This window comes from Pipra filicauda, unplaced genomic scaffold, assembly GCF_003945595.2.
Source record: "Pipra filicauda isolate LSUMZ 115617 unplaced genomic scaffold, ASM394559v2 scaffold176_size3548034_pilon, whole genome shotgun sequence".
NCBI lineage: Eukaryota > Metazoa > Chordata > Aves > Passeriformes > Pipridae > Pipra > Pipra filicauda.
In genome coordinates this window covers 744,689-805,636 of record NW_024104283.1, presented here as the reverse complement: position 1 = coordinate 805,636, position 60,948 = coordinate 744,689, and the positions used below count along the sequence as shown (strand labels likewise).

General features: G+C 42.6%; 1 protein-coding gene across 2 annotated transcripts; it reads right to left on the bottom strand.

Annotated features, from left to right (window-relative positions):
- Nucleotides 1–821: 821 nt before the first annotated feature.
- PRDM1 (PR/SET domain 1) lies at nucleotides 822–39,145 on the bottom strand. Of its 2 annotated transcripts, XM_039379827.1 has the most exons (7): nucleotides 39,109–39,145; nucleotides 23,646–23,894; nucleotides 17,091–17,210; nucleotides 13,679–13,931; nucleotides 4,830–5,938; nucleotides 4,394–4,522; nucleotides 3,404–3,979 (listed from the first exon to the last, which is right to left on the bottom strand). In XM_039379827.1, the coding sequence occupies exons 2-7, from the start codon at nucleotides 23,826–23,828 to the stop codon at nucleotides 3,404–3,406; spliced, it is 2,370 nt and encodes a 789-aa protein (XP_039235761.1). In that variant the 5' UTR covers nucleotides 23,829–23,894; nucleotides 39,109–39,145. The 2 variants fall into 2 exon arrangements, with proteins under 2 accessions (XP_027587718.1, XP_039235761.1); XM_027731917.2 differs by lacking the exon at nucleotides 39,109–39,145 and having other exon boundaries at nucleotides 822–3,979; nucleotides 23,646–23,927.
- Nucleotides 39,146–60,948: the final 21,803 nt, after the last annotated feature.

Below are 60,948 nucleotides of genomic sequence, written 5' to 3'. Positions count from 1 at the left end.
TAAATGAATTTTTTTAAGAGGACAGTGAAATACTTTTAAAACATCATACGGTGCTGAGTGTCTCAATATGCGCAGGAACATTATTTCTTTAACATTCAGGTAGGGCAGGGCAGCACATGGCCTTTCTGGTTTAGATCTCTTAGTAAGTGATGGAAGTAGCAAATGTTGAATTAGCTTTCTGGGGCATCCTGGCCTGCTGTTACTTTTGGGCTGAGGTGGGGAAGGGGACAGACACTTGACCTTCTCCCGAATTTAGTATGTATTCACATCTCCTTAGTGAGCACTTACAACAGATCCACAGTTTGTTTTGAATGCAGTTCCCACTATGCTGAGACAGGACTAAGTGGTCTCACACTGACATTTTGAGTGTGTCATTGTGGTCCCAGTGGTTAGGGTTTCAGGCCAGAAATTACAATCATTTGGAAAAATGTAAATGAGAACCCTGGTCACATAACTGCAAGGCAGATAGCATTCAAATATTTCCACTGAAACACTGAAAATTTTGGGGTTTTTTTTTGGTCGTTTTTGTTGTTGTGGTTGGTTTTTGTTTGTTTGTTTGTTTTGTTGGGTTTTTTTTACAGGTACTGCCTCAAACTGAGGAAAGAGTTGTAAAAAACAAAGGTATGGGTACTTGGCTCTGGCATTGCTGTTTAAAACTTTCAATCAGGGAAAATCAGAACCCACAAAGGCAAAAGTCAGCATTGCTGGAGATACCATTGCCCTCGCCATAGCACACATTTGGGGCCAGGAGGGGATGGTGCCCCACATCTAGGCTATGCACCCACTCAGTGCAGAGAGATTGAAGACAAAGGAAGCATCAGTAAAGCAATGAACACTTATATTTAATTTACATTTGACAATTTGCACATAAATAATGATGTAAACCAATACGTAAACATATGATAGTTTGTTGTTCTAGCAAAGTAAAAAGCCTGTTAACTTTGGTCAGAGTCTTTCTCAAGAGAGACAAAAAAAGCCCCCAAAAACACTGTTGATTGTTGCTACATTCACATGTAAAACGTCTAAGGGAAGGGGGAAACAGTAAAGAGAAGTAACAATTCTTAAAGCTGATGCATATAAATTCTTGTAAAATTTGTGTCAAATACAAGAAAGCACTACAGGCAATAATAGGAAAAGTGTGTGTCCAGTGACAGAGTAGTGATACTTTGGTTTTTCCTACAATTAAGTACTATATTTATGAACTATTGCTACATTTAAAAGATGTCAGCCTCACAATTTGCAGAAGTGGAAATGTAATGAACTGTAGTCCTTCAAAAGCTGTGTTAAGAGACTTGTATTTCAGGATTGTTTGTTTTTCTAACAGAAGCCATTAAAATGAAGTTTGCTGAAAAAAAAAGAAAAAGATCACTGAACCTTGGATTGCAGAAGTGGGCTATTTTAAATTTTGTAAGAATAAAATCCACTGCGCAGGCTCGAAGGGTAAAGACCTTTCCCAAATCTTCGTTCGCGAAGACCGGCCATGATTTATGTGAGTTAATCTCTTCAAATCATTAATGGCAGAGTACAATGAGACGAGGGGCTTATGTCAACTAACTTCCCTCCTGCCCTTACTGTGATTTGTGACCACATCAAACATTGGTCATGTTTGGCTTCTTTCCAAGTTCTTTCAGTTACGTTTTCTGGCTGGCTGTTGACTGACCACCAGCCTCCTTCCCCCCCAGTGCAGACTGCCGGGAGAGCAGGGAGCTGACAAGCCCTGTCCTGCAAACAGGGTCATTCCCATAGAATTCACTGGGACGCCAGCGTGGATGATGTCATTCATGTAAGGTGTTTGCAAGTTCCAGCTCCACCTGGACAACTGCACATGTGTACTTGCAAGTGATGAATGCCTTGGTACAATCTTCTGGTTTTGAGGTCACTGGTTATATGCAAAACTGGGTAACATTTGATTTTCACACTTAGATGAAAAATAAGTTTTATTACATGGTTTGGCTCACAACTTAAGTGGTATAAATATATATACATATACATATATAGTATAGTGGTATAAATATATCTATAAATATACATGTATTCTTTGCTACACCTCAAACATCACCATATCATCTTTGGGCTTAGCAAAACAAAAAGATAAAAGGACGTGCATTCTATCTTTCCCTGTGCACATTTTGGTTTCTTCTCTAAAGTAGCAAAGCATTTAGTTAAAACAGCATTGTCTGCACCACTGGACACAAGCACTGAGGTAATTGTTGTTCAACAACTTTGCAATGCCCTTTTCTTCTTTAATTAAATTAACCACAAAATGTACAAACACAAATACTGAGAAAAATCTGAGTCGTACAGGAAGGACGAAAAAAATTTATGTGCCAGGAAAGGACTTTGTTTCCCACTTTTACCCAGGCAAAGTGGGAGAGGAAAATACAAGTAAAACCGAACCCCTTCTTTCTCAGGGAATCTGACCATCTTTTTTTTTATCCCTGGAAGGCTCTGGCCAAAAAACCAAAACAAAACAAAAAAACAGAAGAAAGAAATCTGCCAAAAACCTCATTTCAGGCAGAATATTAAGAATAATTGTTTCTTTGCTTTTAAACTGCTTTTGGAAATAAAAGAATGTGAGATTTTGTTTTTGAAAAACCACGTTAAGCTCATGCATTCCTTTGGTCTTAAAGTTACATGACAATGTGTGGGGCTAGAGCTGTTTTCTAAAACCTGTGGTACTGTCCATGGCAGGTCAGTGCCACATCTGTTCGAGGTAGAGCTGCAGGTAGAAGAATCTTTCTCCTCTCCTCAGAGAGGCAGGGGAAACAGTTTCTTCCCTGCTTGCTGCTACTCTGGGTTGTTGATTTGGTTATTTTTTTTCCTTTTTTTCCTCACCCAGTGGGGTGATTTGCACATAAAAGTACATGGCATCTTTTTCAAACATGATCTAGGATTCTGTATGTCACATGTCCAACTTTGGCAATATGAAAAACCGCATTTGTTTAAAAGACATTGGTACATAAAACACATTTACTGAAACCCCAATCTTAGGTTCTTAAAACAGATGTGCAGAAAAACATATCTACAAAGAATGGCCATAAAACAAAAATAAAAACATTTAAAGTAAAAATTACAATGAATTTTCCAGTCATTGTAAACATTTTCCTAATTATTGCTTTTAGAATGATTAATTGCATAATAAATTATGAAGTACTATCATTGAAAAAATAGTTATGGATAAATGATTGTCTTTTAGTAACTGGCGAGGCAATGCACAGTCCTTTGCCCCTTTTTATGCCCTGAGAAAACAGTAACTTTGGAGTTCCTTCTTTCAGCTGGAGAGCGTAGGGAAACTACTGTAAGCCAAGATTGCTTTGCAGCATTGAAACTACGTACAAGCAACTGCTACAGGCACCCTGACTTGCCAAGTCATAAATAAAAAAAATCACTTTGCCAAAAAGTCTTAAGGGTCCATTGGTTCAACTGTTTCTTGCTTGACCTTTACAGGTAACAGAGGTAGTGGATGACCGTGAGGCAACTTCATAATTGACAGATCTGACGACTCGTAAAGGTTGCATCCTGATGAGATAAGCCCATTTCCTAGGTTCCTCTGTAGAGATACTTTCAGATTAGCTCCTTCCATTTCCCTCCTGAGCAGGGTCAGTATATCCTTTTCCACGATCGATGTTAAGTCGATATTGTCCTCCACTTCTTCCAACTTGTCAGCATTGTCACTGATGTCGAACTTCTCGATCTCCTCATTGATTCGATTCAGGTCCTCCATGGAGAGGCCAGAGGCAGGAGCGACGGGGCAGTTGCCCTTCAGGTGGACCTGGAGGCTGCAGAGGTGAATGTAGCTCTTGTGGCAGTGGATGCATTTATGGGGGCGTTCCCGGGTGTGGAGACGCTTGTGCAGCTTCAGGTGCACAAACTGGGTGAATTTGGCTGGGCAGAGCTTGCACTGGTAAGGCTTCTCTCCAGAGTGGAGCCGCAGGTGGGTTTTGAGATTGCTGGTGCTGCTGAACCGCTTGTGACAAACCTAATGTGGGGGGTGGCAGAGAAACAGTGAATGAGTGGGAGGGGATTTTATGGTTTAAATCACAGACACCTAGGAGGAGACAGCAGGATGAAGCAGCAGCTTTTTATATCTTCACACTTTCTCATAAAGGGAAAAAAAATCCCCACCTTTTTTAATTAAATAATGGTGAATGGCATTTTGAGTGTGGCTGATGGCAAAACTGTATCAGGCAGATGTTGCTCTAGCAGGCTACAAGCAATCATGCTCTCTCCCAGATGCTGCTGCACCAGAGCTGTGCATGGCTGTGGTGTGGACTCCAGCCCTGAGCAGCCAAGGGTTTGTCACTCAGCTCTCCCTGAACACCGTACGGGATGTGCACAAGCTCTGCCGTCCCTTCGGCCTCCAAGGGAAGTCGTCTCTGTGTGTGTTACATACCTGACACTCATGGGGTTTTTCTCCCGTGTGTACCAGATAGTGCTTCTGGAGGTGAGCCAACTGTGTGAAGCCTTTATTGCAAGTCTGGCATTTAAATGGTCTCTCTCCACTGTGTACTCTGAGGTGCACCTATGGAGAAACAAAGCAATTAACAATTTGCAGTTTCCAGTACTATAACAAAAGTACTTTCAGATGTTTCCTAGAGTCAGCAGAAGAGTCCCATTGCCAAAATACAATGTCATCTAGTTAATTGGGTGGTGTCAGCGCTAAAACACACAACGATGATTTCTTGTGGGGAGTGGGGGATGCCGTATTAAGCCCAGACAGATAAACAGCCAAGCAAGTAATGGAGGCCTGTCTCCACTTCTCCTTGAAAACTACAGGGAGAAACCTGAGCCCTTCCCAGGAGACTCCTGTCTTATTCTCCACTGCCTACCTTCAGATTGGAGAGCTGGCCAAAGGTCTTGGAGCAAACATTGCATTCATACTTGATCTTCCCATTTTGCTTCTTAAGTGGGTATGGGAGAGTTTTGTAACCGGTCACATTCCTCTTACTTTTAATGAGATTCATGGCTTCTTCACCGCCGGTGGCAGCCAACACCACTGAGGTAGGTTTAGGTTGCATTATATGTTCCGAACTGGCTGCTGTACCAGCAGTGGGTGACCCACTGGTAGGGCTGCATGGCTTGTCCTTCATGCTGGCAGCAGCGCCTGTGATAGAGAAGGCACTGTTAGGTGCTGGTATGAGGAAGTCTCTCGGATGATCAGGCTGCAGCAATCGACGGCCTCCTTCACTCGGCAATGAACTGGGGAGTGTGTTGGGGTTCAGCATGTGGTGGGAAAGGCTACCTCCACTGAGCAGGTTGCCATAAAGAGGATACATCCTTGGGAAGAGATTGAAATTGTTGATGCCATTGATATTGTTCAAAGCACTCAAGTTATTACAGCTCATATTGAATGGAGGTAACAGGAATTTGGGGTAGTGGGGGTTATAGGATGGTAGAAAGGTAGGTGGGAGGTGGCCAGGGGGCGCATATCCAGGGTAAGACCCTAATCCTTCTGAGCCATACGATCCATTCAAGTAAGAGTATGGCTCTCTGTGCTCTTGGGAAGTAGGTGCCAGAGGTGAAACAGTGACCCCTGGACTGCTGTGAGGGCTTGAACTTTTTAAACTTTGGTCTGGGCTGCTCCTCCCAGAAGGACTCGGTGTAGTAGATGCCTGGATGGGTGAGTGAGTAATGTAGCTGGGTCTGTCCATCCCGTATGCTAAGGAAGCTTTCAGATAGTCTTCTGGAATGTGAGGTCGGATTGGGTAGACAACTCGAGGGAAGAAACACCTCTCCGGGCTATAGTTTTTACGCAAATCATCCAAGTCTTTTTCTGGAGTAACTGGTGAAATGTTGGTCTGGAAGAAGTCTTTTCCTTTTGGAGGATTAGATTCCATTTTGAGGATTTCTTTCACACTGTGCTCCTTCTTTGGGATGTTCTTCTGATAAAGCTCATCCTTATCAGCACTGTGCTGCTTTGGATTAATGTGGGTTTGTGCTGAAATACAAAGACAAGGTAATGATTACTTAGATATGTCACTGGTATTATCTCTTTTCAAAACACAATCTAACTCCTACAAGTTTAGTGGGAAGGAATGGCTACTCTCAAAGATGAGCAATCATTTAACTTGCCAAAAGACTAATTTTTGTGTGAAGAAATGCCTGCTGGTATTAAGTGTTAATAAAAAGCATTGTTAATTTAAGGGATACCAAGCAGTACATACAGATCTGGATGACGATGCATTTGCAGAGTGTTAGTTTCCACTCTGCAAACTGATTTCACCTTTCTTTCCCCTTAAATTTGACTAGCTTTGCTGTTGAATGTGTCTTTAAGCAGTATTTCTAATAAATGTGGTAACGAGCATTTGTTCATAATACAGGTTTAACAGAAGGACTTTGCAGAACACTCCCAGAAATGTTCCTCAGTAAAATAACAAGGCATGACAAATCAGCTTTTGCCAAACCGCAGCAGTCACTTCACCAGCCAGTTCAATTACTTACAGTACCAAAAAAACCATGGCTGGCTAGGATGAAAGCCTTCTTCAAAGCGAAGGTATTCTCCATCAGTAAACAGATCATTACTCATTAAATATACTGCTTAGGAACATCTACAACAAAGCAGACTATTTACTGCAGATTTCTGTGGCATTCAGTCTATGCAAAGCTCCTCTGCTTACAGCTGTACTTTATAAAAAAAATGCTGAAGCAAAGCAAAAGAAAGCAAGACTGGTTGGCTCCAGCTTAAGTTGAAATGTACTTTAGCAAAAAAATAAAAAAAAAAAGGAAAAAGAAATATATTTAGAAGGAAATAGAAGCTAGCATCCATTCATCTCAGTTCAGCACATACTCCATTTATTTGTATTCAAAGACCTTGCTATCTGGACATATTACAATGTAGACAGTACACTGAAAGGTGTCTTCAATAGAAAAAGAAGTCTGCTTTTATCTAAGTTAGTAATTAAAAAGTCTTGATTAAAGTAAGGTATTGATAAAAGTAAGGTATTTTATTATGGGGAAAAACTACAAAACTACATAATCATGCTTAGTTATGTGCACAGTTTTCCATCAGGAGTTACAAATCAACATTGGTATGTATGTGACTCAAAAATATTACAGTCCTTTAGACACTTTTCTCCTTCCATGACTGACTGCTCTTACTTCACTATCTGAGGTGAGAAACAGTTATTTCTGCAGGATCATCTGAACCCAGCAAGTAACATGTGAACAGGCAATGACCATACTGCTTTCAACATGGATTCTTTGCTTCACTATTCACTACCCTGAAGGAATCTATCATTTGGCAACATTACCCTATAAGGCAAAGAAACAGCCATTTATTAAACGTATCCAACAGAACAGCTGCTTTCAAAGCATGCTTCTACTCATAGCAATCCACTTTACAGTAGCATCCTTTTTCAAATGGCATTAGCAAGCAAATTTAGTTTGAGATACGTGAGCAGTTTGTGTATTTTCACAAATTGAATATTCAATTAGAATATTTATGATAAAACTCAGAGGTGTTGTACAGCAAGCATATGCACACATAAATGCTCAGATTACTTCTCTCAATGTTGAAAGTTTAATGCAGAGCTGTATAAAAAATTAAATAATAGCATATTATTTATGTTGTCTAGCTTTAAAAATCATCTACTTTCTTTGGTCATTTTGTCTGCACTCGTGGACTGGTAACTGATTTTCTCAAAGTCCACCAGATTTTGGGGCATAACACTGAGGTCTACTAGGTTCAAGAAGCTCCACAATGGCACTGGGAATATTATCTGTGTCTTCTTATCAGCTGCCTTTCACCACACCAGTGTCCAAGAGCAAACATTTCCAGTGACACTATCAGCATTGGGAAGTATCAAGACCGGGCAGTATTGAAAGCTGCATGGGGGGGTGGGAAGTGGGACTTGTGAAGCCTCGCAGCAGGAAAAATAAATAAATACCACCTTATCAGGCCCGTATCAGTTTCTCAGTGGGGTCTGTCAAGCAGGAAGTTCAAACTGACACTTTTTTCTTCTAAAGAAAAAAATCCAGGGGGAGGGGAAGAGGAAGGAGAAGTGCTGGTGCTGCTGGAAAAGAGATAGAGAAACTGGGGCCACTTCAGCTGGAGGAACAGCTCCTACTGTCACAAGGTTAAACACGAGGGTGGGGACATACGTGCCTTACACACAGGAGCAAGCCCGTGAGTGACAGAAAGGAAGCTCAAGCAGAGAGTGAAACTTTCTTTGTGCAACAAGCCCATGCTCCCACTCGACTCACTAAAGATAATTGCTCTTTCCTTCCTTTCTGAATTTTCCCAGTAAAGCCTTCCTTCCTACTAATTTCCATGTGTAGACAGAAGTTGCGATATTTAAAGATTATTTTTTAAGTCTAATTGTGACAAGTCTCTTTAGTTTGAAAGCTATTTTCAGTCCATAAATCCCCTCTTGGCTTTTTCCCTTATTACCTGAGCACAAGGGACACTTGGGAACACCAGAGAGATCAACATAAACACATAAACATAAAAACACACATAAACAAGTGTGTCAGCACTGTGTAAAATAAGAGAAGGTAATGTTGTGGGCCAAGGAGAGGTTCCTAGGTTTTATGCTGAAGGTGGATTTAAACCAGGGCTGAAACTGATTGAGAGGTTTACAATCTTTCTTGTTGCTCTTATAGGAGCCACATTTCAGAGACATATTTTTTATAAGTGGATTTTTTTTAAAACTTGTGATCTTAGATTTAAGTTTTTACCAATCGGAATGTCTCCCTCTCGCTCTTGAAATGCATTTCTTCCCCCCCGCCCCCATATACACACATACATATATACACACACATACTACACACTAAATATAGGCACATACTCTTCCAAGATCTGTCTAGTTTCTGTGGTCAGAGAGACACGGAAAAGAGATTCATGACAAAACAAGAACAGTGCAGCTGCATTTTTAAGTTACTGATCTGAGGGAAGAGGGGGAAAAAAGAAAGAAAAAAACCTCCAGACGTGCCTCTTGAGGAGCCTGATCCACTTCTGAGGTCAACAGATTATTTAGTTAGATCTGAGATTAGTGAGTGCGTGCAAGGAGAAAAAGGACAAAACTGCTGTTACTTTTAAGCATTAACAAAACTTGAGTGGAGGGGCTGCCTGAAGTCACTCCAATGTGGGTGTTCCAGCTACAGACTGCTGCAGAGCTGTAGGTTTTGCTCTCGGTTCTTGTGCTCTGAGCTGTAGCCTGAGAAAGATTTCATAAAAACAATGATCTGGTTTTTTCTAAAAACTTGAAAAACGGTTGTAGGCAGACAGTAATTTCAATAGTAATTTCAGGAGTGAGATGGTACTGAACACTTCGAGTGGTGAAGCTTAATTATGCCGATTCACATTTTCGATCTAAATTAAGCACTTCTTTTGCTCGTAGTAAGAGAACCTCGAAGTTGTGAAGCGGGCAAAACAAAGAGTGTTTGCACTCAAAATGAGAATGGAGACCAACATTCAGAAGTACATAATTTGATCATCTGTTTTCTGAATGTGTCCAAGGCAGGGTGGCATGTCTTTGAAAACTTTTTGCTCAGAGAAGGTCTTTAAGGGAGCCTTCAAATAATCCTCCATATTAAGTCCAACTTTAGTCCCCAAATTCTGGCTTTGTGAAGAAAACCTTTCATATCACTTAAAAATAATTTTTCCTGAGCCCTTTTGAACATTCCAGGAGGCATTTTTTTAAGCAAGTGCAGATGTTTCCTCTCAACCCAAACAGAAAAGCTTCAAAACCAGAAAGTGAAACTGCCCATAAACAAAAGGGAAAGCGAGTGGCAGGGCTGAGCTAACGGCCAGCACGTTAGGGTCAGCAGGAAGAAGAAAAGAGCAAATTGCATTTAAGAAAAAAGTATTAAAAAATTAATCTTTATAGAAGCTGAAACATTTAAAATAATGCCTCATTAAACTTGTTAATGAAACAAAAAGATTGCCAAATATTTTGTAAATATGCAAATTTTCTTTCCCTGACTTGAACTTTTTTTTCTGAAGTTTGACCAAAAGATGTCACCTGCCTGCACTTGACTGAGGAGACAAACATGACAGAGCAGCAGGAAGTTGCATCATATGATTGCAATATACGAACATTATTATCAAATAGTCACGTCCCAAGTCAATGCAATTGTTTGGATTTTATTGCATTTTTGTTGGGGGGTTTTTGTTGGTTTTTTTTAACTGTTACCCTCTCCACCGTCCACCCCAAAATAGTCCTCCCATGATGAGGTAAGAATGAAATGTTAAACTATGTGGGAACCCGGAAGCAAATTTCCTCAGTCTGTTTACTAAATAGTCCAAATATAAAATATCACAGACTAAAAGACAATCTGAAGGAGCAGTTGAATGAAGTTTAGGTCCATTTAACAAATTACCAAAAATTTATTTTTTCGCCAGCAGAATATGGAAATCTTGTGCCCCCATACTTAAAACTATTTCCTGGACAACGGCACCATCTGAAGGTGACATCTTAAATCCTGACAGAAAACATCGGGGGCCTCAAAACAGGCAAGAAAGGGAAGGGGATTGATTAAAATGAGACTGAATTTCTACCGCTGGGATAATGTGGAGTCTTTCCTCTACCACTGTTGTGCAACTCCTTGCAGGCACTTCAACATCCACTCGAAGTTACGTAGCTCCACTTGGAGCTAATCATGGCTGTGAAGGTAGGTGTGTGCTCCAGCGTCTGAAGGACTGGGTCAAAGGCCCCAATTCAAGAAAACACAGAGGACAGGGCTAAACCCACAACTAAGTACATGCCTAATTGCTGTCTTGAATCTGGATGCTTTCCTTCTACAGGGCACAAATGAACTAACGCCGGGGAAGTTACCTTTAATTTGAAAGTTTGCTGTTACAGAGGCAAGTAGATGTTATATGTGGATGTGTAAATATATTTATGCTCTAAAGTGGTAGTTCTCTCATTTTTGAGGCCACTAATTACAGGAAATAAAGCCAGAGAAATTCCCTGATACATTTTTCCCCAGAGGCCCATCCTGCTCTGGTGCTTAAAGAGGAACTGAGATGCTGAACTCCAAGATCATGATCCTCAAACCCCTGAGGCACTTAAAGCAGCTGCCTGTATTTTACGCTGGTAAGACTGGAAGGTCTCTGTAGGTGTGTGTCCCAGGTGGCCTCGCCTGTCCTGGGCTGGGCAGCCAACCAAGGTACGGACGGCTCTTCCAAAGCCTCCTGCAGGCACCAGTGTGCTCGGCACACCCTAGACAGGGCAGAGGGATAGATCTGAGTGCAACACAACACAGCCACTGGCTGCCTCATGTTTGCATCAGTGCATGTCCCGTGGGAGGGGGCCCTGACTTCAGCCTGCTGTGGGACCTGGATCCCAACTTCCCCTCCCTCTTCCTCAGAGGGTGCCAAAACCAGCAGCCAGGAGCTGGGAGGGGCAGAGATGCTCGCCTGCTCCTTTGAGAGAAGCCATGCCACTTTAAACACCAAATTACTAGCAATCTTTTTATCTGGAGAGGACTTTCTTGACTTCCTAGCAGGCGCTGGTGTGGGGGTCTCCTCAAGCAAGACTGTGTTAAGATTGTTCTGGTGGGCCAAAGCCCCACATCTGCAGCAGGTGCAACGTGCTAATGATCTGGGGACAAGCCCTCTGCACTTTACTCATAGTACCTTGGTCAGGCTTTGTGATAGAGAGAGAGGCTGTAGAGGCAGCACAATGCTCACTAATTTAAATTTAACTGGCCTGGGAGGGAAGGGGCAGAAGAAAACTAAACAGTGCTGGCATTCACTTTAAACTCATCTAGTTCCAATACTAACGCTGGAAAAACCACCCCTGCTTGCACTGTTGCTACAGGGCCCTCTGCAAATAAGCATCTTTGTGAAACTTCTAGATTTTTTTCTGTACTTTTCAAAAAAGGGCACCAAAACTTTAGAAAACCTCAATCTTTATGGTACCTGCAGGGTTTTCGGCCCAAATGCAGGCTTTAGGCCTGAATACGTCTATCATAAAAATAAGGGGAAAAATAAAAAAAAGTGAAAACTTTTTCTTATTTTGCTGAACTGCTATTTTCTTTAGGCAAAGGAAGCTAATATAAAATTTTGAAATGGTTTAAAAATGTAGTTATCTTAAAAGAGAAGAATGGTTATTTCAATTTCAGCACCTGGAAATACTGCAAACGTTAAGGCTGAACTACACAATTGTGGCTCACGATCCCATTTCTTTAAATCCACATATTGAGCCTACTTTTACTAAAATGGGTTACTCTGCTGTGTCCAGACACACCACATTTTGACCATATTTGAGTAAGAGTAACTGGACACAGTGAGAAACACTTTAACACTTTATGAATATATTCCTTGCTAGTTCTGCAATGAAACCTAAGGTGCCAGCAGACGCAGGAAACCGATCCCGCATTTGTGCATCCTCCTAGCTAGATCTTTGCAAATTCCTCATTCACAGGAACTCTAAATGCTGTTGTCTCATCCCACCTGCAGGTCCCACTGAAAAGCCAACAGTTCACCATATCAGGAAGTAAAACTGCACAGAGAGTGGTGAAATGACATATGTGCAAAGATTAGAGAATCACTGAGACAGTTTTTTAATAGAGAATATAGCTGCATAGGACATTCCCTCCCTCTCTTCCGCCTGCCATTAAAAGACAAGAAGTTTTCTTCTATTACTTTGTAAGGAAAGACAAAAAACTGATGAAAGGATAACATCCACAGAGGAAAAATGTACTTTTGATTAATCTGTGTGACATCATTTTTATGATACAGGATGACATTTTAGCTCTAATGATCTCCAAAGCAACACTGATATTTTATAACCCCTTACTTGTTGCCAAATAACCGCAAAAAGTTCTTTTTATAAAAAAAACCTGCTTGGTTTTTCCTTCAAATTTCAATCTAGGCACTGGCAGAAGGACAAAAGAATGCTCTATCTCAGAGCAGCTGGCAATGGGGCAGGTGGCCTAAGAGTCCATTGAGAAGTCAGCAAGTCTTTCCCTCTCTTCAAGGGGCTCTGGGTAAGGTGCTAGGCAGTGATTAAGCTATGAGTAAAGCACCAAGACTGGAAATGGTCAGAAACCACAGAGAAACACAGAGATAAACTCCTGGAAACACCTCTTCCCTCTGCTAGCAGTGCTATTATTTTTGAACAGAAAACGAAAGCTGTGATATAAAGCCAAGAAATGGGGACAAAGTGCACTAAGCTTAAAAAACAAGTAACCCGATGCAAAGACCACAGGAGGTTTGCTCCCATAAGATAAATAAGTGTAGATGCAAGGCTCAAAGTGCATTATGCAGTAAACATGTATTTTGTCAGACACCTAGACAGTCATGGCACATTGCCACTTCCCGGTACAGTGAGGGCAGCCCTTTGGGAGTATGACTGGACAACCTTTAGTATATGCTATCAAAACAGATTTTTGCTCAACCTACTGTGAGATCTGGACTTGAAAAGTCAGAGTGAACCAACAGCTGTGATTCTGAGGGCAAAGGGTATATTCAGGTTGTCCATCCAGAATTTCATCAGATCAGACTCAGATTGTAAACCAGCAACTGCTCAGATTTTTTATAATCTATTTACATTTGAACAGGCACAGGGAACTCCTTCTGTTGTGTTGGGTTTTTTAATTCCCCTTTCCTACTCCAAGCTACCTACTGTGACACAACAGGTGATGCAGCTGTGTAATTATACAACTTATTATTAGATCGTATAGGCAGAAGAGACATTACTAGCATTCCTTGCTCATACTGTAATCCACTTACTGAGGTTCATCATTGTCAGCTCTCTGGAGGAGGGATAGTGCAGCCTTTCTGCAAAGTCTCGGCAATACCACACAAGCAGCTCTTGGTTGGCAGGGATGGGCTTGATGGTATAGAAGTAGATGTTCATTCCATTCTGACAAGCAGCCAAGTTCTGTTCCTGAACAGAGTAGCCAGGGTTTACATAACGCATCCAGTTGCTCTTGTCCTCGTTAAATCCATCAATGAAGTGGTGAAGCTCACCACTTGAATAGATCTGGAATAGAGAGGAAGTGTTTATGAATATATATATCTGCACTATACGCAACATGTACGTACAGAGTCCAGGGGGAAAACAATAAGCTTTTTTTTAATGAGCAGATATCACTGCAATATGAGTCCAAGCTGAGTTCCCGCCTTTCCAACTATGACATCCTGAGAGTTACAAAGGTATTCAAATATAAGTACACAGTCACCTTTTCCATTTCAGCTTAGCCTGTGTCTCTGGTAGTATGGGAAAACAAGACACAAACTCTGAAATGCAGAGTACTCTCCCTGTGTGAACAGTCTACCTTATAGTCCTTTTCCTGGTGCTATGATCAACAAGTGGGTGATGCTGATGACTGCAGGTCTGAGTACATGTTGCGTTAACGCTTTGAGTCACCTGTGTATAAGACTGACTGGCTGTGCTACGTCAGTCTTTCTCGCCTTTTTCTATGGCCTCTGTACTTGCAGTTTCCTACCACCTCCACCCAAAGGTTTAAACTATGCAAACATTCTCCACCCCCCACCAGAGTCCTAAAGCAACACTTGCTCATAGTTGAACTGTAACCCTTTTGTAGAACGGCTGGGCGAGGCAAAGATGAAATTCACAGGCCATAACTTAGCGAAGATCTAGAGAGGGGCTAGCCCATGAGAAGTCACTTTTCTTATCAAGGGACATGCTCTGACTTGTCCACATAGGGGAAAGAAAACATGAATCTAAAAACTGCTTAGCGGCTTTAGGGGAAAGAAGTCCCAATCACTGACAGAAGCTACTGTTTCTTGAAATTGTAAGAATAAGAGAACTACTTAAAAAAAAAAAAAATCAAGGAAAATCCAGCAGACATGTTTGTTAAAGACACATTGCTTACTTTTGGAGGGAACTAGCTCTGTGCTGGATGAAATGGAGTTCCTGGGTTTCACAAAACAGATGACCAGGCAAAAGCCAGACCTTGAAGTGAGAGCAGCCTGCACCAGAGATGCACCTCACTGAGCAGGAAATGCCTTTCCAAAGGGGAGACAGAGCTTATCTTATGGGGAAAACACTCCAGAGGGTGTTTCTGCCTTCGTGTTCACATTACTGTCTTTCGCACCTACCTGGCCAGGCAGCACGCCCTGCGAGCGCCCACCAGGACCCCTCCTCTGGTCTGCCAGCCAGGACCCCTCCTCTGCTCCCCAAGAGCCACAGTCACAGAGGGGCGAGGCAGCCTGGCCCTTTAACGCCGGCCGCAAACACCAGAATCACTTTCTTTAAGAGTAACTTCCTGTAAACTGAGAAGGGGGAAATACATGTGGCCTCATCAAAGCAGCTTGCGAGAGATTTTGCGGTGTGTTTGTTATGAGAAAATGGAAGGGAGTTGGGTGAGTTATGCTGCATCAAGAGGAGCCTTCGGGTTTCTCTGCTCACCCCAGCTCACAAACTTCCAGGAACGCGGGGCTCCGGTGCTTGATACCTGCTGCCACTTCCCAAACCAGCCCTCCACCACTCCCACGTCAGGGCCACAGATCCGGCTCCCCTGGCAAAGGCACCCACCAGGCTCCCACTTATTCTGGGGAAGGCGAGACCAGATGTGCTGAGTCACGGCGCGGTTCCCAGAAATGACGTGGGCCCTGGGCGGCCCTGCTCCCCTCACGCGGGCAAGGCACAGGCAAGCATCCCCCGTGCACAGAGCAGATGTTCCTGCTTCTGCCAGCAAGCCCAGGATGCCTTTAATAACATGTGGAAAGTTATCTCCCACAATTTCCTTTGCATATGCAAGCCTGTGTCAGACCCCTAGGAAGGAATTAATTTTCAGTGCAGCAGTCTGTCTTGAACGAATCAAGAGATTATAACAGGGAATTTAATGATGCTTAGATGGCTCCTAGGATAGTTTTTCTGAGGATCCCTCCGCATGAAGGCTTAAAATCACATCATGAGAATGATGTCATCTTTCTTGCTGCAATACACGAATGAAGTCCTGCAAGATGTTTAGCAGTCCCTCTTCTCTGTGTCTGCTTGTCTTATTAACAACTGGCAGGACTAGGGCCAGCGTACCAGATTCTTCCTATACTGCACAAAAGCTCCCAAAAAATTCATCAAAAAGAAACTTTTTGTGGCCTTACGAATGTGAAAAGAGTTGCCTGCTTTGTAAAAATGGTCATGCAAATAAACTGCCTGTGCAGTGCTTTATTACATTGCACAAAGACGATCTGAGAAAACCAAAATGATTCAATTAGGTAGGAAGAAAGGGGCATGGGGAACGCTGGTGCATGGTCTGGGTTTCACCTGGATATGAGGTTGGTATATTACTAAGGCAGGCAGGCACCTGAGCACAGAGGCTTGGACACAGTCCCAAATCCATGGATTTAGGCACAAACAAAGTGGCTAGAAGGCAGTAAAACAAATCTATGGAAGGACATGGGGCTAAGGAATATTCTCTAAGAAGTAATAGTGGGTCTGTAAGGAAACTGAGAATTATGTCAACTGATAAACTGGAAGCATATTCCCTTGCACAGACTTCTCAAGCAAAAACAAATTGGCTAGTGCTCCCTTCCATCTTATGCTGAGGAGTACAGCTTAGGCACCACCTCCAGTGTTTGTCTCTTTTTCCCTCACTAAGATCCTTGGGCTGCTCTTCTAACAATCCTGAGGTGGACTAGAAAAATTTATGACTTGAATGGTATACACTGAAGACTACCACCACCACTGTGTTACAGCAGTTCTATTCAAAACCCACGAAAAAATGTCACCAAATGTGTCAAAATTGCAGAGTAAAAGTTTATGCACTACTTTCACAGCTTCTTCACAGCGGGAAAAATCAAGGACATGATACGTGCATAAACTAGACTGACCTTCCACTGTGAAGAAATGCAAAATAGCCTACCATTACAGCAAGCAGCAGAACTATTTCTTTACAGAACCGAGCACCGATCCGTATTGAAAGAGAGAGCCAAAGTGACAGAGAGAAGGGCTGTGCATCTCCACTGCTCTCTCCACCCACACAGTCCCTACATCCAAGACAGGCAGGCTTTTACTCAGCTTAATTCACCCACTGGCTCTGTTCATGCCTAGCAGTGTACAGAGGTTGTCCCCTGCATCAGATGGGTCTGCAGCAGGAAGTGACCCAGCTTCTCAGCCCTACTCATTTAGTGATCTGCTTACTGCAACAACACGGTGCTATTTTTTCCTGCTTACCCGCCAAAAGTATTTTCTGTTCGCATTCTTGGGAACCGTATCGCTGGTATAGATCTCTCCTACCAGGGGTCCAAAGCGTGTTCCTTTTGGGATGTACTCTTTGCTTATAACTCCAGTGACCTACAAGAAGAGCAACAGAAGATCAGTTCATTGCCAGCAGAAACTGAGAAGTCTTCCTCTTTTGCCCTGTCCCCCTTAACAAAGTAAAGCAGACAACACAAGAAATTTTCAGTGACAGGTCAGCAAACAGAAATAAATGAACAGTCATGTTGGATACAATACAAAGAGCTTTGTAAGATACTAGCATTTTACCAAGATATATGGAAACCAATGATGAATACCACCTTAAAAATTGATTTTGTGGAAATATATTCACAAGAAGAAACAGTAAGTGAAATGTGCAGAGACTACCAAATATCTTCAGAAGTTATTTCTTCTATCAAAGGCAACCCCCAAAAGTCTAGCTCCAGCAAACAAAAATATTCAGTATCTAGCAATCACTTCACTGCTACAGAACTCACTTTTCTAATAAGTTAGGAACTGGAATGACTGCTCCTCCAGATCAAAACGAAACCACCCTCCACCCTCCTCCATTCTTCACTCTACACCCACCCTGATAGCTAAATAGAGAACAAAACAAAAAAAAAAGACAACCTACAGTTCTCTTACCAGCATACAGTGGCATACAAAACAGAATATGAAATAGGTTTGGGACATGTACTCACAGGTCACCTTCTTTTATAAAAAGGAATCAGCAGTTCCAGTAACATATATTAAGTGGGTTTGGTCAAAAAGCCATAAGGGTTTTGAAGAAAATGCTCCACTATGGTAGGTCTAGGAAATGTACTCTGGTTGTTCAGCTTCCTTCTTGACAGTAATTATACCAAAAAAAGTCACTGACCACAAATCAGGAAGCAATTCATCATTATTCAGAAGAACGTGCCTTGGAGTAACCCTTTGCAAAACACTGCTGAGTTACTGGTTTTGTCTCTCTGCTTCTCACTAATCTTCTTAAATTTAATGTATCCAAATGATGTTAAAAACCCAATAATTTTGTAAACCAAGACCCCCAAGTCCTTGCCAGATTGATCCTGCTGCTCAGATAGTGGAAAAAAAGGAAGGTAAAAAGCTCATTAATTTTGCAATATACAAACCTTCATGGCAAAATGAATTAAACATATCCCTTTCACACAACTTGCCACTTGTCTTTTTACTCACTAGGATTTCAGAACAAGACAAGAACACCAGAAGTTGTTGATGAAGACTGAGAGTTGTGATTACTGCTGTCTGTACCCCAAAAGGAATCGATGTCCTTACCAAATCAGACACATCAGCAGCAGTCATCAGACCCCACAGACAGCTCACTTCAGTGAGCTTTTATTTTTCTTTTAACAGTCCTTCTCAGTAAAGGGTGGTACAAATCCCGGGCTGTATGGAGACAGCCCTTCATAAATTAGCAAAGCCTTCTGATTTTCTCATGCTACATTTTCTTCTGTTGTATAACCCTTAATGTATAAGAAAGAGACAGACAGAGAAATCCTTGCCTGTGTACTGGTCAAGATTAAAAATTCCAATAAACAACTAGCACCTAGCAAAAATAAAGGGGACAAATGACAACCATGGAATCAAGTAATCACCTGGAAACAGATTGCTGGGTGTATGCTGTGGCTGTTTGTACTCGTTTGCATTTCAACCTGTGTTTCAGCACACTACCAAAAAAATTTAAACATCAACAGTAGAGGTAGTTAAATGCTCCACTGATCTGTGCATCTGGATGGGAGAGAAGGGCTTCCAGAAATTTTCCTACACCTACCATATGCTGAAACAAGCTCAGTGGCTCAGTTTTATTTTTGTCTTGCTTGTACTTGTCTCATAAAGAGCTGAAAAAGGCAGATGTTCTTCTCATTTTCCCTATATATCTTCATTTACATCCATCTGCTCTCTCAAGAAAAGTTCACAACCAAGCTACAGCACACCCTACCAGTTTTACTACATGATAGGTTGAGTTTTTTCATGGTTTTAAAAATATCTTGGCCTTAATTAAAACGACTTTAATGAAATTCTCAGAATTTCTAGAAATCACTCCTTGAACTAGTCAACTTGAAACAGTCTCTGACACAGCAGATACTGTTTGATATCCACCTTACAGACAGTGTTTGCCTCTTCCCCAGTGTAGCTGAACACAAAGATGATTTCTCAGCCTGTACCCATCAGAAAGTTGTTTTGGCAGAGGATGTTCTTGCACAGCTGTGTGTGCCAACACTGAAATTTTGCTAACCCAGACTAAAGCTGCCCAGATGACTTTTAGCTGAGGGTGGCTTTCTGGTCATCAATTCTTGGCCTTCACCGTGCTCCCGCAAGCTCAGCTGCAGAGGCCGATGAGGGGCACTTTCCAGGAGAAGGGTGCCAGCAGTGCCAAGGCAGGCTGGCTCCAGACTGCCGGCAACCCCCCTGCCGCAGCCAAAAGGGACTCCTGCCCCGCCGCAGCTTAGCCGGACGGCTTAATAAGAGGTCAGGAAGCAGGGAGCTTGCGAGGGCCAGGAGGCAGGACAGCGGCGGAACTCCAGGTCCGGAGCCCGGGGTGAGCCGTTCCCGGGCTGCCGGAGGGCTGTGCCAGAGCGGCACTTCGGAGCTCTGTCCGCCAGGTGTCCCCTCGGCGGGGAGCCCTTGACGGGAGCCGCGGGCGCTCCCAAAAAACAGAGCCCCGGCGCTGTCTGCGGGGCCCGGACCGCGCCGCACGGCAGACACGCGCGACTTAGCCCACAAGTTCCTCTGCAGAGTCGTTCAGCTCCTCTCCCTTCAGAGCTTCCAGCACTGCGCCGCATCCCTCCTCTCAGTACAGCAGCGTTTCCAGCAGGAAGGCGCAGCCCGGCGGCAGCCCGAGCCCGCACGGCGCTGCTGCGGCCAGGCTGCGCTCGTCGCTGCCCGAGCGGGCCGGGGCGCGCCCGCGGAGCCGCCTGCGAGCGGGGCCAGCTGCGAGCGGGGCCGGCGGGGCCAGCGCGGCCGCCTGCGGGGCGGCCCGGCACGGGGAGACCGGGGCCGGCGGGAGCCCGGGCCGGCGGCCCTGGAACTGACCAGGGTCCTAATGAGGCGCCGGGGGCCGGACACGCCCAGGGCCCGCCAGGCCCAGTTAGCACATCCTGGCCTGCCCGCGGCTCCGGTTCCAAATCTGATCTGAGATGGCGCTTCGGAAGATCAACGCTCCTATATCCTTGTCTGGGGAGAGGGTACTGAAGTAAACAACGACTCCTGCTAACTCTGCAAGGGGAGGGTATTTTGCAATGGGACCACTGAGCTGCTTAAAAAAATCCAAAACACCGAACAAACTCTTACTGGCTTCATTAGAACAGCAGTATTCTCCACATGCAAACAGGACAGGCCATCGTGAACAGTTACATAATTTTTAGTCCTTTGTTCAGTGACCAGTTTTCTAAAAGTGATGCCACAAAATAAAATCCTTTCAGATGGCTTCTTCAGTGACAACACATAAAATGAATAAAAGCAATAGAGGGGAGCAAGCGTTTAAGGTCACACTTCGTAACAGCTCAAAATCACTGATTTCACCAAAATCACTGATTCAGGGTCTGTCTCTAAAAAATGGCCTTATTATAGAAATGCAACTGCAATGGGTGGTTTGCTGAGACATGTTTTGCTCTGCCTAAGCTCACAGACCAGGATGAGGCACTAGTAATACTCAAGACAGCAGAGTAACTGGCACTTTATATCAAAATCTGTTGGGGTTTTAAGCACTGAGACCAAAGGAAAAATTATTGAAAAACAATGTTTTTAAATGTCTCCATGAAAAGATCATTCACATATGGCCTTCCAGAACATGAGCCTAACACCGCATTTCTTCATTTTTTGACAATTGCCAAAACTAGAGGAAAGGATAAATAATTCATGCACAGAAATAAATAAATGACTTCATGCAAATCTAACAGCCCAAAATGTTTTGAGCAGTAGTAATTCATTTTTTAAAATGCTGACACATTCTGTGAACTCACAACAAAAAATGTGTCCTTCAGAAAAGTCCCTGATCAAGATCCAAGAATAAACAAGAGTATGATGACGTGTCATGGGCTCCCTCGCAAGTTGCATAAACCTTTAAAGAAGAGCTATTCGCTCCACAAAGCATGCAAAGAGAAGAAACAGAAAAAGCAACCCTCCCCAAATAACAGCGGTTGTACTTCCTCCCTCCTAAGAAGGCACGCAGTACTTTTCCTGATCCAACCGGAGACACAATACTAATCATGACAACACTGGGATTTTCATGATCTAATCATGACAGTATTAGCATTTCACAAGCGATGTATTATATATGTTTTTTGACAATAAACTGACTCAGCATTTAAAACTCTAGGCCAGATGAAGCCACAGCTCTCCCCCAAGTTAACAATGAAGACAGCTCACATTTGAAACCCACTGGCAAACACGCATGCACGCATCCCCCAAAGTCTTACCTCATCCTTTCACAAGTGAAAAAAACCCACCCTACCGAGCTGTCAGGACTCCAGTGGTTTTCCATGAGGGCAAAACCAGAATCAGGCTCCCTCACTGACCCCATAAACACTGATGTGAAAGAGCAATACACACATCCAGTCCTGACCCCCCTGAACAAAATCAAACTTGGAAGGCAGACAGAAAGAAAAACAATGTTTCATGTCAGAAGTTGCTAGAATGCAAGCAGATTATGCCAACTACAACTACTTCACCCTTCAGATGAGTAGCAAATGAGTGACCTGTCTGTACATTCAGTGGGAACAGTAGTTTTCACGGAAGGTGGGCAAAAAAAGCATCATATCGGCCTTTTCTTCCAGAGCTACCTTAGAGGTAGTCGGGGTTTGAAAGTTCCTATTACTCCTTACGGTAGGTGCAATTCAGCACAAATAAAAGACCGGGGGGGAACTTAGGAGAACAAAAGGAGGATGTCCTATATTCAGACTCCCACTAGCAGGGAGCTGCACAGGTCACATTTTACAAGGAAGAACCAACAATCTTTCAACAACTTCTCTCTCCCCCCATCTCTTATACAGAGATGGCAGCAATCCTCCTACCCTGATTCACTGATCTAAGCTAGAGAGTAAGGAAATTACACCTCGGTGTTTCCAAACACAGTGCTGGGAATTTTGAAAGCTCCTCAGATGTCTGCAGCTGCAACAGGACGACTCAACAGGGGCAGAGAGAGCAAGCAGCCTCAGCAACCAGTCACCAGCTGGCTGCCAAGGATCGTCCTGAGCTGTCGCGCTGCAAGCTCATCCTTCAACCAAGAAATCCTCTCATATCATACAACAGTCACAGCTTTATTTCCCTCCTCTTGCCAAAGTAAGACCTATCTAACAATGCCATAACACAAAGCAAGGTTTCACACTTTTTTTCTGGAGCATGACCTTTCTCTGCCAAAGTTCTGCAGGGCAGGGCGGATGGGAAGAGAAGAGTGATTTTACAGAGAATTTAGCTTTTACCTCTTACCAAACCTACAAGGCACTGTATTAGGCACTGCCAAGCTAAATTCCACGGTGTCAACACCCTTCAGCTGGGAGTCTGGCCCTATTTCTGTACGCAGGATTAAACAAGTACCTGCTCTGGAAGGAAATATTTGATAGGCACGGATGAGTGTACCTCTTCTTTTCAGCTCTGTGGTCAGTATGTTTAGCCAAAGCAGAAGCACAGGTAATAGTTGCTATACCACAAGTCTCAGCACAAGGAGAAATGAAGGGTTGTCCTTTGGGTTATTACCCTACCGAACATCACACCTAGCTATAATAGCTACTCTATATGAAGGAGTAAACACAAAACCAAATTGCTCATCCGGGCTCATTTCTTTCCAGCCCTTCTGAAACAACAACAAAGAATGTACCCACTCCAGGGACAAGGATAGGACAGACTTACGCAGCTAGCTACCAGTGAAGATACTGTCCCAGATAAACAGAAGTTAATTTAAGCTATGGCCACCCTTCTGTCAAGTTTGCTACAGTCCTACCATTACTTCCTTAACCAGACCGCTGGAGTTTTTAAGAATTTAGGAAGTCAGGAATACAACAAGCTCACGAAAAGAATAAAGCAATTTCATAACCAAAGGGAAAACAAAAAGAAATAATTAAACACATTTCCAGGAATTTAGTTTTTTTCCCCCCTCTATGTTTTTTAAAGCTATTTATTGGACAACCGAGGCACTTTAATCTCTGAGCCAGAGGCAATGAATGGTCCTGGCAAACAGCAGTCTAGAAATTGGCACAGAGAACTACCCCACAGTTTAAATATGCTTATTCAGATGCTGTTCAAATTGTGTGAAAATTTAACTGTTTGCGAATTGGTACAGAACCAGTTTCAGGGGTAGGTTGGCTGCAATTTTCAGTGAAAATATTACACAACAGATGACCAGCTCACAGTTTCTTAAAAGAGTTATTAGGGTCCCATATTAAAAGCTAGTGGGCAGTTTTTGTTGGGGGGGCGCGTGTTTGTCTATGTTAAAGAATCAAAGACAGGCACACACTTTCCGAAGCACTGTGATTTGCCTTGTCTGACTCCAACCTTCCCCAGAGCATTGCCGCTTACCTCTTTGCAGTTAGATGCATATTTGAAAGTCAAGTTCCTTGGCAAGGAAGCCTCTGCCTGAGTTAGGGTGCCTCCATCAGCACTGGGATCCAACGGGTGATCATTTACAATGTATGTGCACTTCTCTTCAAAATCAGCTTCTGTCCACAGAGTCATGTCAGCATCCTCCATGTCCATTTTCATTGTCCACTCTCTCCCTTTCACCAGATCCTTGAAACTCACAGTGTTCGAGCTACACTGTGTAGCAGCCTGGAAAAAAAGAAAACAGCCTTTAATCCTCATTGTCCTTCAGTGTTGTGGTTTCCGTCGATACAGCGTGACTAATACAGTTGTCTGTGACACTTTAAAAGCGTATGCAGGATACTTGGTACAGTTGAGTAATAGCCAAAAAGCAGTGTAAACGAAGCTGCTCTGACTGAAGCAGCGCCTTAAAATGCCAGCCTTGGTAATAATGAGGGAATAAAAACAGAGGAAAAAATCCCTAGGCTGACAACCGCTTTACCTCTTTCAGACCCTTTCTTTAATGCTTCAGAGAAAAAAATATTCTGTGCTGAAGAAAACGTAGGGTCATGGCTGCGAGACCACTTAGTCGCCTGTGGAAAAGCTGCCTCAGAAAAGTGTCACAAACAAGGAGAGGAAGAGGAAAGGAGCCGCTGTCTGCGTCTGAATGAAGCTAAAAATGGAAAGCGCATGTTGGAAGAGCGGAACCCAGCCTTGCCTCTTCCAAATGGGGAAGCCTGAACTTTCCCACCGGCTTTCAACACACAAACAACTTTCAAAACAACCTGCCCCCCCCCTCCGCCTCCTCCTGACGTCCCCTTATCCTTTGGCATGGAAGGCTGAGAAAGCCGACATCCTGCCAGCATCACTGTAGCAGCAACAGCCCTGCACAAAGCACTACAACACATTTTTGGGGGTTAAAACAGAAAAGGAGCAGGGGAAACAAATAAAATAAATATAAAAAGCTGTTCTATCCCTTTTGATTTTGATGGTACCTACTAGAATTACTACCTCAAAGCACTAGATATGAGCCTAGCAGGACAATTCCAGCAAGTCCTTCAGCCCCTCAGTCTGTTCAGGACAGAAGCACTGTTATCAAAGCTATCCTCGAACAGGTATTAGGGTCAGGCTCTTTCCATAAGGCTCACCAAAATCTGTGCCTACGCCTGTAGCCGGGAATGACGTTCAACCCAGTGTAAAATCTCTTCATTTTTCCTTTTCGAATACGCAGCTACTACGAAATTCACACCCCTCCTCCGGGAAAAACGAAACGCGAAGACTGAAAGTGCACGATCTTCCCAGAAAGAAAGTAAGGTCTGACTGACTTGCGCTCGGGGGAGACCCCCAGAGCTCCCCTGGGACCGCCCCTGCCGGGAGGCACGGCCGGGCCGCCCGAAGAGGCTGGGGCAGGGGTCGCGGCACGCAGCCCCCCCGCGGCCGCCGCGGGACCAGCCCCGCGCCCCGTCCCGAGTGCGGCCGGGGCGAGCGGTGCGACAGCGACGGACCCTCGGCGTGGTATGGGGAGAGGGGACTAACAGCGAAACTCAGGCCGCGGGGGAAGGGGGGGCAGGGTGGCGACAGCTGCGCGGCGGAGCGAAAGGGTTAATGCCGATCAGAGAAGCGCTCTCGCTCCGGGAGAGGCGACGAGGAAACTTCTGCTCCGTCCCGCGGGCGCCGGAGCGGGCGAGAAGCAGGAGCCGGGGAGGTGGAGACGGGTGCGAAGGGGGGACGGCATCGCGCTCCTTACCGGGGCAGAGTCCGCGCGCGTTTCCACACCGAAGCCCACCGGCGGCGGCAAACCTGGCTCATCTCTACAGAGTAAACATTTCTCCTTCCTTCCAGTGGCCGGGTCCCCGGGAGACTGACTCACACCTCCAGCCGCCGCTCCTCTCCTGCTCCTCCCTCCCCCGCTGTCAGACAGGTGCTGCTGCTCTTGCCGCTGGGGAACGCTGGGGGGCCGCCTGCCACAGCCGCGCGCTCCGCTCGCCCCGGCCCGCCCGCCGCTCGCCCGCCCGCCTGCCCGCGCTCTCGCACCGGCCCCTCCCTCCCTCCTTCCCTCGGCCCCTCTCCCCACAGAGCGGGAGGTGGGACCCTACCTGCGGCCCCTGCCCCCGCCCAGCCCACCCGCGTTGGGTTTTTACATCACTATTTTTTTTTCCTCCCTCTCGACCCAGACGTCAGCAGGGAGAGCCGCGGCGCTGCCCCGCCGCCGCGGTCTGCCGGGCGGGCGCTTCGCGGAGAGCGCACCTGAGGCAGCTTTTACTAGAAATCTGTTTCTCGTGCTATTTTTAAGCTTCGGAGTTCAACACATGCCCGCTTTCATTCTTCTGCAGTTTGACTTGATAGAACATTATAAAAAATAACAAAATTACTCCCAAGTTCCCAAGGAATATTGATTTAAAACTCGATTCAAAGTGCCTGCTCCCAATCTCTAACAATCATAGTATTTCACTTGAGATGTCGCATTTGGGGGTTTCAGAGTTTTGATTTTATCCCTTTCCTGAGCCTCCTTCTAATCAATGCCTGTAAAAGGAAATGGGAAAAACATTTATGTTTCTTCCCTTAAAGAAAACCTTCCCGTCTCCCTAGATAACAGCAGGGAAGCTCACAACAGCAGGGAAGTTCACAACAGCAGGGCACAGCAGGCAGCATTTCCAAACCCGTTGCCTCCTTCACAGTGTGGTAAGAAAATGAGCACAGATCTTGCACAGCGCAATGTGTAAGTGACCATCCAGGAACATGCTGGTGATGGAAGGAGGATTGGTAGAGCAATCAGCAGATCCCTGCACCCAATTTTTTTCCCTCCGATCCAAGTCAGCATGCTGGCTGAAGGAAGGACATCCTGTGATGATGGCATACAATGTCCTGTTTGTTTATTATTAAGAGCATTCCTGCTTCTCATTACAGAACAACCAGATGCCTTACTTCCTTCAGTGGTCCTGTCTCTTTAGTGAGGCATCCTCAGGCTCAGAGGAACAGTGATGCACAATTCCATTTATAGCCATCCACAGCCCAGCGCGAAACACTAGCTGTTGCACTGTGAGGCAACTCTACTACTTTTCCTTCTTCTCACATGTCTGCAAGCTTATTTCTCATCACTTTCCAGGCACTTTACATGTCAACCAATTTCACATCTTCTTCTAAACATACATCACTTATATTTTAGGGTGATCTGGGTGTTATGTATTTCCTCACAGGAAAAAGGGAGAAGCAGTGGCAGGGGGGGCGAAGCAGGTTTTATGCAATCGGGTGCCTGTCTGTCTCTCTGACAGGCATACACAAACCCCTTTCCCTTAACCTGATCCTCCTCCCACTGATAAAAAGACGTGTGGAAAGGATTACTTGCCGTTTTCGGCCTGCGATGCTGAGAATAGCATATCTGTGTAAAGACCTTCCGTATGCACTAGCACGGGAGGGCTCGTGGCAGCAGACATAAGTAGGGCAACTGCTGGCAAGTCAGTGTCCTGGCTTAACTGCCACCACAGCGTAATTCCACAAGAGAGGTGGCCTGAGCACTGGGCTGAAGGATATAAGTGTAATTGGATATACCCAGTAAAACGAAGGCACATCCAAAATGAGGTCTAGGAAGGCTCTGAAGTAGGAAGAACCATTCATTAAAGGAGAGAAATCCGGCCTACTTGATTGGGTTAATTAACTGATGCTGAGTCACACTGCATAGAACAGAAAAACAATGTAGTCATACTGAAGGTGATTATTTTACCAAAAAAAAGTCTTGCTCCGAGAGGCAGCTGTTTCAGAGCTTTTCACTTCCCTGTTAGCTTGAAAGAAAAACAAAAAAGGGGAGGGGGGGCAAGAAGAAAGGGTTGATGTGTTTCCTTCAGGGACTGATCTTCTTAATGTGAAGTAGAGCAGAGAAAAAAGCAAATCTGCTTTTCAAGGAACTGAGAATGCTTTTGGGCTGGAAAACAAGAGGAAGCAGAGATTAGATCAGATCAGATGAAGTAAAATGTTCCTCAGGACAGGAGGATGCCACTATCCCAGGTCAGTGCGGCTCTTTCCCTGGAGCCTGAGGAGGCAAGCACAGCCTGTGAAGCCTATGGACTTCAGATAACTCTGAGGCACACTCCGAGGCTATCCTGAAATTAACTCCAGGTGCCTCAGTGAAGCTGAGCCCAGAACTACCATAGTGCAGGAGAAGGGGTTTCAGTGCTGTGCAGGTCTAGCCTAATAGTGCCTGATCTGGAATAAAACTAAGTTTATCAAGAAAAAGAGACAGAAACAAATTGTTAAGAATGCGTACTAAAGTAAGAAACACAAAGGAAACTCTGCCATTAAAGAAATATATAGACTGACCTTCTGACCTTCCTCCTTAAGAGAGAAACATAAAAAGACACCCTGTTCAACCAGAAGTTTGCTGCTCTTTTATAGAAATCGTTTGTACCAGCAGCTGCTATTGTCTGGAATGTGCAATCTCAAAATGTTGTTCATTTCAAAAAGATCATTTTTAGTCATATTTTATTTTTTTCCTTCTCGCTCAGAGAAAACCTCAATTACTGTATTAATCAGCATTTCTCAGGCAGCTCTCTCTCCAGCAGCTTTCAGCCTGGCAACAAATCATGAATGGCCCTAACAGCTCTGATCTCAGAAATCCCCATCCATTTCCTTTGATGCTATCACCACTTCAGCTCAACAACAAGCCTGCGCAACTCAGCCTCAGCTGCCACTGCTGCTGTTCTCCCTGCCTGCTGTAAGGGGAAGAAGGAGGGAAGGGAGCTGGCTCTAATAGATGAAATTTCTTTACAAAGTTGGAGGGGAGATAAAATGCACACAAGAGATTAAAGAAGAGTCTCATTTTCACATCCTCCCCTTCCCCTTCCCCAAACAAGGTCAGTGGCAGATTGACCACATCAAGGGTAACTACCAGACCCACCCCCATTTCCCACTTCCTGCATGTAGGCATCCTTGTGCTGGTAAACATTTGGGGACCAGTTGTGGTCATTACTTAGAGAAGGTACACCATGTAGTTGCACGACTGCACATCTTTTAAAAGCCAACTGAGAAATCAAACTCTAAGAAGAACTTGCTTTCAAGTTCTGATATACACTCTCGTTTTGGGGCCACATTTTTGAAAACGTGGTTGCTGTCAGATTCAAGGCAAAGAGAGAGAGACCCAGCACACTCCAGTGACTGTGCAACAGGAAAAGTTACAGCCGTCTTCTCACAGACTGGCCTGTCCTTTGCAAAACAGAGCCTATAGGTTTCAGATATGATCTCAGAGGCTTTGTATGCCCTAGACAACTTTAGCATGCTATTGCCTATAAGGAGAGAAATTAAAATTGCTCTTGAATCTACAAGAAGGTTTTTGCAAGGGCATTTGGGGTGGTGTGTGGTGTAACGAGAAGGCTTTTGAATTAACACATGCAGCTTTCAGGGACTGCTTTTAATTACAGAGCACCCTGGTCATTGCCTCGTAGCACTTCCAAACGCCAAATGTTTACTTTTGTCTCAGCTGAGCACTACCAAGAGCCGATCTTTTGGCTGCACTCTCAGCTACCGTCTAGTGTAAGCCTTAACATCACTTCTGGTTTCTGTTGTTTTATCCTCTCAAGAAATTTTCCTTAAAAAGAGAAAAAAGGAGTCAAACTGAAATACCATATCCCTTTTTGTTTCCAGCTAGGCCTTATTAAAATACTGCTCAGATGACATACGAATAAGCCAGAACAATCCTCCTCCAAATGAATGAAAACATTCTCCCAGCACACAGAAGCAAGAACTAAGCTTCAGCCATTTCCTCTCACTAAGGCTTGACTTTGAGAAGGAGACAAGGCTGTATGGGCCTCCTATCAGGAGGGCAAGAAGGCTCTGTGAGAAGGTGGACCACAGATGTTCCCTTCTTGTCTACCATCAGCCTTCCCATCACACTTCTGAGCAATGGTGGTCTTGGGAAAGGTAAGAATGACAACCAGAAGCCCATAGAACAACACTTTTATTGTCTTTGCATGTTTCTATGAACCTAAGTTCGTATTGGACAAGAAAACCTGAGCACAAAAATCAACCTTTCAAATCCCAAACGTGGACTTTTGAATATTCTATCCATTGCAACTGAGTCTGAGGCAAAATTTATGACAACAGGCCAAACCATTTCAACCACTTTCCAACCTTACTGGTGACAAGGAGACAAAAAAAAGGTGTGTTTTGGAAAACTTTCAGTTAAAAAAGGCTGATTTCTAAATTGTCACAGAAGAGGGATAGGGTGGTATACATACATTAGAAGGCTCACTCCTGTGAATATTTCAGGTATCAGGCCCACAACAAGCTCACAAGCTGAAATAATGGAGCCACCTCAGAATTAACTGCATAATTTACACTTTCATGTCTCTTCCCTGCTTGGCAGTCATGACACTTTTTGGGGTATTCTCTGTTAAACCTGCCCGGTAAGACACAGTCATATGAACAATAGTGAAACTTCAGATTCTGCCCCTACACAATTCCGTTTTCATTTCAGATACTCTCTGGGTTTACCAATCTCCTGGAGCTGATGAACACAGCAGAAGGAGGGTGAGATCCATGGGTGGAACCACGCCACTTTTCTCAGACAAAGAGCTGGCCACAGAGTGTGTTTCAAAACAGATTAACAAAAACAACAGCTACACACCATGACAAAGTGCATGTGGTGGAAATAAAAATATTTACCCACAGATTATCACAGATCTAGCAATGTGACTACCGTGCATCTAGGACCAAAGGATTCAAAATAGTGACTGTATGTTTAGAGCTAATTAGGGAATCTGGTAGGGTTGGTCCGAAGGACCACTTTTTAATCTTCTAAGAGTACAGTTGTCATTTCTTCACCTCTCCTACCTCAGGGTGGTGAAATAACAGTCTTTTCATACCTATGTGTTGGGTGGGGGAGGGAAGAATTCCTCTGCTATTAAACACAACTTCTCATTAAATAGTTGACACCTTATCCTTCTTTAAATGTTGTAATGTTTACTTTGCAAAACCCAGGAAAGCTTTTAAAATAAAGATAGCAGAGAGATTCTTAAGCCCGGTGTCCTTGCTTATCTGCTCTTTATCAACCAGCTATTGTTTCTGGAGGAGCCCGTTGGGGAAGGTGGAGCAAAGGGGGTTAATGTTCAATAGGTATCTATCAGTTCCCCTGAAGGAATAGCGCTGCTGACAGAAGAGCAACACTGGGCTCTCAAGTACTTCCTGCAGAATGTGACAAACCAGAGAAGAAAAAGAAAAAAAAAAGAGGGCTGCAGCTACTTTTTTTTTTTTCTCTCTTTCCCAAAACAACTAGTTTTAAGAAATACATTGTCTTTAGGAGAGATAATCCCACAATAGAGAGTCCATTAGAGGTATTAAAGCATTGGCAGTGCCTGATCTACAAGAAGAGCTCTGTCCTGACAATAGACAATTAAAGCTGATAAATCTGCACTACTTGTTGCCGTTCTAATTCCTCGTAATTGTATGCTACTTGTCCCTGCCTCCTGCGTCCAGGGATGAAGCATGCTTCTTTAATCTCCAGAGTACCTGACCTAGTTCCTATGTGGTCTTTTCAGGACCTGTTTTCTTCCCATCTGGACTTCTTCCCTCCTACTCTCCTTTCCTGCTTCTCTCCCCTAAGCATTAAGAAGAGGTTAGGATAGAGGGCACAGAAAACACCAGAGCACAGCACCCGGATCAATAATTCTGGAGCCCCAGACAATGCGCTAATCTGCAATAACAGCTAATCATGGTCAATTTGGCACACCAGTGATTAAACAGTACTTTTCATTAGGCTCAACAAGTAGAGCAGACGCACACTGACAATTCAAATTGCCCTATCAGTAAGAGCTGCCAAACTCACGTGCACTTCTGCATTTGTAGCTGCTGCATCACTAGACCTGCCAGACTAGGTCTTTGGGGGGGGCTTACCTGTTTTCTTTTGACATTTTATGGACTAAGACTCCTAACTGTGTTTTCTATAAAAAACAAGCCCCTGCCTCATTTCACTGTCACAAATTCTCTTAGTTAAAGGGCTCAGCGGGTGAAATTGTGATGCTGAAAAACGATCCTTGCAATTACATATTTCCTCTTGGTGCTGACAACGTTCTTGGTTTTACTTTATGTCTCAAAGATATTTGCTGTTTTTCTCAAATTTCCTTTTTATTTTCTTGGAAATGTTGGAAGCCTGCTGGTGACAGAACAGAAGCATGAAAATGTGAAGCACAGGATTTAGAAGATGGAAAACAAGTAAAAATTACCTTGGATCTATTTATTTTTCAAACTGAACTGTTCAGCCAACATCAAAAATATTTGGACACTCAAGAACGGTTTGGATTTTCTTTTTTCAGCCCTGAACTTGTGAACAAGCCACTACCATCTCCACCTTAGAAATCTACACAGCTAATAACCTTTATATGCCATTTTGATAGTGACCTTCCTGTCACCCTCATAGAACAATTTGTTTTGACAACAGTTTATTCTGGTTGCAGTAGTACCTAGCAGGTCCATTTTGCAAACTGCCCTGAAAGCCTAACCCAAGAGTTTACCACAATTTTTCTCTAAGGCACAGCACCAAATTCCAAGACTCCTAGAGACCAACCCCACACACCCAGAGGTCTCCTTCTGTTTAACTTTAGCTTATCATCCTTGTAGTAACTTGAATAAGTGTTAAAACTGCATTTCAAGTTGCTCGTAAAAAAAAAAAAAAGAGCGTGGAAGATGTCAAACAAAAGCAGGAAATGTCTATTCCACTATTAATATTAATGAATCCCTAATGCATTTGTAACCCACTTGAGGTTAAGTCAGTAGAGTTCTTCTTCTGACAGCTATTCCTCTTCAGACTACCACTGCTGAAATGTTGATGCTTTCCCTTTTGCTCTGTAATCTTTAAACCAAATTTAAATCAAGTTTAAACCAGAGCCTACCACAAAATCATGCATTTTATCCTAAGGGAACACAAAGCCCTGGAGAGAGTGGTTTAAAACAGCACACGTCTGCTCAATTTATCATTTTAAGATAGGAGGCTGCCGCAACAAACAAAACACCTCCTTGAAAGTGGGACAGCAGCAGATTGTGGTGCAGAAAGCGCCGGGATCTTTTGTTTTCCTGGAGAGCAACAACAGGGCTTTATAGCGAAAGACAACAGCCTCCCCTTGCTGAAAGCTAAATCAGTTCACATAGAAAAGCCTGCCAACTGCTATTTAGATGGTAGCAAAATATTGCAGATAATTCACTTTTCGTGGTAAAGCAGAAACAAGCAGGCATGCAGCACCCAGCAGGGGCTCAACTGATAAAACGGTGTCAAACTCAAACCATTTGTCAATTGGAAGGGAAGAGAGCAAGCTGAAAGATGGACTCAGGAAGTAGATTTATCTAGTGCGACACATTAACTAGTATAAATACTAAGGAAAAAGTAAACACATTTACCCAGCAGTATCTCCAGCCAGCAAAGAAAGGGCTTCTAAGCCTCAGACCCACGCTGGCCATCTAACCACTCAGCTGTCAGCTACAACAGCAGTAGCATTTTTCTTCTTGTGCAGGATTGCAATGCCATTTAATTCATGGCACTAGAAGGTTTTATTTAAAGTGTACGTTATAATTAAGCAAAACAAAAGCGTGAGTCGTCTGCTGTTCTAGTCTCCTCCCTCCACCCAGTAGCCAAAACAATAAAACCACCTTGGCAGCAAACAAGTCAGGTAACATACCCCAGAGAAGAGCACAGATTTGTTATAGAATCATTCACTTTTCGTCTGGCTTGTTCGAAACTGCCTTATCAGAAACTTCTGTGCCGGAGGCTCCCGAGGCAACGGAGGGGGCTGACAATGCAGGTCAGGCACAGTAAGTCGCCAACAGCGTAATGTGGGGCACATAAACAAACTGGAATAATGCAGGGCAGAAGGGCTCTTTGCTTTCCATTGGGAAGTATAAACGAATAACACAGTCTGTCAGCAGTACATCTCTGCTAAGATCACCGGGAAGAAGGAAAAAGTTTCAAAGGGCTTTAGGATACCAACCCACAGCCGTGTGGCAACCTGTAATATCAAAGAATGGCGCAACATATCAGCAAACCATTTTAACACTCAATCTAATATAAACCTCAAAAATTAACAGCAAAATAAGTAATTTGCATCATGTCCCACCCCCTCCTTTAAAAAAAAAAAAAGGAGTTAGTTCATAAAGAAAATTACAGCACAGTTCTTTGTTCAGCTGTACCTTCATGTGTCGACACAGCACAGGTTCCCCACCTCCAGCTTATGCATCTCAGGATTTTAGTCCATATGGAAAGTCTGTCATTCACTCTCACACCTTTACACGCACACATGCATGCTCACGCACACCACACCACACCCGCGCTCTCGCTCCTCAACACACACTGTCTGGAACTGCTCCGAGGATTTTAGAATTTCCTCTTGCTAGCAGATTCCTCCCTCCCCTCACATCCACTCCACCCCGTTCTGTAATTAGGCTTAACAAGAGCAATTAACAAAACAAACTCCTCTCCTCCTGGTGGCCTGATAATTCTGATTGTCATAATATATTAAGATGTGTAAGCCAGTTTAAAATAAAGGTAAATTACAAGATTGCACAAGAGCCATTTTGTACCTATTTCTACTCCTTTTATCGTAGGGCTAATGAACGTTCAGACACGCCTTTAATTTAAAACATAAAAAACCAAAATTCACTTTTGAGCAGCAGAGCTCAAAATTGACACTTTTGAACCAACAAGACTATTTTGATTTTTTTGCAAGTTTATTATAGGGAAGCTCCCTTCTCCTACACAAACTCCTTAGAAGCAGTTTTCTTTGTGGAATTACTTTGTGACCCTAAACATCCAAGATGTGAAAGCAAGTTTTAATGCATCTTTTGGCTCTACAGATGTCCAAATAAACAGATTGTAATTGTTTCTTTTGTTCTGCCTGGTGTCTAATGGCATGATACAGGAGACCAAAGCCTCAACATTTTTCTGATAGTTTGTCCATCCACTTTTAAATCCCTTTCCTTCAGCAATCAAATCACAGAAATTTAGTGTCAGAATCATCAGAAAAACAATTGAGAACTAACCGAGTTCAAGTGGTCAGTGGAGAAACTTTGATGTCCTTTGATTTCAGTGAACTATGTGTAAAATACACAGAGAAAATTTACAGACAGCCAGAATTCAATTGAGAAACATATCTAGTTCTTGTTCTGCTTATATGCTCTTTGAGTGTGTAATGAAAACTGTCAAAATTAGTAAACATATCAAGCATGCAGAAGACCAGAAAATAAAACCAGCTTGATAGGTGACATGGATTTTGGTTCGTATGAACTGAAAAAAAATTCTGCTCCCTCAGTTATGTACAACCTGATTCACAATACCACCTGCCAACCACAGACAATTTTTAAAAAATACAAGGAAAAAAAAAGGAAAGGCTTATGTTGCTAGTGTATTGTTGAAATCCTGCAGTTTCTGATAAGCTTGATATGTTTTCCCAAGTCAATGATTTCATCTCTGCTGGGTGTCAACATTTGCACAAGAATAATTTTGGGGGTCAGAAAGACATCAGCAAATGAGATTTCAAAAGGTTTCATAAGAGCACAGATTGCTCAAACCCAGGGAAAGGAGGGTTTCAGCTTCCAGAAGTTCACTCTTCTGCTTCTTCATTCCTCCTTCCCTGAAACTGAGTCAAAGTTCTGTAAAAACCTACAGCAAATCGTCAGATTTGCAAGACAACAGTCTCACATAAAAACCCCCAAGCTTTGCAGTGAGACAAACCCTCCAAAATGTCAGTAAATGGAGACCTATTATGGTGCAAACTCAGGCACTCTTTCAATTGGTAGGAGATGCCAGGAGATCTAGAATTGCATTAAGAAACTCATTTCTGCACTCCTGGCATATGATGCACTATCTTTTTTTCCACTTCATTTGGTGTTCAGAAAGAAGACTGATGATTAAAAGAGTCGTTTTTCCAAATTTTTTTTCTCTCCTTTCTCCTTGAAAGGCCCAGTGCCTTACTTTAACCACAGACCATTCAAATGAAGACAACCAATTTTGTCTTGTATTTTTCCGCTTTGCTCATCAGAACAGCAGCACTAGAACGCCTCACAAACATCAAATAATGACTAAGCTGATTTTCACAATACCTCCCCCATATGTTGATGAAGGTATTATTGCTATTCTCTCTCTGCAGAAGGGGTATGGAGACACAATGACATTAACATCAAAAGCATACATTAATTTTGGGATGTGGAACAGCCAATTTACTCAGCACAGCACATTACTTTCTACGTTCAAAACATTTCTCTTCCTGGCATCTGTGATGGCTCTGTATTTTGCAGGACTTCACATCAGGCACCCAGGAAGATGTCAAAATTATTGCCCACCTGTGAAAGACTTTGCTGAGGTGAATTGGCGTGAATATTATACAGAATTACGGAAGAAATAATACCTAGTGCTTCAGAGCAGAGCTCACCTGCTCTGAGAAGAGCAGCATTTTTTTCTACCATGGTCATCTTACTTCCTTAAGCTGCAGCAAATGAGATGGGGGGAAGAGGTGTCTTAAAGATAACATTACGCCACCCCAATTCATCTCCCCTAGCAAGCTTGTCTTATGCCTGAATGAGGCAAGTAACCAGTTAACAGTAATTAAAGGAGTAATTAAAGACTGTATCATAATGCATAAGAGGATCAAATTGGGGTTAGGCAAACAACCTTAAGTCTGGAGAACTTGAGTTTGCAATTTTAGTAATGTTTTTCTACAATTTTTATGCTGATTTTTTAAACTGTAAATAGAAAAAGTAGACACGGCATGATCTGGCACTACACTGATGCCCAAACAGATCAGCAACAGAGCTAGGATATTATGATCTGCCACAGGCAGACTTCTGCAGAGAAGCTGGCAGACCTGGCTCAGAGCAACCATATGGTTGTTTTTGGCAAGGTCAGCACAAGCCTTGTAAGGGATAGGACACTTCTGTTGGTGAGTTTCCCCAGGAGACCTGCTGGAAGCAGAGGAATGACTGCTTTCAGGCATCTTGATTTCATGCCAGGTTTGATGTGGAGTTTGTTCTTCCTTCTCCCAGACCTCGTCTCAGACTTCTTATTGGTTTCCTTGGCCAGCAAGTCCTCAGCTTTTTACTTCTGACCCCTCTTGTAACTTCCCTTTCCAGTCACTCCCATCTTCCACTCCCACACCCAGGCTCCTGTGTGCCAAGTCTTCTCATCAAGCCAGTTTCAGTCCCTCCTGGTTCCTCATCTGCACTGCACTTTTTTCCTGTCCTCATCTAAGCAAACATGGCATGCTCTCCATCCCCATGCGCCCTTTCCTGCTGACCAGCAGGCCTGGCCTCCACAGCCTGCACAGCAGTGTGGTGCAGTCAAGTCTCCAGGCATCTCCTGGTGCTCCTCTGCAGGCGCGCAGCAGTGAGCCCAGTTCACAGGTAGAGCAGACATGGAAGTCAAGCCTACTGGAACTCCTGTGACTATGTTAGTATGGCACTGAGCCCGAGCTAATAAGCCCTGGTGAGAAGCCGGATATATTAGCTTGGGCTTAGCACCGTGCTAATGCAGTCAGGCAGCTTTTGGATCAGAGCTGGCTTACATCCCACCCGCTTTTAACACTGAGCTTGCTCGTCTTTGTCTACAATAACCCGTAAGGATAAATCCCTCGGTCCTGTACCAACCTTACTCTCAGTTTCCCTGATCTCCGGGCATAGTCTCTCCTCCTTCATAATCCCCTCCAGGTTCAGCTCTGGTCCATAGGCTTTTAAAGACAGTTCCTTTTGATAACTCTCTGGCCTCAGGATGGTTTGCAGTAGGCACGCACCAAACGTGCACTCCTCTGCTCTCAGTTCGGGTGCTCCATTCCAAACCCTACATCGTTCGCTCTTTGAAGCAAGTCTTGACGCCCTCCTACAGCTCCTGGGAAGGCTACTCTGCCAATCCTCTATCTTGGCTTCTAGCTCAAAAGCAATTCTCCTGGGTGTGAGAATCAGAGATGGAGGTTGGGGACAGGACAGGAGTGTGTTGAGCCTCTATCAAAGACCCAATGCAAATGAAGCGCATGTGGAGATCCATGAACTGGGAAGTGCTCCTGGCAGAGGGGATGGTATTTTAGCATCCCAGACAATGACAGTCACCACCCTCCCCTACCACATATGCTGTCCTTCACTGAGCCACTGAACATGTCATTCTAACTTCTGGTCCAAAAAATGGGGGCTATCATGGTGGAAATTACTTTTCAAAAGAAAAGTTGTCACATTCTTATGTTAGCAATACAATTTTTGTCATAGCCAAGTTCTTCGAAATGACAGAATAGATTTAGCCAGAAGAAAGGAAAATGCAAGACAGACTTGAGCCACACATTTAGAATTTGGTAGAATTATGAGCACCTAAAAGTGGGATTTCCTAATGCAAATGGTCTGTCTCTCTTAGCAACAGGTGATGCTACCAGCATTGCTTATACTAGATATCAGTTTCCTGAGATTAATATTAGGCGGATGAACATTCTCCTTTACTGAACATTCTTCTTTGTATGAGAATGAGAATATTACCATCACGCACAAGTCCCATACAAAGCACGTGCATGGCTTTAAACCCTTTTTCCTTGGACCGCTGTTCCAATTTCAGTGACCCAGACCAATGCACCAGAATCATATTCATTATACAACATGGCAAAGTTTGATAAAGACAGAGAGGATGCTCCTGTTCCAACAAGTTTACATAATTTGCTCCTTTTAATATATTAAATCCTAATGGGTAATGGAGACAGAGGAATGCTGAGACTCCTATTTTTCATCACTGTTAAGATTAAAAAAATAAACAAGTGACTGTGTAATTGCAGTAGCTTACTGTAATAAAACCAGATCATAAAATGACTAATCTCATCACCAAATAATTATAATAAAAGAATTTTTTTTGAAAGATTAATTTGTACCAGTCTGTCCCAGCATACTCCTCTCATCTAAAACTATTAGAACTATGTGCACACAAATCAGACAACAAGGAGTAAGGGAAGCTTGCAATCAGACCTAATGTCTTCCCTTCCTCTCTGCCCCCAGTACAGGACAGCCACTTCCTCTCTACAAACGCTTTGCTCAGATCTGTACACAAGTCAGGCCACATCTTCCGGGGAGGCTCAAAGTCTTTGCAGACACACAGTTGCCTTCAAAGCATCACTGGAAATCTGTGTGGGAAGACTCTAAAATATTAAAACCATCCTATACTCTTTTCTTCTAAGCCAACAACAAACCGTCTCTAAACTTATCTGCCACTTCTCTGTTCAGTTTATTCTGGGCTGCAGAATAACCTTTCTGACTACCGAAAAGGATGCACAAATGCATAAGCTATATGCACACCACATGTGCGAAGGAAAACAGAGACAATGTGTATGTTCCTTCCAGGAAGACAGTTCTTTTCCAGAATGCTAAAATTATGCATAAGGTTTTCCCGTATTACCAAAAAGCAGGCAAAAAGCAGGCTGGTGTCAAAAAAAAGGCACTTCAAAAAGTAGCTTATCTATCTAAACTGACTTACCTTTTGGATCAACACTTCATTGTCATCTTGCCTGATTTTCTTCTCCCACAGCTCACCACTTGCCCTCTAGCAGATTCACAAGTTATTTAAGCCACGATCTTCAGTTTTAAGAAATCCCCAGCTAAAAGTTTGCTACGGCACTCATAACCACAGCCCAGCAGCAAGCAGGATGCAACACTGCTTCTCCTCGTGCAGTGCTCACGCAGCCAGCCCATACTGACTGACTGCAGATGAGAGATGGTCGTGTTTTCTCTGTTTCCCCATTTCTAACCTGAGAGCCCCATTGTGGAGCAGGATAACTTTCAGGGACACATCCTTCATACCCTCTCCTTGCTGCCAGATGTCCTCTGCAGCTAATTCATGGCTTACATTTTTGTATTTCACAATAGGTTAACAATTTTGATAAAAACTCCCAGGCTACTAGTCCTGAAAGAAGTATGTATTATTCTTAAAGAAGGTGGAGAGGCCAAAAGAACCGGTCTGAATTAAATCCTCAGAATTTCTTTTATTTCACATTTCTTTCTGACTCTCAAATTGAAACTTCTGCCAGTCCTTTATATAGATAACTGGATTCCTTTGAAATATGGTCAAGTTGACAAAGTGTGGGGCAGTGTGATCGAGATGCTATTTCTCTGAAATACCTGGCACAAATGCACAGTGCTATTACAACTCACTGCGCAGAGAGAAGAGAGCACTAACAGACCTTCAAAGGCTCATGATCAGTTTCTGTGCATGGGTGCTGTAAACCCACAGATAACAGTGAGAATGGATCAATTGGTTTAAATCTAGCAAGGATGTAAAGACAAACAGGGGCCAGAAATTCAGGGTATGTACTGGTTACTGAAAACAGGCAAGACACAGGGAAATATTTTTTCTGATTAATTTACATAAAAATAGATTTGACTTTTGTACAGTTGATGTGATCTTGCAAATCACCACATTGAAGAAATCTAAACAAAGTCCATCTGCATGCTTATAAACATGTACAAATGTTTAAGGGATGCAATATGTTAAAAAAAGTCAACAATAATGGTTAGTCCATGCTTCCAATTATATTCTTTCTTCAATTAGTCTTGAAGAAACTAACACCTCTATTAATCATTTCAATTAACTCCACGCACCACATGACATCCGCACCAGCAGCCCATATGTTGCGTTCCAATCACCCAAATATTAAAGCCTTTTTAATTGATTGATCTAAAGAACATTCAACAGGCTCAAGGTGGCAGCCAGCCAGGAAATCCCAAAAGAAGATGACAAAAAGGTGGGGGTGCTAAACCAGCTTCCCAATTTGTTTTTCCTCTTCCTCCAGGGTTCACTAAGTTAATCCAATCACAGCCCATAAAGCCCCTTTTTAATAAAATAAATAAATAGATAAGAGAACACACATGTTGGCTTTCCCCCAGAGAAGCCCCCTCCGCTAAAGCTGGAGAGCCATCCTGTTAAGAAAGTGCCGCATAGGAGGGTGCATTTTTTATCCAGCAGAAATATTTAGCTTGGCTGCCCGCCAGGGAATGCTGAAAGAATAGACTGAATTAGGGGATTTACCTTCCACGTGTTTGGCACGCGTCATTAGAGGCTCTGAAGAGCTTGACTCCTTCGCTCTCTCACTCTCTGTTTTTACTCCCCCTCACCAGAGCTTTGATGCAGAGAATAAGTATGAGCTATAAGAGCAGTTGATGTGTTGCAGTTCTAAGTGTTAGCATGGTGGCTTCTGCGCTGTCGAAGAAAACTGATGCCCAGCTTCTGAAGGTAATTTTTTTTTAAATTCCAGACAGGTATAGGGTGATATGTTATAAAAGTCTTTGCTTTAACACAGAAAAAAATCCCCATGCTATTTTTCTTTCTTTTCCTGACAACAACAACAAAAAGTTTTTGAAGTTTTCTGTAGACAACTTGGAGTAAGCAGCTTAAAAGTAAATTCCTTAAGTGAAACTTCAATCACACAGTATTTTAGGAGCTCATTTGAAAGGTTAGTTTTGTAACAATAACTCATGAATTTCTCTCTCTGTCATTTGACTTTTATATGCTGTCATGTGGACTTATTTTAAAAAACACTTCTTTACCTAAGTACTTTAGTCTTGCAAATACCTATTAAAATCTATGACCAGAACACGTTAGTAGAGGTGGTAGGTCTATACCTCAAGTAACTCAAGCAACTTCTCAGAATTTCTAATTTGTGAAAGGAAAGACTATATTTTAAGTTAGCCTCTGCCACCTTAAGGAGAGGAAAAAAAAGAAAAGAGAAAACCCCCCCAGTTTCCAGATGAATAAAAGTGTGGAGCTCCTTAAACCAACAGTAAAAGCAAATGTTTGTGTCTGGCACACATGCGAACCCTATTTATAGGGCAGAGTTTTGCAGAACAACTCGCACTGCCACTAACACCCATCCACTGAGCTGGTGGGAGCACTGGGAGAGCCCTGCTGCTACCATCTCATCACAGTATCAAATAAATACAGACCCTATTCACACACAGTTTTTATCACTATTGATTAAAGCAAATCAGTTTAGAAGCTACTTGTTGACATGTTTACTCAGAGCAAGATTCAAACAGAGTTTCTGAAGTAGTCCTGGCTGTATCTTTATCCCATCTTTGCTTGCAAATAAATCTGGGTCTGACTGCAGTTCAGCTAAATTCATGCCACCAGATGACAGACTCCATGGGCATTTCCATCTCTCTTTCAGTAAAACTAGTTCATTGGGCCTTGCTTATCAGGAGATCCTGCGGGCTACAGAAAAGCAACTTAAGGGGTGGATACTTGCCCTCAAATGAAAATACAAGATATTGACTCTACTGTCAGAAGAGTGCTGAAGACCATCTCCTCGCTGAATGTAAAACACCAAAGCTGCAGGGACCTCCTCTTAGCTTAAGGGCAGACTGATAGTTTATCACTTCTTAAATAAATCATTCATAATTCATAGCCAGGTTGAAAACCACACAAATAATGAGCTCTCAGTATTACTCAGCGGAAAGTGAGAACTGGAGTTTTCCACCCAAACCCGTAGAGGCTGACAAGTTCAGACATGGTTTTGTGAGCTCCTTCCTGGACTCCACATTTTAAATTCAGTTTAAAGAAAGCTAGGCAGCCACTTCCCCCGTGTCTGTGAAGTAAAGATGTTAACATCCGTGCTAATAATACAAACTACCCCTTCTTTTATCAAAGGCTTCAGCAACTGCAAAGGCTTTCTTTCCACCACAAGGAAAAACTGCAAAAATAAAGCTGCCTAGTTCTGCTGCCAACAGGGCAGATTTGGCTCTAGACACTGCGCAGATGCCCACCAGTGCCTGAAGCATTGATTTATAAGTTCATAGAATTGTTTCAGTTGCAAAAGACCTTTAAGATCATAGGCCTTAAAGATCATTAGGCCCAGCACTGCCAAGTCCACCACTAAACCATGTTCCTAAGTGCCACCATCTACATGGCTTTTAAATACCTCCTCCAGAAATAGGCACTCTACCACTTCCCTGGGAAGCCTGTTCCACTGCTTGACAACCCTTTCAGAGAAGAAATTTTTCCTAATATATCCAGTCAGAACCTCCCTTTGTGCAACTTGAGGCTTTTTCCTCTAGTCGAAAGTCCTTCCTGAGCCTCATTTTCTCCAGGCTAAACCACCTTATCTCCTTCATAAGACTTGTGCTCCAGACCCTTAACCAGCTTGATGCTCTTCTCTGGACTTGCTCCACACCTCAATGTCTTTCTTGCAGTGAGGTGTCCAGAACTGAACACAGGATTTGAGGTGTGGACTCCCAGGTACCGAGTACAGGGGGATGATCACTGCTGGCAACACTGTTGCTGATACAAGCCAGGATGCCACTGGCCTTCTTGGCCACCTGGACACACTGCTGGCTCACGTTCAGCCACTGTTGACCAGCACTCTGAGGTCCTTCTCTACCAGGCATCTTTCCAGTCATTCTTCCCCCAGCCTGTAGTGCTGCAGGGTGTTGTTGTGACCCACGTGCAGGACCAGGCACTTCACCTTGTTGAACCTCATACAAGTGGCCCTGGTGCATTGACCCACCCTGTCCTGTCCCTATCCCTCTGCAGAGCCTTCCTACTCTCCAGCAGATCAACTCCTGCCCAACTCAGTGTTGTCTGTGAACTGACAATGGGTGAATTTGAACCTCGTGTCCAGGTTGTCAGTAAAGAATTTAAACAGAACTGCCCCCAGTACTGAACGGGGGAACTCCACTGACTGGCTGCCAGATGTATGTAACTCCCTTCACCACCACTCTCTGGGCCTGGCCATCCAGACGGGTTTTTACCCAGAAAAAAGTGCACCTGTCCAAGCCATAAGCAGCCAGTTTCTCCAGAAGATTGCTGTGGAAGACAGTATCAAAGGCTTTACTGAAGTCCAGGTAGACAACATCCAGAGCCTTTCCTTCATCCACCAAGCAGGTCACCTTGCCATAAGGAGACCAGATTAGTCAAGCAATAAATCCGTGCTGGGTGGGCCTGATCTCTTAGTTCTCTTGTACGTGTCACTTGATGGTACTCAAGATGATCTGCTCCATAACCTTTATGTTTCCAGTAGAGCATCTTTGCTGCTAAATTCATCTCCAAATGACTGACTGTGCAGCATTTGAGTACTGCACGCCAGCAGTACACAGCATTTGAGTAGCATTAGGAACTGCAACAGATAGTTCCCTATCAGTTGTTACCACATTATCAGAAAATAGAGTAAGTGTTCTGGACTGACAGTCCCAAAGGAAAAATTCCTCTGTGAAAAGATTGTGGGTTTAATAGAAGGTAATAGTGAATTAAGATGCAGATGCTGCAGGCTCGCATTCCATGACAAAGCACCACATTCTTCTCCATGTGAACGTGTAAGGGAAGGTGTTTAGTTTTCTCCACTCACCTGGCACAGGGCTGCCTTCCTATAAAACACTCAGTGACACAGAAGACGCATTTCTGTTAGCTCTGGCCTCTATCATGTACTATGCCAGGAACATGTGGATTTCAGTGAATCTGACTGGAATGGCCTGCCTACTTTGCCTCTTGAATAGATACAGTGAGGCCAAGTGTATTTCAGTATTGTGATTGATGTTTTGAAACTCAGGTCAAATAACAGAGAGCATTGGCCTGACAATATCAGTTCAGTGGCAAATTGCTTGATGTATTTGTCATCATTAAAACAAACTTGTGTTAAAACACAGTCCGCTCATCATATTTACAGAATAAAAATATGACCTTTAAAGTGAAATAAAAGAGCTCTTTTCCCCCCCCTACATCTCCTCCCTCTGTTTTTTTAATTAAAACCAGGCACCAACACATGTATCCATCCTTCCTTCTGTAATAGTTTGGGATTCCACTTTCAAATACTATACAGATAAAACGAACGTTTATGTGTTAGTGATTTGCAATGCAGTAAATTCTCCTTTCCCAACCTGCCGTCTTCATTAAAATCTTATTTGCTTGGTAATCTCCTTTGATCGCTAAAGTTATAAGAAGCCCCCTCCTCTTCTTTTGATACTATCAGTGTAGCTTTTGACCAGAGAGCGTGATGAATTAAATGTATGACAGATATGACAGGTGAGGAGTGCTTGGAGAGGGCTTAAACAGCAGGGATAAGACAAAGCCCCCATTTAAGAACAAAACCCCTACCCGATGGCTAGCCCGTTAATGACCAACCACTCTGGTTGGATGAGGAGCAAGCTGATACTACAGACAAAGCTTTGTTAGCCACGGGGCTGTTCTTCAATCAGGCCACACAACCAACTAATTGAAATGCCTAGTTTTTCCCCCTCAGGATTTGATATACAAACTAGAGGGTTTGTAGGTATACTCTTTTTTTTTTTTCTTTTTTTTTCCCCCTATAATATATTAATTCAGCCACCACAAGTTTACAGCTGGACTAAGTGGAATTACAGCATATAAACCTAAAAATCTATCTGCAGGGATCCAGCTAAGCCCTAGAGAGAGACAAGTCCAGCAATACAAATCCAAGGAAATTTGGAAGTCAATCCATTAGGATTACTAGGCTTTTGGAAGTCACAGGCTCAAAATATGGAAGCCATGAACTCTCATCTTCCTTCATTTTAGTCTGTTTTCAGAGGACTTATTGACCCTTTTTTTTTCTATTAAAACACATTAATAAATGTGAACAGAATTATATTGGTTTTCCACTATATTTGCAAGGAAGGAAGACAGGAAAATATTTGCTTTCCTGAACTCATAGTTAACATACCCTTTAAAATTTCAGATGTATTTTCTACATGTTTAAAGTTTCCACAAGCAAACTTGTCACTCTTCTCATCAGTTAAAGACCACTCTTCCCCTCTTCAAAGTTCATTTAACTTTCAGCATGCTGTGCAGTACTAAATGTGGAGTTTCAGGCTCCTGCTACTGTAAACCACTGGATGCTTCCCAGAGGGGAAGAAATCTCTGTGCCCCCTGCAGACCAGGATTATATTCTCAATGGGCAATCTCTCATTTTAGCCTACCAATCTGTGGTTAGCAGAAGGCCAAGAGTTTCCAGGGGTAGGTGCCAATGCAACATTCATTGTTAAACCCAACTGGTAAAGAAAAATTAGATTATAGGGATGTAGCAATGATCTGCATATAACAGAAAACACGAACTGAAGCAAGAAGAGTTTTCACTTTCAGAAGAAATTAATTTTTTATCTCTTTGCCCCTTCCTGTCCTTCCCTCACAGTGTGCTGTGGCTGAATCACAGGTACTGGTATCAGGAAACCTGGGTTCTGTTCCTAGCTCTTCCGCAGGCCTCTTATGTGACTTCTGGCACACCTTGTACCCTTTCCGTGCCTCTGTTTCCCTATATAAAAATGCAAATATCCTTACCTATTTCAGAAAAAGCGTGGTCTAGTGGTTCAAACCATAGAATAAAGAATTCTCAGACTGAATACAGTATCAATTTCTGCTGTGTCTTGGAAGCAAGGGGTCAGCTTCTCCTGGAAAATGATGCATGGCCAAAATCCAGGCTTCCTGGTAGAACACCTGTGCTATTTTTCAAGTGTTTTTTTTTGTCTGGATGAGAGTTCAGCCTCACCTTGCAGTGAGACCACTTATGCGAAGCGCAAAAGAAAAGACAGTCTGAGCTACAGCCAGCAAAGCTTTTGGAGCTGCTCTCACTAGAAGGCCATGGTAGCCTTGTCTGCAAGTGTTTGTCCCCAGACTACCCAGCAGACCTGGCCTGACTCATGGCTGGCTCAGCCATTATAGTCCTAATTCAGCATATGGAGGCAGAAGGCTGAAGTCCCAAAACTTCACCAAGCAGGATAAAAGGTTGAAATGATAGCTTTCCCCTTCCCCAGGGAGCACTCTGTAACTTTTGGCTATTTTGCAGCAAGCCACTGTGTCTCTCATGCTCTCTTCTCCTCCACTTTTCCTCCGTGAAAAGCTCGCCAAAGTTTTGAGTCCATTCAGCTTGGAATAAGTAGCAATTTGAAAACTTCTGCAGGGCAGAAAAAGTATTTCCTGTCTGGCTGTATCTCATGGCTCTCTGTCTCACTGGACACTTGCAAAGGTTAATTAAATAATGCTTAGATATTCGCGATACATAAAGTCCTAGACAAATGGTAAGTGTTAACATTATGAAGCATAAAAGGGTAATTCAGAGAGAATAACCTAGAAATCTAGAGGGAAATATGGTTAACCTCACAGAAACACTAATTTCTTCACTATGGACTCGAATAAAGCTAGGCAAAGTTGTTACTAACCTCTTACTGAAAAAAACAGACTGATTTTTAGGAAAAGACCGTTGGGATTCAGATCAATAAGTAAAGGGGGAGGGGAGGAACAAAAAAACCATTAATCTGGTGTATTTTGGTTTTGGATGTGCAGATCTGAACAGAAGCCAAATTTTTTTTCAGACAGCTTTCCAATCTCCCTATCAGTTATAATGTTATAGTCTTATTACACATGTTGCCTACTAGATGTGCTCTGACGTTTATAGATGTCAACCCCATTTCTTAATTCAAGACATTTGTCTCTTGTGATCTCTGCACCTCTGGGTTAGAGTTCCAGCCAAAGAGGTGAGCCAGCTTGTATCTGCAGTGCAGCCATAAAATCCTCCAGTGCTACATCCCTGAAAACTGCTGCTGCCCTGAGAAAAGGCCTGGATTTTGTCTGTCTGCAGCTCAGCACCCAGAAAGGACATTTTGCAGAAGGGCTCGGTGGACATTCAGGAAAACTGCTTTCAGGACCTTATCTGAAGGACAATACTTAACTTTCACCACCTGGGCCTGGCCCCTGAAAGGAAACAGTCACACTCAATTATTGTCCTTTTCTAGACAATTACTATTTAATCAAACCTCCAGCTGATATTAACTGGTGGAAAAAAGGCTATTTTTAGTTAGGACAGTGATTCCCCCTCACTCCTTTCATCTATGAGTAATGTATTTCCTTTTGCTCTCAGTACCACAAACCAGTCCACACCAGATGCTCAGTATTAGGTAAAATTAAAAATGTGGGCATCATACCCTTTGAAAGATGCTTTGAACTCAAATTAATATACCTAAACCCACTATTTAAATTAAAGATATCCTGTCTCTCTGCTGTGTAGTTTTCCCTTTTATCAGAAAGGGAATTTTATTCCATTTAAAAGTTTTTTGGTTCAGCTCCACGGACCACGTTTTGACTTAACAACACATTGTAATTTCCTTTTAGCCACAAGAATAAAGGAAACGTATAGAAGCAACACCATAATCTTGTCAAGCACTCTCTTTCGTTTCCCTGAACAAGCCTGTTCGAGAAAATGTGAAGCCAAAGATTTTTAAGATCTGGAAGATGTTTAGAACATGAAACACTTTTATTGAAAACAGATGTATGTATTTTTATGCATTTACTGATGTACCTACACACATAAAATATACGCCTAAGAAATTCTTTTATGGACAAGAACAGAACAGCCTGAAACCTGCAGAGAGTTTGCAGAGTTCGGTCCTCTTCTCTCAGCATTTTACCTTTTCCAGACTTTTGCCCGAAATCTGTATGGATACTTGGGAAAGGCCCACCAGGGAACTAACAGCCAGGGAATGCCTGCACCTGTGAGCAGGGCTTTGTAAATGCTGCCAGAAGTAAAAACATGGGAGCAATGTAAAATACATTGATTTCTCATGTACCTCTATGTATATAATAAAAAATGGGCTCCTGCACTACTTATGTCATTTATTTACATGTTTGATCTTTTTCAAAACAGAGTGATTTAAATGCAACTGCTCTGCTTCTGGAGCTACAGACTTGAGGCAGTTTGGTGAACAAATTCAGATTTTACATTTCATAAGCAAATACCATCCACTTTCACATTCAGTTTATCCTCTTTTGATGTTCACCCTTGATGCCATCACTGACAACATTCAGGCTACAGGCAGAGGTGTAAGAGCTGACTTTGGGCTCTCTTTGGCGTTTAACCATGTCAGGCAATGGGCCTGACTTTGGTTTAGGTTTTGCTGGCCCATGAGGTGTGCCCCGAGCACATAGCAAGCCCAGGAGGCACCCACACATACTCTGGGGGGACGCAAGCCTGCATGTGATGCCGCTGCCTCTGCAGACTTTGAGGTCTCTCTTGGTCTGTGGCAGCTTTGCCAAGGTGCTAGTGAGGTACTGAAGGGCAGCTCGGCCCTGGCCACAGCACAGAGAGAGGGACTTGCCAGGAGAAAACTCAACCACCAGGCTATAGAAACCAAGGCTGCACTAGAACCTGCTGCACTAGACAAGGCTAGAGATGGTAGTTGGCAGTGCCAGTGATGCCACTAAAACCTACTTCAGGACAAAGCAAAGGGGCAAGTTAAGCATCTGCAAGTTCTCTCAGCGCAGGTTAGACACTGATAGTAAAAAAGTTCGTCCCCAAGAGCTTTCTCCTTGCTGGAGGTGTTGAGTTAACTGGTGGTGACCTCCCACTGACCCACAGGCAGCGTCCGCAAGTGGTGTGTGGCAGTGGTGGCCAGGAAGCTCTTCTCCCAAACAGCGCCCTTTCAAAACACCACTTCGAAAAGCAACAGCTGAGGTGACCCAGGAGTCAGCCGCCCAGCCCTGTCCAGCATGGAGGATGTCTCCCTTCACCTTCCTGGGATTTCATCCATCTTCATTTGCTTTTTCTTGCTGCCATTTCCTCTGACTTTTCAGACTTGGGACAGTGGTAGCTATTATTCATTCTCTTGTTTCTTACCAGCTGTGCAGCAAAGAGCTGCAATTTTCCATCAATAAATACCACATCAGTGCTTATTTAGCCATTATTTTAATTGCTGCATTTTTTGCTCAGGTAACTCTTGAGTAAAAGCAGGGTTTACTGCATCATTATAGTTTAGAAATCTAAAAGAGTAACATCTCAATACAATTACTAAATGTCACTCTGGGTAGCCACAAAATAACTTGGTAATGAAAACTCTGAATAGGAATGAAAATACAACTGAGGTATAAAGAATGTAATTATCCAAACCATTTGAGGTTAAGCAAGTATGAACAAACCTCCTCACTGTGTACTCTTTTTGTCTATAAAAAGAGTGAAGATGTGAAGCAGCAGGACTTATCCCTTCCACTATGAACAGTGGTGTAAACAACAAGAGGTTCTCCAATTTCCAGCTAAAACAAATCGTTTAGCTCTGAGTAATTCCAACAGTTTTAGTCATCAACTTGCAAAACTGCGTAACTCATATTCAGTTGACATCAATTTGAGTAATCTTGTTCCCACGTCTGGTTAAGAGAGGACTGATATATTTTGTTTTCACAGTAGGGAGGGGGAAAGCTAGCCCTTATCTTCATCTCTGCTTTTGAGGGTACAGGAGAGATGGGGAGAAATGAAGCTGTTGCGGGGAGAGAATTAGGGGGGGGAGATGAAAAAGTGAGCAGGAGTCCTGGTAGCAGATTTGGGCATGGGATCATGTTCTCCATTCTAAGAACAGACCCCAAAACTCTAATACCTCAACCTTCCTCCCCAAATGTCAGAAGGCTGGCTGTCTAGTTTGCATTAGTGGATAACAATGGTGAGGAAGGCAAACAAATGTGGCAGCTGGTGACAAGAATCTCTCAGCTCAATAGAAAAGACAGAAAGAATCAGAGATTTCATGTAAGAGGAAGAGATCTAATGACTTCCCCAAGGTTTAACTGCAAGCAGAGAGCAGGGATAGGAGCTGAACCCACAAGTCCTGAATCATAGTGTTTTGTCTCAATCACAAGACCCTCCTTCCTCTTGGGTGTTTTGCACTATGTGAGGTAATCAAGAAAAAGACTGCCTTGCCCTTCTAAACCAGGAATTGAATACTAAACCTATAAATCACCTGGAAAATTGAGATGCCTTGATAGAAAGGCAATGGGTTCCAAAGAAATTATAAACTTTGCTATGTTGATCATCTGTGTTTAATCAAGATCAATTTCGATGGCATCAGGTTAGAAAATGCAGAGCTGTTCTTAGAAAAGATGCAAAAGAGCATGTCTACACCATGCAGCACGCTCAAAGCCTGCAGAGCCAGCTCCAAGCCTGGAGCTATGGAAAAGCGTAGTGTCCTGAGGGGCATCGCAGTATCAAGAGAGCAATGCAGATACATTAGCAGCTAAGGTAATAACCTCTACAGCTCAGAAAGGCACACAAATTTAAGTCCAGGGACATACACTGTTTCTAAGGCTACCTCAGCCACTGCTCCTACTCTTGAAGGCCGCTGAACCTTGTTCCATTATGCAAGCATGATCTTTCTTGCTTTCCTACTTTGCCAAGGTTGGGAAATGATATGGTTATGCTCTATAAATGTGTTGTGGGGTAAACAGAAAGGAGCTATTTCTTGATTTTTTTCAGCTAAAGATTTTCTTAGAACAACAGAACTGCCCCAAGCAAATTCAGGTCAAAACTACTTTAATCTGAGAGAGGCTTTTCCGCCAGAGCAGTGAGGCAAAGAAATCCCAGCCTTGGTAAAACGGGCCTCTTTCATTAGTAGAACAACTTTTTTTTTTAACAAAGTTGCCTTTCCCGTCAGAAGACTGGGCTGAGCAACTGAGGAGACCGCTTCTAGACTCATCTTTTCAAAGTCTTTTAAGGCATTTCTAAGAAATATCACTGTGGTCTAGGCATTCAGATACTTCCAGAACAGTGAGCTAGTAAAACATTATGCAGACTTTTTTTCAGAGTAGAACCTATATCATAAATTTTCCACCTTCGGAAAAAATTCTATCTGACTGAGGAGTATACATGTATGTGCATGCCCATGAAATCATGCTATTTTCAGTATCAAGACCCATCTTCAAGCAATTTCTCACTCTTATAACGCATTTATCTTATGTAAAACAGATGCGTGTCTCAGATTAGGGTTTGTCTTTCAGTCTTAAGATTGTGAATACCCCTTTTAATTAAAATGGGAAATACAAATTTCCTCATTTAGTTCCAAGCCTGAAGCCCACTAGCACAAGCAGCCATCTGCAGGTTCAGCTAGAACCCTTTCAGCATCCCACAATAAGTCTACTGGTTAAATTAAGTGTCTTCGGACATGGATAAACCAGTGCAGCTCTGCTGAGCCGTGCCTGTTTACACGAGCTGTAAAAAAGCTGAACTAGTAGTGATGTATCCGTCCTGAAACTCCATCACCAATTTGTTACATTACTACTGTTTAAAACCTGCATAGCTGATGAGATGAGCCACCCTTGTTGGCAACACTTTTTAAAGTCTCTGCTCTACGCTGTGCCTAATGGGATGAAAAACAACTAAATGAGAAAAGCAACAAGGATTACAAATGGAGATTATTAAACTGCACTAGAGGTAAACTGAGGGGGAACACCTAATGATCCTTAATGCAAAATAATTCAGTCCTAGCTTTCTCATTAAAACATCTTTTCTTTTTTAAGTCTTCCCTTTTCTTCGTGTACCCAAATGAAGGCGGAAGCAGGCATTTCCCTTCCCAATGATGGAAGTGATACCAACTATTATGTCAGTATTAAGTGAACTTCCTTCCATCCATTTCTGTGGAGTTAATGTCATCTGACTCAAATGAGATTATTAAATGCGGGCTGTTCGGTTCCAACAAACTAAAGCCTTGCAAGTTTATAGGCACAATTGCTTCAGGCTTCTCCTACGGGTGATCAGAGAGAGTGTCTTTTGAATAGACTCAAAGAAACACATTTTCACACCTGTCAGGCCTAGATTAATATCCCTGCTAATTGCACTTTAAGAACGGCCAATTAGTTCTAGTTATAGAAGCTTTCATGGGTAAGGGGGAGAAGCAGCCTGTTATCACCATCAGGACTCATTGTTTCCTTGAATAGATTTGTGTCCCAAACTGCGCGTGCCTCAGCGGTTTGACTGGAAGACCTGCTGCACGCTACTGCAATGATGCCTTTATCCCAGCCCCAAACCCGCTCCAATGATGACAGAGACAGCAGAGGTGACCATGATCCTAAAAGGTAAACAATCCCTACGCTGAGCTTACAAAACCAGAAACCCTGTTCAAACCAGAAGCAGTTTGCTGAAATTTCCTAATAATCCAAACTTATTTTTTGTAGAAGAAAAAATCTCCTTTTTGCTCTGAAGGGAGAGTATTTTGTTTGTAATAAAACACTTGCTACAGCAAGGAAAAAAAAATGACCAATCATGTTGCTGAATTTGCAAAAGACAGATAAATGAAGCTCTGGCCTTGAAGTAGCAGCCTGAAGAGTAACACTGCAGAGCCAACACTACGGTGGGACACTTGAAAACAAGTCAGGGACCAAGGGTTAGCCCAGTCATTGGAACGTGACAGGAAGGCTAGTTAATAAACACCAGCTAACCCCTTCAATTACAGCAATAAATTGTTCAATTGGTTAAATGTCCACAGGTTCTGCCCCAAACACCTCTGTGAACTGTTTAATTAGCAAACTCTTGCATCACTGGACGATCAGATCTTGGTGAGCACGGCAGGGACACTCGGCTCCCAGGGAGTGAGGGGCGCTGCTGCCCCGTGGAGCTCCCCTCTGCAGAGCTTGCCTTTGAACCATGCATCCTGCAATGTTTTAACAGCTCTGGAGATTATTCGTTCAGTGCCACCTATTTTTAAAAACAGGATTAATATTGTGCGGGCAAAATACATCTTAATCGCCATTCTTTCCACATCAGTTTTCTGTATTTCGATAAGAAGCCCCACAAATTACAGCTTCTCACCTACCACAAGATTAGATAGCCGTTCACATGAGACGGGTTACGTAGCACAAGAGATACCGAGTACCTGGAAACTGCATGCTGTACGAAACAGACCTGCAGATTAAAAGTCAGCAAGCCTATTTCTTGAAAATATTTAACACACAAAATTTGGAATTATCTCACCAATAGTTAAGAACATTTGAAACACTGTAAAATTATCCATCATTAAGATTACTGCTGGCTACAAAGGGTATTCAGAGTATACTCATCAGGTATATGCCACTAAAGCATTAAAAAATTCTGATACAGAAAAAGTTTTGGTAAAAGCTATTTTACAAAAAACAAACAAACAAATAACCACAACCACTTATTTCTCCTGAATAAAGCAGCAAGTTTAACTTGATCAGTGAGGATCAATTAACAGTTTAAGACTCACAGAAGTTGCCTTCAATGGACCTTTGATGAACCACTGATACTACATATTCTGATACTAGCTAAAAAACACACAATGATGCAGGGGAGAAATGTGTGAGTTTTAAAAATGTTTATATTAATTAGGTAAATTCCATTTACCAGGAATTTCATGTCTGAAAAACAACTAGTCAAAGGAGATAAGTACTATTTGTTATCTTTAGACAATGAGGAGAAATTACATTTCCCTGCGAAAGTTTTCTTTGTGAACTAAAACTAAGCTAAATTTATCACAGTTGGGAATAAAATACATACAATTTGCCTGTGGAAAGCTGTAAGTGATCGCTCCCTGTCTCTCTAGCAAAAGTATTCCTTTGGAAAAGGGCTTTAGGCAGAAATGATCATTTAGAACCAATTTTTAAATAACGTTGAAGAAATCTACCATTCTGTACTTCTGCCTGAGAGGTCAAGCCTGGATCCTCAAAGGATATCCAAAGAACAGACAGGCAATTCCATTTATTGGGGAAGGATTGTGTTGGACTATGCCCTATCCTCCACTTTGCAAAAATGCACAAATCACTGAACTAAATTCAGGATGCCCCTGGCTGAGCTTGCTGGCTCCTGGGATTCCTCTCCCGAGTACTGTGTTCTCCCACTGAGCTACCTGGAGAGCCTCACACCTAACTCAAGCTTGAAGATTCTCCTCCAGGTACGTACCAGACGGGTCTACATCCGCTATGGGAAACCTGTATGTTCAGCGTCGTGTAACTGCTTCAGGTTTAAGGACATGAATAGTCTTATTTAACATGCACGTCTTGCACAGCTAAGCAAAGCAAACTCTTTAAAATCGGGTTCGTGGGAAGATTTCTATTGACTCTAATAACTGGGTCAATCTTATACAATAAATTCGAATGCAAATTTTAATCTTTATGTTGCCAGATCCCACATAGAAAAAAATACTGTAGAGAGACCCTTTAGGTTAATAAATGACATCAATTACCTCGCGTTTGTGCGTGGTGCTCAACGTTAAAGAAAACAGTGCTATTAAATCGGTACCATTAAAATCTGTGTACTGGCTGTTGTGTTGGCTGCTACTGAATCCGCTGGAGCGGACAATGTCGAACTACTCTCTTTTTGTTTTCTTTTTCTTTTTTTTTTTCCTTTTAGTTTTGTAGTACTAAGCGAATTAACATCTCTGAAGTCTCGGGGTCTCAGGATAGGCTTTCAGGCGACACCGATTAGCACAGCCTCACTGAATTAAACAGACTGAAGCAATTCAGGCCATTGACAATCCACGGGGGCAGGGTGGGGAGAAACTGCAAATTAGGAAAAGAATAGAGGACACAATACCAGCACTGATGTCCTGGCACAGGCTTTTATTCTGGAGATAGTTTACAAGCAGTTCGTAACCTTTGGACTCCAGACAGTCTGTAGAACCAACAAGAGGAGGTTCAAGATTTGGCCTGAACTTTCCATCCGGCCCCGGCACTGTCAATATTTAGAAGATGCATTGGAACTCATGAAGTCTCCATGAAATGGATGTCCGTGAAAAAAACGAAAAAACAAAAAAACAACAACCCCCCCCGAAACTTGCATTCATAAAGTAATTTCAGACTTTATAACTTTAATCCAGAAAGGTATTAAGGAGATAAAAATTTATAACTTTGCTGTTCTTAAAAGAGGTGTTTTCCAGAAAAACTGCTAAAGCATTTAACAAACAAAAACTAGCCTCTCATTCCAGATTCCTAATTTCTGATTTGCTTCAAAACTTTTGATTTATAATCTTAAACTTTTCTGAGTTTATAAAATAATTCATAGAAATGGCACAAGTGTGATTTTTCTGCCTCAGAAAAAAATGACTGGAGAATTTACAAAACAATATCGTCTGTGTTCCAGGCCTGCCATTATTTCATTGATCTGTTTAAAATATGTTAACCTTTCTTTCATTCTCTATTGTAAATCAACTCAGTTATCATATGAAATCATACTCTGTCAAGAGAAAATTATTTAAACAAAATAACTTAAGCTACAAATAAAGGTTTTGTTCTTTGATAGTAACTGTAAAAAACTAAATAAAAAAATTAGAAGTATGTATTTTTTCTGTGAATGAAAGGTTCTTAAAATAATCATTACGTATTCCAGAGACTTTCCTGTCATGTTAACTAGGAAGTGTCATTTACTATTAACAACATGTACTAGAAGAGAAAGAGTTATCTTTGAATTCTTTCATCATTTTGTTTCTTGTCACGTGTTTAATAGTCTAAGTCACAGAGAACTCAGTTGAATTAAAAATACTTGCACACCAGCGCAAGGATAACCTAAATGAAGAAGGAACTGAATGCCCAACAATACTTTAACTAAGAATTTTTATCTGGTCAATAAAAATACCTTAAATGCATCAAGTTCTAAACTTCTGTTCTGAACAGAGGCTTCTATTGTGAGCAGGAGATGCTATACAGTTAAAAATCTATTACTTTATTCAAAGCTAGCAATCTTATTTGTTTGTAGAGGTGGATCACTTCATTCATCAAGGGAGGAAAAGTTAGTCTGAAAAAATAACCACAAAGAGACAATTTCTGATGTAATGAATATATATCTCCTACTAGTCAGGATCAAAAAAATTAAATACCAACTTACTCCGCCCATAACTGTGAAAAAGCAAAACACTGGATTTGCTCTAGATATGCTTTAAAAGCTATCAATGCTGAGTTCTGGGTTTCTACCTGTAGGAATAAATAATTTGCTTATGCTCAACTGAAGAAGCTTATGTTTCTTATTTTAAATACATAGAGGGCATTTGTGTTTGGCATTAAAAAAACCCAACCCAAACCAACCAACCAATCAAAAAGGTCTCTCACATAAAGAAAATGTAAATTTTTGCCTTCGTTCAAGTTCAGAAAAGAAGACTTATCCCATATGCCTTATAACAAGCAATTTCCACAAAGTTTTCAAAGCCCCCAGCATGCATGCAAGTTCCAGTTTTGACTCACCTGATCTATTAGGTTTTTGCCTTGTACAGAAAGCTCAAAGTTTCAGCACTATCTTGCCCCTTCATACTCCGTACAAAGTATCTCCACACTGTAACCTCCTGCATAAAGCATGATCTTGCCTATTTCTCTCCCCTTTCTCAAAGCGTTAAAACAAAGCTACGCCAACTATCCTGAGAAGCTCTACACTGCGTCAAGCACCTGGTTCAGACCGCAGTCAGTTAAAAAATCAAAATAACAGCTGAGTTGAGGTCAGCCACTCTACAAATTTCAGAACATACTCAGAGACCCTACTACCCTCATCCCTCCTGTCTTTATTTGAAAACAGCAGTTCTAGTAATGTGATGCCTTCCTTCCCTTCCCTGCTTGAGCAGGCAGTGAAAGCCCTCCTGCTGTCTTCTAAGAAGAAAGGTTTAGTCTCCAACCTGAACTAGCCTGTCTGCAGAAATAAGACAACTCATCCCACACTGATAGCATTTAAGAAACACAGGTTCAACAGAGCCGGTTAACCATTAGCTAGCACCCATACAGATCGTATTACACTCACTATGCACACTTGTTAAGGTATCCTCGTATGAAATTTAGTTTAAGAGAAGCACTTGGTCAGTCTCCTCTAAGCATTGCTACAGGGTAACACCAACTGCCCCAACACAGAACATTGCCATGCACACTGATGCACACTAGAAATGATAGTTGTTAAATACCTCACTTAAACAACTCAGATGCTTATTACTGATACCAAAAACTGCTCAGAAGGAATTCACAGGCACTAAAAATTCATACTAGATGTTCGTAGATTTAACAGACATCCCTAAACCCAGTCCATGCAAACATTCCCATACATCCATCCATAAGCTGCTCAACTCTAGAGGCTGAAAACAGCAGCTGTCTTCCTAAAAAATAGTGGAAAGTTACCATACTTTTCAAATATTTTTTTTAGAGAGTTTCACAAGTTACTTATGCAGGTCAGAAAACTACGTAGCGCTGCCATTATTTTCTATTAACCTAAATCTTGAAAAAAACTGCAGCTGCAATGATACTTTGTCACATCACACAGATTATTTTGTCAAACCTAAAGTACAAGTTTTATTATTATGGACTTTAATTACAAAACCATCTAGAAGCCACAAGTAAGAGCACTGTGCCAGGCATCATGTAAATGCTAGAAAGAAACCTCACCAGCTCAAAGAATTTGCAATCAGATAGAGAAGGGAGACACGAAGTGAAAGATGGGAATTGGCATTACCTTCACTTTGCAGGACAAATAGCGTATGTGTGGAGGCTTAGAAAGATTAAGACTCTTCTCCTGCAACTTCAGACTTAGCCTGGCAGCTATTAACGTTATAGAACGTTTTATGCATGCCAGGGCTCACCAGTGTCAGCACTAAAACACAAAGGAATGTCGATCTCCAGTAATTTAGCCTGAAACAGACATAGGAACCGAGCGCAAATCTCTCCGAGTCCTACCCACTATTTAAACAACCTCAGTTTTACCCCATTTTTGCACCTATACACCTCTCTTCTTGTGACAGTTGGTGCTACCCTTTTCCTGGGTTATATTAATTCAGGATCCAAATCTAGTGTGTAGCTTTTCAATCTTCGTAGCACAAATAAGATTAATTTTTAATTTTAAGGCCCTGATTCAGCAAAACATTCAACTACATGCTTAATTCTATCCCTATTCAGTAAAGTACTTAAGTATTTGCTTAATTCTCATTTACTCTGCTGAGACTTGAACATGTGCTTAAAGATAAGCCTCTTCTTAAGTACTTTGCTGAACTAGGGCCTAAACTGTGACCTAGGAGCCAGGAAGAAAAGAAAAAAAATAGATCAATAATGTCCAGTCCTTGAAAATATTAGGTTAGCTGAATGCAAAAGATGAAGTAAAAAATAAAGATCACTTTGATTCAAGTAATATGTACACCTAGTACTGTTGTTTTGTTGGAAGAGACAAATTTTACAGTATCTTACTAAAAATATATTTTCAAAAATTCATTCTTATTGCCTGTTTATATCTACAACATGCATTATAGCAATGAGTTGAACCTATTGCTTGGTCTCAGTTCCATGACTGAGTTCTTCAAGTTATGTACCTGATGATTACAAAAAAAAAAAAATTAGAGCAGAATGAGCACCGTTGAAGAGAATTCAGTTTTGCATTACCTAAGAGAAAATTAATGGAGAAATTGGGAAGATGTCAGGGGAGGCACTCTGTAATAATTGTATGGAGGAAAAACAAGATAGGTTCTGGTACTCCACTAGGAAGAACTGCTTGAGTTTGGTCATCATCAACACATGAGATCACGCGTGGGCTGTGTAATACATTCTCTTGCCAAAAGGTCTCATCATGGGTGGTTCCTTTGGTCAGTGTGAAGATAATACAAGATCAGGATCAAAGAAATCTTTGGCAAGTAGGGGGAAATGTGTCTACACATCTAAGCCTGGGCTTAGATAGCAGAAAAGGAAAAACATTATTTCAGAACAAAAAAAAAGACAAATATATTGGCTAATGGCTTATTTTCTTATCTATTTGTCTGCCCTACCCTCATCACCCTAAATCATTCCCTGAAGCATCTTTCTCCAACTTTAAGATCCTAAACTGATGAAACATAACATTTTTACTACAGGCTCACTGTTCAAACTAAAACTATCTTGCCCATTTCAAGGGTATTGGTATCAATTCCACTGACATGGCCAGAAAGTATTGGGAAGGTAAGAGTCAGGAAAAGCATCTCCAGATGATGTAGAAAGATGCTTTCACTAGGTGTGCGCCCACACAAGTGGAACTGGATGCCCCAGATGAATTCCACCCTCAGAGAAACTGGCCTGTTGACATTTTGCCAGGAGAAGAGTCCTTCTCACAAATAAAGACCAAACACGTGTCACTGACAGGTTTCTGTTGGCAAGTCTTTCATGTCAGCTGCTGCTGCTGCTCTTCCTTCAGGAACTGCATTTCCTCTGTAGTTGGAGTCACTGTTTTCATCTAGCTTTTGACTTCTAGCTAACGGGAATACTATTTAATCTTTGTAATTTCTATCTTACACATACGCTTAGCTTCATGCACTGTGAATGGTTCCACTGAAGCCTGAATTATGGCAGATAAAGCTAAAACATATGCCTAAGCGTCTGCAGGATTGGGGCCCAAAAAACTGAGTATTTACTAGCTATTACCCTTTTGATGGATCCATCCCACTATAACGATGGATAAAAATGTTTATTAAAATCTTTGAAGATGAGAGGTACTCTGTAAGTACATGTGTGGGGTAGGGGAAGTGGAAAGGGTGAGAGACACAGATTGCATTGGCTGCCCTGATGATTGCCATAGAAACCACACATCATTATTCACAGCTGCAGGATTAAGAAGACTACATGGCTGAGGTAGTTCCTCATGTTTTGGATAAGCACAGCCAGATAGCAGAGGGTGTAGTTTTTCATCTCCCACTTCAGTTCAGTCCTCAAAAGAAAAGACGCCCCATGTGGACACACCACTCTGTGGAAGGCTCTGCTGCAGCAGCACCCACAGCATCAACATGCACAGTCACCCTGTCGACAGGGCCTCTGTCTCACTCCTACCCATGCAGCAGTAGTCATGGCCAACAGCTAAAACAGAGGATGGTGAAGGGATGAGAAATGTTTAATCTGTATGCCCATTGTCAGAAAGGTAGAAAACATCACCCGGCACTCCCCTTCAATCACACACAGAGCCAGGTACCTGATGCCCCCTCCTGAGCTGCCAGGGCTGTGGAGGTATAAAATATTTTTTTAACAAAAAGAAACCAGTTCACTTGCCTGGAGGAGCCCTAACGTTTATCCTGAGGACAAAGAAAGATGGCTTTGATCACCGCAGCAGTTACACATCTCTGACTGCAGTCAAGGCCACCTCAACACAGTTACAATGCATGTACCAGCCTCCTTCCTCCCGCCAGGCTGGATGTCAGGCTAATAAGTTTGATCTGACAGATTTTAATTAAATTGATTAAGACCTTTCTGAATGGTCTTGATTAGTGTTCCACAGAGGAATCCCTCATGGAAAGAAACAGTGTCAGGAAAAGTACTAATATTTTTCTCCTCTCATAATGAGAAGTTTCTTGGGTTGTTATTGGATTTTTTACACCATTGATAAAAGTACTTTATAAACGCATAGTGTATGATGACTTTTGACACCCAATTACATTAAATTAACAATACTCTTCTACAAACAAACAGAAGATTTTCATGTCCTCCTTCAAGGAATTTTGTTACTGCCAAATTCAGCATCTAATATATGACCATTTATCCTGATTTCAACAGAAATACGTGAAATTGAGATGCGAAACAATCCTGATCACTTCCAATCAACCTTCTCAGAGTGGCTTCTTTACAAATATTGGAAACTCAGCACACGTA

Bases quoted from the DNA above. Each gene is read 5' to 3' on its own strand.
- PRDM1 (XM_027731917.2), bottom strand. From the start codon at position 23,927: ATGAGGATTAAAGGCTGTTTTCTTTTTTTCCAGGCTGCTACACAGTGT. The intron at 5,939-13,678 runs GTAAGTGGATTA...TTTGTATTTCAG, and splicing joins GCTGACAATGATGAACCTCA to CACAAACCCACATTAATCCA. The intron at 4,523-4,829 runs GTAGGCAGTGGA...GTTTCTCCATAG, and splicing joins GCCAGCTCTCCAATCTGAAG to GTGCACCTCAGAGTACACAG.